Genomic DNA, 72,089 nt, shown 5'->3' with positions numbered 1-72,089 from the left:
TACAAGATTTACAGTCAATTTAAGCACTCAACATTGTGATTGTGGAGTTTGGAGGATTTCAGGAATCCCTTATAAGCATGCAGCAGCATGCATTCGAGAGCAGAGGAGAGAACCAGAAGATTTCTGTGACTTCTATTACAGTGTAGATAAACTCCAGCTTGCATACAGGGAGATAATTTTATCTATGCCAGATCTGAAACAGTTCACAGTTAATACATCTATGCTAAATGGTGTTCTCCAACCTCCTAAATTGAAGAGGCAGCCAGGTAGACCTCGAAGAAACAGGAGACGGGAACCGGGTGAGCCTGACCGTACAGAGTTTAGGAGAAAAAATCAGTCTGTTAGATGTGGTCATTGCAAATAAGTGGGTCATAATAGTAGGGGTTGCCAACAGGGACCAACAGCTAGTTAGGTAATCATTGATCAACAAATCCTAATTTTTTTGTAATTTTCATTCAAATAAATCTGGCTATGGATTTGATCACTTACTTGGTAAAACCTTTTTATAGATAACCTAAAGGAGTGCTACTGTGAATGTCTCTCAAAGAGTGACCAGATCTCAAGCCTCTGCTACAACTCCTATGACTAATCAAGCCAAGAAAAGAGCAAGAATGACAGCCAAAAATGAAAGGAAAAGGGCAGCTAGGAGAACAGGGGAAGGTTCAGCTGGTACTACATGATACAGCCCAAGGAGAAGACGAGATGAAATTTCTTTTTTATTTTTTTTTGTTAAACATGGTGGTTGCAAATAGGTTAAGAAGGAAAGGTTCAGATCTACACTTTATGTTAAACATGGTGGTTTCTTTTTGGTTTTTTTTTTTGTTAAACACCATGGTTTTTGCTTGTTAAACATGGTGATTGTTCATGCTTTTTTGGGACCCAACTTTTTTTGTGTTGATGGGAATAGGTTCAGATCTACACTTTTAGGGAAAGAAGTTAGTGATTGTAAATAGATTCAGTAGATGCAGACTCTTGCATTCAGCAAACAATGGGGTAGAACAATCTTGTTTGAACTGGTTTATTAGTAAACATCTTTTCCATCTTTTGTTGATTAATGTATAGTTTTACAAGAATTTTGCATGTGTGGTTGTATCACTATGATAATTGCAGGTTAGTGACAGTTGAAGATAATTAAAGAAGAGAAAAGGCAGATCAAGTTTCACCTGAACAGCAGAGTCATGGATAATATTCCTCACCCATGGAGCTGAGCCGAAAATGGTTTCTTCTTAAGGACATGTTTCTCCTTGTAGAAGTTCATGACAAGGCCTGGATCTTCATCATTCTATGCAATAGCAGGATTGAGAGATACAGCAGAGAAGGAGAACAGAGCAAAGAAGAAGGAAGTAGAGAAACTTAAAAGGAATAGTTGGGTTTAAATGGTTCTATGCATGTGATCTGAATCACATAGATAAGGTTATCCATATGATAGGCTTCCTATTTCAAGTTCCAAGGAGAACTTTAAAAAAGTAAAAGTGCTTCTTGGTCTGAGATTCCTTGCTGACACTTTTATTGATTTAAAGCTTATAAATAGGGATACCAAAACAGTGGGCCCATGAGATTCCTTTTTTAACTTTAACTTCACTTTCTCTTCTCTTTTTTTTATTACTCTGTCAGTCTTTCTTTCTATGATTTCATAGACCAGACAGTGAAAAGCGTGTGAGGATATTACTATTTATACCTCTTTAACTACTTTATTAGTCAAAATATCAGTTGCTGTATTTTGTATTTTTTTGTCATATCTCAATGGGAAACTCTGTTTTCTGCATTACTTGTCTGGAAACAATGTAGCTTCACAGTACTTGTGTGCCAAGCAAGCCTCTTTGCATTCTCTAAACTGACCAAGATTTTGGTACTACTCGAATGAAATGGCAACATGTTGGCCAAAAAGCTTTTCTAAAAAAAGAAGGAAAATGCTTTCTTTGGTCCATTCACAATTCCACATATCTTTCTTTCTGTTTCATTTCTCTAAAAGCATCTATGGTTTTGAATTTGTAGATTAGAGTAGGCCCATTGTAAATTGCTTTACCCTTCTTTACTATTACAAAGTGGTAGGTGGTAATTCTGTATCAGTTAATTAGCCATGCCATGGCCTCCAAGATATTATCTGAGGGGATATCCTTTTCTTACTTTTTGGCACACCGGCCCCATAGAGAGTGAGAGAGAGAGACCACATGGGATCCACGGGAAATAAAGAGTAAAGTAGCAGAGCCATATTGACTGACTAAGTTGAATTTATGTCTCAATTCCCAAATCCTTGTGTTTGATTTCTAATTAAATTCCTTCTGAGTAGTCCCATTCATTCTCTTGCAAGAGTTGAGCATCGAACCTTCCTTATTCCCCAACCAGAGAGAGAGAGAGAGAGAGAGATGGCTGAAGCAAAAAAAGTTGCAGGAATTGTGGTCAGTGGTGTGGGTGAGATCCTGAAGCAGGTGATCTCCATGGCAACCGAGGAGATTGGACTTGTGTGGAATGTCAAGGAAGAGCTGGAAAAGTTAATACTCACTGTGACTGCTATCCAATCATTACTAGTGGATGCTGAAAAACAAGAAGAAGAAAAGGAGACGGTGAGACCAAACCACAAGATTGAAGGTGACAAACAGCAAGGTGAGCAACTTCTTCTTGCACTCAATTTCAGTTCCTTTTAAGTCAAAGATGGCTAAAAGGATCAAGAATATAAAAAAGGAGTGCCATTGGCAAATTCTTCTTTTAAGTCAAAGATGGCCAAACACAAAACCTATTCTTCTGGCCTGGGTAACATAGGAGCAGCATTGGCAAATTCCATCTCGTATTGTCAGATCTAAAGCTAATCCATATTACATATAATCCATATTCTACCCAAAGGCAAACACAAAATCCATATCAATACATAAATGTGCACTGTTTGTCCCAAAAGAGTATCATTAAAACTTTGAAAATTATAATTACCGCTTCAAAAGCAATACACCTATCACAGCAACCAAGAATATTAGAATATTAACCCTACATAATAGTTTTTCTTCCAACTTCTCCATCTGCTTCAGTGCATTCTTTGTCTTGCGGATGTCTTCCTTGATACTTTGGAAGTCTGGAAATCTTTCAACTACATCTGTTTGTGGGTTATCACTAGGCACAGTCATTGCTCTTGGTTCTTGTATGGGTTCACACCAAGAGAAAAAATTACAGCCACCTCCTCCAGGATACTCTGTGCAGCATTGGTATAGCCTGCTCGGGTTCTCTAAAGACTGAGAAATTCTTACTGCTACTCTTCTTCTACAAAAACACCTCAAGTTCACATACATCAAGTAACTCTCATTGTTGTTATTCACACTTGTATTTAACGTTGTTTATCTGCAAAATAAATAAAATAAACATCAATAGAATTGGAAATATCAATACAAATGATATCAATTTATCTGAGTAATGGGGTCTTTAAAGTTGGACAGCAATAAAGTTGGACAGTAATAGTATTCTTTAAAGTTGGACAGCAATAAAGTTGGACAGTAATAGTATTCTTTAAAGTTGGACAACAATAAAGTTAGATAGTCATAAATTCATACTTGTGTGAACCTTTGAATAATTTATTTCACTACAAAAGAATAAGTGTGACCATAGTCATAGTAAGCTTTTTTCACTCTGTGGTTGAGGTTCTCCCGGTTCTCCTCTCATCTCACTTCACAAGTTTCTCATGACCTTCACCATGACTTAGAAGGATTCATCTTTACACTTTTTAGGTAAACAAAAATGATCCATCACTATACAAGAGCCAGCCAATAAATATTGATACTGTGAACTAAAATCCTACTACATCCAGATGAGGTGAACCAAGCCTTTAGCCACCAAAACTGCTGTCACGTACTTAATCCCCATCTCTTGCAATCTCCTCTTAACAAAGCCAATGTCGGTGCACTAATTAACCAGCTAGCAAGTAAAGATTAGTTCTTTTCATATTTAAAACAAGGTTAATTAGTTCATCAGATCTAACTAATTTCAGATGGAAATTGAAGAGATAAGCAGTGGTTCATCACTTCCCCTCCTTTCATTGAATCATATATCCCTATTGTGCAGATCTGTGTCAACTTCTGCTGCATTTTATGAAGAGGTCTTGGGTTTTGTTGTCATCAAACGACCCTCTTCTTTCAATTTTAATGGAGCCTGGTTAGTTTAACTTCAAAATTCTCTCTAATTCCAATCCAAATATATAGTAATCTTTTCTTGATTTTTATCTAAGGTTGTTCATTTATGGAGTTGGGATACACTTGCTTGAGAATAATTCTTCTAACGAGTATGATATACTGTTTCTCTCAAGACCCATTAATCCATAGGACACCCACATTTCATTCTAGGTAACGATTTAAACTCACTATTATCCCTCTGTTTTTGGTAGACCTTCGCCGCCTGTGACCCTTTTTATAAATCAAAATTTCCACCTACCCTCTGTTCTTGCCCTGTGATAAAAGGACGAAACTTGTGCTTACTTTTTAAGATGTTTGCTTAAATCTATTAACTTCTATCTATGAATGTCAAATTTTATCAATTAAAGGTCTGAAGTACTTGTCCTACTGACAGATTGCCATGGGACAAAAATCCAAGATTTGAGAAGCTTCCCTGATGTTTCCTTCTCCTTATAACACAACAAGATCAGATTTTGAAACTATGTCACATTTATCAAATATCATGAAAAGATGAAGTTCGTATGTGGAAACAATGATGGCAAAACATTAAATCTTGAAAAAGAGAATCAATATTTAACACTAAACATCAAAATGATTAGATTATTATGCAATACAAATGGACATACAACAGTCCAGAACACAAAAACCTTGATAGAACAGTTTAATGGAACCCTAGGTCAATAGTTCAATTACAATTTCTTGTTTTCCCTTTCTGCAGATGGATGATGATTAGTTGCTGCAAGTAATTGTCACCGGAGAAGAAATCGCAGGACTTTATTCTCGACAAAGCTGGAAGAAATCGCCAGAGAACAAAGCTGGACAAAGCTGTTCTTCACACTCCAACGGGAAGAATCTGGTCTTTCCCTAGTCATTTTTCCCTAAAAGTTACTAAGAGGGTAAAATCAATATTTTCTATTTTGGGTGATACTAAGAGGGTAAAATTGACATTTTCTACTTTGGGTGATACTAAGAGGGTAAAATTGACATTTTATCTTGGGGGGTCACCTTGCTTAACGCCAGGGGGAAGTTTGCTATTTTGACCAAGTATGGTAAGTTTCTGAGATATTGGATACTTTTAGGGGGTGTCCGTGAAAGTTATCCTAAAAAATAAAATTTTTAATTGCACCTCTAAATAATAGAACCTTAGACCTCTAACAAATTGAATTAAATGTCTAAGCACTAGGCTAGGTTACTAACTATGAATTATTTTCCAAATCAAATTATATATGTTATAAATAAAACCCTAATTCTACACTTAAGCAAGGAATAATTCAAATTAAGGGTGTTACACTAGGACACACTACTTACCATCATGTGTACACCCCAGCAAGTCCAAGATCCTACACTTCAACTTTTGCCAATCTTGTATTAGGTAAAAAGACCAAATTATCCCTAGTCTAAAATCAGGGTATTACAGCAATGGCTTCAGGGGAAGGCAACAGTAGTCATAGCAACAATAAGGTTCCACAGTTTGACGGGTCAAACTACTCTTTCTGGTGCATTAGGATGGAAACGTATCTGAAATCCCTTGGTTATAGAGTTTGGATGTCAGTGAAAATGGTTACATAATGCCCACAACAGATATCATAGATGCAACTGAACTGAAGAAGTATGACAATGATTCAAAGGCCAAAAATGCTCTACTAGGTGCGTTAATCAATATAAAGTTTGCTAGAGTTATGGGTTGTGAGACTACAAAGGAAGTTTGGGACAAGCTGCAAAGCATTCATGAAGGTGATGAGAAAATCAAATAAACCAATTTACAATACTTTAGGACATAGTTTGAAAGCTTGAAGGTGTCAGATGGAGAGTCAATTGATCATTACATGAGCAAGGTGAATGAGGTTATAAATGCAATCAGAGGACTTGGTGAAACTCTCAAAGATGCAGTGGTAGTTAAGAAGATCCTTCGATCCTTACCTGATATGTACAATCCAAAGGTGTTAGTCATAAAAGAGTCCAAGGACTTGAATGAGTTGAGTTTGGATGAGTTACACGGTTTTTTAACTGCTTATGAGATGAGAATGGTGAAAACCAAGCCCACAAAGAAAGAGGCCGCTTTTAAAGCTATAAAGAAACTCAAGATAAAGCAGGAAAGTGGTGATGAAAACTCTGAAGATGAATTAATTGCATACCTAGCAAGGAAGCTCAAGAATGAAAAAGGAAAATACAAAGGAAAACTTTCCCTGAAGTGCTTCAACTGTGGTGGCTTAGGGCACTTTGCCTCTAAGTGTCCAAAGAAGGGAAAAATTGATGAATCAGATGATGAAGACCCACAAGTAAAGAAATCAAGTTTCAAGAAAAAGAAGTCCTTTCCTAAGAAGAAAAACAACTACAAGGAGAAGAGTTTGATTACACACAAGGATAGCACTACCACATATGAGTCATCTGAGGATGAGGAGTCTGATAATGAAAACTATGAGACTTTGTTCATGGCTACCTCCACCAATGACATACATGAAGAAGGAGAAACATCAGATAAGGAAGAAGAGCAATCAGAAGATTAGTATGATCTTCAAGCAGAACTATACATCGCCTAGAAGAAACTCAAGGTAGAAAGAAAAAAGATAAAAACTCTTAAGACTCAACTTGCAGAAGAAAGTGAGAAAATTAGTCAGTTGTCACTTATCATAGAAGAAACCAAAAAGATCAATGAAGATATAAGCTTTAACTTATCCTCAAAGATTGACGAATGCATTCAACTTAAAGAAGAAAGTGTCACTTTGAGAGCTAAATGTGAATTGTTGAAAAAGACTGACTATGGGGTAGCTGTTACCTCAACTCCAACGGTTACAGTGTCAAGTTCAAAAGGCAAAGAAGTGAGTGTACAAACACCTGAGAAAGATCATTATGAAGTTCATGAGAGTACTATCTTGGACGAGATACTTTGTGTCCAAAGACCCAGTAATGACACATCTGGTCTTGGGTATCAGAAAGGAGGAGTTTCTAGTGGTATGAAAACCAAAGGACAAGGTACGACATAAAATCCAGTTCGATTTGTTGGGGAGAAAAGAAAGAAAAATGGCTCTAATTCTGAAAATTCAGATAGAAGGAAGGTTGATAAAGATGGATTCACTACAATCAATCATCATAGGTCAAATGGCTACAACAGGAACTCATGGCAGATTCAGAGGTTCAATGGGTATCACTATGGTTGCAACATGTTTGGGCACTGTGTGGCAGAGTGTAGAAGGTTAATGAAAAACCCACAAATTTTTTAAGCAAGAATAAATTTGCAGCTCTTGCAGATGATAGCATTGAGTGCTACAGGTGTAGAAAGATTGACCATCTAGCAAGGAACTGCAAGACCTTACTTCCATCTCAAAGACAAGCCATGAGAAGTCAAAAGCAAACCCTCCCAAATAGGCAACATAAGAAAAAGAAGATGGTTATTGAAGAGACGGCAAGAAAACCCATCATTGTTACTGAAAAAGCAGTTTGATTTGAGAAGAAAAAGAGAAAGGACAACATAGTTCATTGATCATTCAAACAGCTTTCAAGGTAAATAACAAACCATCTCCTTGGATTCTTGACAGTGGGTGTTCTACACATATGACATATGACTGGTGACTAGGGCAGATTCTCTAATCTTGACAAGATTGAAGGTGGCTCAGTTAGGTTTGGGAACAATGATGATGCCAAGATTGACGGCAAGGGAATAGTTAACTTGGACCAAGGAAAAATCAAATCTAACAATGTATTGTATGTGAGTGGGCTGAAACATAACCTTCTTAGTGTTAGCCAAATATGCGACCCGGGAAATGAGGTTGTATTTACGAAGGAAGGTTGTGTAATTAAGAAGACAAAAAATGGAAGAACTGTGGCTCATGGTTCCAGGACACCTGGAATTTGTATGTCCTCTCAGAGAGTGTGGAAGATAAATGCATGATTAGTCAGGAAGATGAAAATAATCTATGGCACAGAAGACTTGGACATATCAACTTCAAAAATTTAGCCAAATTAAGCAAGAATAGGGCAGTGAGAGATCTTCCAAGAATAAAGAATCTAACAAATCATGTTTGTGGACCATGTCAAAAGGGTAAGCAAACAAGAGCTATCTATAAGTCAAAGGAGTATCACTCAAGTAAGCCATTGGACTTAATTCATACTAATTTGTGTGGACTGATGAGGACTCAAGCAAGAGGAGGTGAGTGGTACTTTATACTTTTTGTGGATGAGTTCTCTAGGATTACATGGGTTTCATTTTTCAAGGACATAATTGAGGCCTTGGACTGTTTCAAGGTATTCAAGAAAAGGGTTGAGAATGAAATTGGCAGATCAATCAAGTGCATCAGGTCTGACCAAGGAAAGGAGTTCACATGGAGTGCTTTCTCAAGCTTTTATAATGATCATGGCATTAGGATTCAGCATTCAGCAGCAAGAACCCCACAACAAAATGGGGTAGTTAAGAGGAAAAACAAAACAATTCAAGAAATGGCTAGGGCCATGTTAATCGAAAATAATGTTCCAAAGCATTTTTGAGAGAAGCCATCTACACAGTTGTCTACACATGTAACAGATGCCTATTGAGACCAAAAGAATCCAAAACTTCATATGAATTATGGTTTAAGAAAAGAGCAACAGTGAAACACTGTAGAGTGTTTGGTAGCAAATGCTTCATCAAAAGAAAAGAAGATAACCTTGGGAAATTCGATAACACTGCAGATGAAGGGATCTCCCTAGGCTACTCTTCCGAAAGCAAAGCTTATCGATGCTATAACAAAAGGTCTGGTAAGATTGTGGAAAGTTTTGATGTTAAGATTGATGAACAGATAGGATCTTCCAAACAAGTACAGCCACATGGTACAGTATTTGAAGATGATGATTTTGATGATGATGCAGTTGATGTTGAGAAGCAGTCAGACAGTCATTCAGAAGTTCAGAGGCATGATGATTATGGCTCAGATGGTCCGGAAATTTACAGAGACTGAGAGAGATGATAGACCTAAGGACACCCAAATACAGAAGAACCATCCTCCTCAACAGATCATTGGGGACCCAAGTGCTGGAATTCAAACATGAAAAATAAAGAAGCCCAAGTAGATGTTTTCTTTGTTGTCACAGGTTGAGCCCAAAATAGTTGATGAGGAAAGCAAAGATGAAAATTGGGTAAAGGCAATGAATGAAGAGTTGGATCATATAGAGAAGAATAAAACATGGGAGTTAGTTCCCAGGCCTGTAAACAAAAATGTAATTGGCACTAAGTGGGTCTACAGGAACAAGTTGAATGAAGACGGTAAAGTTGTCAAAAACAAGGCCAGATTGGTTTGCAAAGGATATGCACAGGTTGAGGAATCGATTTTGAAGAGACTTTTGCACCAGTTGCAAGGCTTGAATCTATTCAGATGTTTTTGGCATTAGCAGTATACAAGGGGTTCAAGGTATATCAGATGAACGTGAAATCAGCATTTTTGAATGGTAATCTTGAAGAAGAGGTATACGTTGAACAACCTGATGGGTTTCAGCTTGGTGATGACCCCAATATAGTATGTAGACTAAAGAAAGCTTTATATGGCTTAAAGCAAGCACCACAGGCATGGTACTTAAGGTTAGATACATACTTACATCAGTTGGGGCTTCGCAAAGGTATGGTGGACAGCAACCTGTATGTTATGCCAAAAGATAGCAATAAACTAGTTGTTATTGTGTACGTTGATGATATCATCTTTGGAGGACATTGCAATGACCTATGCAAACAGTTTGCAGAGAAGATGAAATCTGAGTTTGAGATGTCAATGCATAGTGAACTCTCATACTTTCTTGGTTTACAAGTGAGTCAATGTCAGAAAGGTATTTTCATCTCTCAGATGAAATATACAAAAGAAATGTTAAAGAAGTTCTAGATGGAAGATAGTAAACCAATGGGTACACCCATGATAGTGGGATGCAAATTGAAAAATGATGATGAATCCCCCTCCATTGACCAGAGATGTTAAAGATCAATGATTGGTAGTCTGTTATACTTGACGACATCACGACCTGATATTCTACAAGCAGTATGTTTGGTGGCTAGATTTCAAGCAAGCCTGAAGGAAACACATCTTTTAGCAGTCAAATGAATTTTCAGATATCTTAGGGGTACAGTTGATTATAGATTATGGTACTCCAGAACTGATAAATTCACTCTCATAGTATTTTCATATGCGGATTGGGCAGGCAGCATTGATGATAGGAAAAGTACTAGTGGTGGTGCTTTCTATCTGGGGGAGAGTTTGGTGGTGTGGCACAGCAAGAAACAAGAGTCTATTTCATTATCGATAGCAGAGGCTGAATATATTGCAGCAGCAGCTTGTTGCACTCAGTTGATATGGATGAACAGGCAAATTGCAGACTATGGCATCATTAGTACTGAACCAATTCCTATTATGTGTGATAATATGAGGGCCATCAACATTTCCAAGAATCTGGTGCAATACTCAAGGACAAAGCATATCGACATTCGATATCACTTTTTGAAGGAGAAGGTGACAGATAATGAGGTGAGATTAGACTTTGTCCCTACATCAGAACAAGTGGTAGATATTTTCACAAAACCTCTTCCCAAGGAGAGTTTTGAGAAGCTTCAAGACAAACTAGGAATTGTGACTCCAATTGTACAATAGTTAGCACATGTTTAAGGGAGCTTCTGGATAGGGGGAGTTTCCATGTGTACTTGTTGTCAAAGGAGGAGAAGTTGGTGTGTGTGTAAAGAGTTGCCAACAGTTCCAAAGGGGGAGATTGTTGGTCAATTGAGTCAATTGAGGTTTACTGGAGTAGTGTTGTCATTTTTGGCAAGCTTATTATCCATATTGATGATACGACAGTGGTATTTGATGAGTTAGAAGAGTTGAAATGGTCAAACAGTCACCTACACAACTATAAGGGTATTTTGGTCATTTGGTAGGGTTACAAGGGTACCCACACTTGAAGAACACCATTTAACAGCATATTAAGTCCTTATATAGTGTTTGGCAAAAGGGCAAAGCAGCAAGTGTAGGTTTCATACTATTAAAGTTGTGATTTCACAGGTTCATGCAATGGCAGTGACTTTAAGGTCATTTTTGGAAGGTTTAATGATAAATCTGGGTGAAGTGGTCTACACGAGAAATAAATTTTTTTGAGTCACAGTTCCAACGCAACTAGTCTCGTATCATTTCAGTATTGGACGAGAAAGTTACAGATATTTTTGTGTCTCCGCCCGAAAATAGAGCAAATCTAGAATAGGAAAAAGCTTATATACTTAGCCAAAAATTTGGCTTACATTTTTAATGCAATTCTATAAATAGTGGATTACCATTGTTTTGTTAAAACTCCAGAATCTCCTTGAGCGTCGGATCGACATCTTGCATTAGATTTGGTTCATTAAAAGAAAAAAAAAAAGAAAAAAAAAAAGGAGAAAATAAAAGAAATAATTCATTTGTAGTGGAGTGTGATGTCGGCATGACATCACCCACATTTCTAACAAAGGCAGAGTGTGAAAATCTCTGACGCATTTTCCTTTTGTGCACGGTTTGTCACGAAGAATCTTTTTATTTATGATTTGCCACTGGTTACCAATTTTTCGAGCATTCAACTTTGGAAGGTCGTATCTTGGCTATCTGGAGCCCAAATTGGACGAATTTTTTTTTTGAAATTGGGTATTTTTCAAGACGAATCCATTGGAGCCACTTTCAAAGGCAGAAAATGCAAAGAAAAATTTTTTTATGCACGGAATACTTTAATGGATCGATTTGTGAAGCTACTATGAACATTCGGATGTGTGCATCGACTCTCGAAGGGGTACTGCAATAGATTGATCTCTGGAATACATAGGAAAGAGGTATTATTTTATTTTACAAGTCCTATTATTTTTTGGGTTTGCTTATATGTTGAAAACAACCCAAGTTTTGTTCATCTATTGGGGAGGGGCTTGTAATTGATTTTCAATTTAACATTGTAATACCAATCAAGTTGGGAATTGATTAGCTTTGGGGTTGTAGCCCTAAATTGTGTAGGTTCATAGTCAGAAGCAGGTGTTGTTGCACCTGGATCATTGTGGCAATCATAATTTGAGTAGTGTATTGAGGAAATACGAAATCCTTTACGGGTATTCCTCCGTGGGCATAGGCACTTTGGTCGAACCACGTATATCTGGTGTCGTTGCATTGCTTTTATTTTCCACATATACTTGAAGTAATTGTTGTGCAGAGTGGTGGGACACTATCTGGTAGACCCAACCACATTGTGGGGTGTGGTGGACGTGTGTGTGAGTGATTGGTAATTATGGGACCGCCCCGGCCAATCTTGAATTGCAATAGGTGAAGTGTTGCCAGTAAGTTGTTTGCTTGAGATTGGAAGAAAAATTATTGAGATCCACTGATTCACCCCGCTCTCAGTGGTAGCTAGGATTCACAAATTTGTTATAACAAATTTTATTAGTCAATCAAGAAACTAGCAGAGTAATCCAAGCTAACAATCAAAATGGAGTATTACCCGTCAAGGCAACTCTTTCAAAATGGATGGCGATTGACTCTACTTATGGTCGACGATCACACAATCCTTGAATTGGCCACTAATAGTAGGATCCTTACCAATTGTCATACTGTTCTTGCATTCATTACGGATGTTGTGGGGGACGTTGGGGGTAGATGCGATGCCACTACTGTCGGCAAAGAGCATGAGGGTGGTCCGGCAAGTGCGGCAAACATAGGCAATCCAAGAGTGGAGCAAAGCAAGGGTTAGAGGGTGGAAGGATGTTAGGTAAGGGAGGGCATGCTCCTGCCATGGCCAAGCCCTGGATTCGAGGGTAAGAGCAGTGATATTGTAGAATTTGGGGAGTTCAAGAAACGAAGTACCCCAAAGAGGGGGATCGTTTGATAAGGGTTGGGAGAAGTCCCAGGCGGGATGCACGAGCACTACGAAGTGATCATGGCCAAAGTAACGATACCAAATTTGTGGGTTATCCTGTTGGAGGAAGCAGTAGTGGGAGAGGCCATGGTCGGCGTTGGAATTGACTTCGGGGCCATAGAGGCAGCGGAGAGAGTCAATGGCGCCATAGTAAGGGAGGAAAATTGCGTGGGCAAGGGAGGGGTCAGGGGTGAGGCACGGGTACTCGAGGATGCGGCGGTGGAAGAGGAGTTCAAGCATAAAGGGGTCAATGCAATACCAGCTGTGGGAGCGATTGTGGGTCTTGTGGCCAAGGCCATGGTTGGCCAAGTAAGGGCAGAAATCGTCGTAGATTGGATAGGCAAAATAGTTGGTGAGGAGATCAAGGTTAAATCGGGATGGGAGCTTCTTGATATGGATCCATCTCCCTTCGTAATCTGAATTACTATCCTCCGATTCTGATTCAAGATGGGCAGCCCCTAAAGCAGCAGCGGTGGCAAATTGATTGAGAAGAAAAGGAAAAGGAAGAGAATAAGAGTGGTGATGGTTATGGATTGGCAAAGAGGCATGGTGAGTTAGAGAGAGATGGTAGAGTGAAGAAGAAGAAAGAAAAAGGGTAAATATGTCATTTCAATTTTTAGTTAGATTTTAGTTAACACCGTTACTGTAGAGGGGGACAGATGAGTATTTTCAAAAACCAGGGGGTGATTTGAGTTTCGTTTGAAAATCAGGGGTGACATGTAATTTACCCTATTTATATATACATAGACTAAGATAAACACAGTGTATATAGGGTCGGATCGGGCCGGGCCAGGCCAAGCTTAGCCCAACACCGCAGCCCAAGCCCGACCTTGGGCTTCAAAATCCTAGCCCAAGACCGCCTTGTAGGTTTAACAGTTCAGCCCAAGCTCTATCCAGCCTCAGGCCAGGCTCGGGTTGGACGGGCTTTCTTGACACCCCTACCTTGCATAGGGACAACGCAACCAAGCAGTGTTCTCTCTCTCCCATTTTTTTATGAGCAAGTATATCTCTTTTACATTTTGTTCTCATAAAAAAACGAACAAATTGAATGCCTTATTTGAAAAAGTGAACCATGATTTTCCTTTTTGTAATAAAATCAGAGAATAGTTAATCAGACCAGAGATTAGAAGAAGAAGAAAGAAGAAAATAGAAAGAGGAGTTCACACAAACCCCAATGAAGGAAGGGACCTACGGTAGAACAGAATGTTCTATCACAGGTCAACCAATATATTAATAACCAAATAAGAAAAACACCGTAAGGATAGAACTGCCCCTACATAAATCGATACAATGAAAGGCTAAAATAAATAAAGGAAAGATATATTTGCCCCTATAAATGCGAATTTCAACGCTCCCCCTCAAGCTGGAGCATATATTTCACCCATGCTCAGCTTGTTACAACAAGAACAAAAACCAGGAGCAAATAAGGACTTGGTGAACACATCAGCAATCTGATCAGATTAAGTGATGAATAGTGTCTCAACCAATTTCTTCAAAACGGCGTTGCAAACAAAGTGACAATCCACCTCTATATGCTTGGTCCTCTCATGAAAGACTGGATTACTAGCAATATAGATGGTTGCCTGGTTGTCGCAAAACATCTTCATAGGGGTTGGAACTAGAAACCCCAACTCAAGAAGGAGAGATCTAATCCACATCAACTCCATAGTGGTATGGGCCATAGCTCTATACTCTGCTTCAGCACTGGATCTGACAACAGTGGTCTATTTCTTCCTTCGCCATGTAACCAGATTTCCTCCGATAAATGTACAATAACCTATAGTAGATCGATGGTCACTGGTCGAACCTGCCCAATCTGCATCTGAGTAGGCAACAATCTCTATATGTTTATTTGGGTGATAAATCAGCCCCTTCCTGGGGGCTCCCTTCAAGTATCGAAGAACCCGAATGGCTGCATCCCGATGAGACTTTTAAGGGGATTGCATGAACTAGCTGAGAACCCCAACAGCATAAGAAATGTCTGGTCTAGTGATAGTCAAATATAATAGCATTCCAACTAAGCTTCTGTAGGAGTGAACGTTCTTAAGACCCTCACCATTATCAGAACCAAACTTGTGATTAGGATCCATAGGAATATCAACTAGTTTTGCAACAAGCGTACTAGTTTCAATCAAGAGATCTAACACATACTTTTACTTTTGATAACCTCAATCCCAAGGAAGTAGTACAGCTGGCCCAAATCTTTAGTCTAAAAATGTTGCTGCAAATAATTCTTCATCTCTTTGATCCCACTCTCATCATTTTCTGACACAAAGATGTCATCAACATAAACAACAAGAACAACCAATTTCTCTCCTTGGTGGCAAACAAATACAAAATGGTTTGAGAGGCACTGAGAAAAACCAAAACCAGTAACAATGGAACTAAACTTCTCGAACTATGCTCGGGGAGACTGTTTCAACCAATAAATGGCCTTGTGCAGTCTACACACATGTTCACTATTCTCTCCCTGAGCAACATACCCAGGAGGTTGCACCATATAGACCTCTTCGACTAAGTCACCATAAAGAAAAGCATTTTTAATGTCCACTGGTACAAAGGCCAATCAAAATTTACAGCCAAATAAATGATGAGCCGAACAGAATTCAACCTAGCCACAAGTGAGAAAGTCTCAAAATAATCAACACCATAGTTTTAGGTGTATCCCTTAGCAATAAGGCAGGCTTTTAGCCACTCAATAAACCCATCAGAATGATACTTAATAATGTACACCCACCGACACTTTACCAAGTTTTTACTAGGAGGTAAATCCACCAACTCCCACGTATGGCGAGTCAATAAGGCATCCATTTCCACATCCATGGCTTACTTCAAAGTAGGGATAGCAAGAGCCACATTGTGGGTGCGAGGAAGGGTATAAGTAGACAAAGAAGTAGCAAGACTAAGATGGCAGGATGGAAGATGAGATACAGAAATAAAATGCTCAATGGGATAGGCAACTAAAGATTTCTAAGTACATCAGCGTTTACCTTTCCGAGTGGCAATAGGTAAGTCATCAGGATCCAGATCAGCTGGTAAGTCAGGAAGAGCCAATAAGCTGGGATCTCCACCAAAGGTTGAGGACGGTACAGGAAGTGCTATAGAGGGACCGGTATTATCAGTATGGACCTACCCAATGCGCCTCTTGCGCCGATACACCTGTAGTGGAGAAGTGGATATGGGGACAACAATAGGAATGGGAGGAGGGTCAAACACCGCTAATGGATCTAGGCACGGGAGGTTGATTAGAAAAATAAAATGTATGTTCAAAGAAGGTTGCATTCGCACTAACAAATTGCCTTCGAGTCAGAGGGTCATAACACCTATACCCCTTTTGAGTTCGAGAATAACCCAAAAATATGCACTTGGTTGACCAAGGGTCCAATTTATCACCAGGAAGATAAAGATTATGAACAAAGCAGACACACTCAAAAACTCGAGGAGGCAAGCTAAAAATCAAAACACCAGGGAATAAAATAGAAAAAGGAGATTTATAGGCAAGAATAGACGAAGGCATATGGTTAATCAAAAAACAAGCAGTAAGAACTTCATCTGGCCAAAAATGTTTGGGCACTTGCATATGCAACATGAGTGCCCGGACAACCTCAAGTAAATGCCTATTTTTCCATTCCGCTACTCCATTTTGTTGAGTATAGGAACAACTAGTTTGATGAATCATTCCATTAGCAACACAAAAAGAAGATATCTCAGTTTGTACAAATTCCAACGCATTATAAGACTAAAAAATCTCAATAGAAGTATTAAACTGGGTCTTTATTTCATTGCAAAAACTTTGAAATACATGTAAAAATTCAGACCGATCCTCCAAAAGATACAACCATGTAGTTCGGGAATGGTCATCAACAAAAGTGACAAAATAATGAAAACCAAGTCTATTACTTGCACGAAAAAGGACCCCGCACATCGCTATGTACCAATGAAAATAAGGACGGACTACGGGGCATAGAACGAGATGGATAAGTAGCACGGTGATTCTTACCCAACTCGCAGTAGTTGAAGCAGACGGAGCAGCACCATTCAGATAATATAGTCCATCTTTCTCACACCCTCCACCAATCGTCTTCCTCGTCTAAAGATCCTGAAAATTATAGTAAGAAGGGAAGAAAGTTACAAAGCAATTCAAGTTTTTAGTAAGTTGACTAACGGAAAGAAGACTTAATGGAAATTGAGGAACATGTAACACAAAGGAAAGGGAGAGGTTAGATTTAAGACAAACAGTGTCATGCCCAGTAACAAGGGTGGAGGAACCATTGGCCACAATAACGGGAGGAGTGTGAGAGTTAGATGAAACAGAACTAAAAATGGAAGACTTACCAGTCATGTGAACGGAAGCCCCCGAATCTATAATCCAGGGTGTGGAGGTAGTGGAAAGGAAGGCAGCAGGCGTACCTGCATAGGCCAATGTGGCAACGGAGGTGGATGAACCAGAAGTGGAAGTGGATGTCTCAAGACTCTTGATACGGCGCATTAGCTACTGCACCTCATCACGAAGGTTAGTGGATGAATCTCCCACGGCTGAACCAAATTTAGGGTCGTTAGGTGTAACAAAATCAAAACCATCTTCAGGAGTTGCACGATTGGCCAAGTTTTGAGTCCATTCAAGCTTTCCATGGTTGGACCAACAGGTATCAACAGTATGATTAGTCTTCCCACAATAAGTACATAGTCGGGCAGCCTTGTTAATATGTTGTCTACCAGAACCATGGCCACCAAATCTTCGTCCTCCCCCTGAACCACGGCCTCTAGTAGTAATAAAAGCAAAAATTTTCTTAGGATTGGTGTCAGGTTTGGAACTAGGGGAAACAAGGCGCTGCAACCTAGAATAGTTGTCATTCAAAGTAGGGACAAATTCACCAGCAAGTAGATGCCCTTTGATATTCTTCAAACTCGGATTCAAACCAGCCAAGAACTTGGATACCAAAAACTCATTCCTTTGGGTCTTTAACTTCTCAATATCAGTAGTAAGCAGCTGAAACTTATTTAGTTCTTCCATCATGCCCTTAAAAGTACTATAATATTCTTGAAGAGATTTGTCGAATTGCTAAAATTGGAATAATTTCTTGTAAAGGTCAAAGATATAGGTCATACTCTTCTCTTGAGAGTACGTCTCCTTTAGGTCATCCCAAACTCCCTTGGCAGTGGTATGGAACATGACATTGACAGCGTTATCTGGCTCCATGTTGTTCCATAACCAAATCAAGAAAATAGCATTCTCCTTCATCCATGTACTGTAATCCTTAGAATCTATTGGAGGAGGATCAGAAGTGATGTAGCTAATTTGTCCTCAGCTATAATGTAGACACGAGCACAAGGCAAATAGTTGAAATTTCCCTTCAATTTAATGGAGTTTATCTGAACATTGACATTATCCATGGTTGTCTCTGTGTCAGCCATAATGAGTGAAAGAAAGGTCTTCAAAAAACAAAAAAACATAGTAAGAGCAATAGCACTAATTCAAGAAATTCTTCAAACACTTGGTGCCTAGCAGCAATTGGTTCTGGAAGAAACAACGGAGCAGAAATTCTTTGAAGAAATAATGAGTAGCTAACTTAGCTAACTCTGGTAGGTAGAGGGGCAGAATACACCAATAATAGGGTGCAACAGTATGTAAAACAGCAACAGGTCCAGAACCCAAAGCCGAGAAAACCAACCAACCAGAAGATCGACGTCAGGATGTTGGGAAAGAGACCACAAACTCAATTATGCAGTAGAAATAGTACACTGCAGTAGCAATCGACCACCATAAATAGTTCACAAAACACAGAGCGATAACAACCAGCCTCCCATATGAGATCAATAGGTGTCAGGGTTTTCTCTGGAGATCGATTCTTGCAATATTTGTTGTGGTTGATGTAGACATCCATTCAACAACTAGTAGCAGGTAGATATTAACGATATGGAATTAAACCATAGTAGAAGTAGCTATGGGTTGTTGCACACCACAAGGGGAAATCTAGAAGAAGACATCAATAGAAAATCGAAGGGAAACTCCAATCTGATTAAGAGTTCTCTGATACCATGTTATAAATTAGAGAATAGTTAATCAGACCAGAGATTAAAGTAGAAGAAGAGGAGTCGTCCACGCAAACACCAATGGAGGAAGGGACCTGCGGTAGAACAGAATGTTCTATCGCAGGTCAGCCAAGGATATATTAATAACCAAATATGAAAAACACTGTAAGGGCAGAACTGCCCCTACATAAACCGATACAATGAAAGACTCAAATAAATAAAGGAAAAGACATATCTGCCCCTATAAACATGAATCTCAACACTTCTTCTTTTTTTTGGGGGGGGGGAGGGGGGGGATGTATATCTCATGTATTTTCTACTGATGTATTTATGAGGCTAATAATAGTATTAATGTTGAACAGGAAGGTAAGGCTGCTGTTAGGAAACACTGATTTTTTTCTTCCCACCTTTTATATAAAACGGAATTCTACAAAACAGGACAGCAAAACAAATGCAGGGGCTGCCCTTTCCCATCCCCAAAAAATAAAGGGAAAAGAAGAAGATTGGCCTCTCAAATTTCCTTTATAAGGATATACCACCGCTCCAACCCCCAACCCCACAAAAAAAAAAAAAAAAAAAAAAACACCAAACCCTTTTGTTTCTTTATCTTTTGGACAAATTAGGACATCTATAGTACACCAGTCCTCCCAAGGATGGCACTGGAATACAGAGGATAAATCAAAGAATCACCTCAGCAGGGCCGAAGATTGATCAATATTCTACTCCAACTAGCATATTGGAATGATATGGTTAGCGGTGGTTGAAGTGGGCGACTCTGACAGGTGACCATCAATACCGTCATGCAAGTGATAAACCAACAGATTGCACCTTGTCCCCGCAACCACCCTCTCCCCAAGGAAAGCTCCTATAAGATCTGCTGGTACTCCTTTCTCTTCAGCAGCTAGTTGTTGAGCTTCTCCTTGTTTCAATACAGTTCTTGGAGTAGCTCATGTGATCAGCCTCATGTATGTGATCGGCATTGTTTCTCTCAAGGCTGTATGTCCCAAAAGTCTGTCATTATGTGCAAATTCATCATCCTGTACTCCCTGCAACCTCTGCTGCTCGTTGTCTCATCATCTCCATCACTGCAGCCCTCCGCCGAGAATCAGACTGTTGCTGCAGCCTCCTTAAATGTTCTTTCAAGTCCCTGGGCAATTCCATGTATATAGAACACTTAAATATGTTTTATATACAACAAATGGAGATGGACAAATTTTCAAGATGGGAGATATTGCTATACGCACTTGCATCGTGGTACATGGCATTCAGATTCTTTGCAAGCTCGAGCATGAAGTTGAAGAAGATACCACATTTTCTTACAGAGAAGACAACCTCCAGAAGCACGAGTTTTGCATTGAATGCCGTGGCGGAAAAGCCCCTTAACTTTGCGGCAATTCGGGTACTGGCACTGTGGAGAGCGGCACTGAGAAGCATGCACCAGAAGGTCAAGCATTTTCCTAAGCTGCAACAGCATATCATCACACATTAGACCTTGTAGTGAAATCTAATATTTCCATTAACAGATAATACAATTTTTTAACTACAAGAAAATGACTAACATCCCCATAATGCAAACATAGAGTAATAAATATTAGAATAAGAGGTCTGCTCCAAGATGAGAAGAGAGCAATCAGCTAGTCACATCTTAGAGACTGGAACAATCCAATCATCCATGGAAGCCCACCTCTCAGGTTAGCCAATTGTCAAGTTTCTGGTCCCATTTCCACTGCATGGCCACGATATTAGGACTTTTACTTTATGTTTCAACTGTAAACAGTTGACAACCAACTTTTGATACTTCACATCTCCACATGCCAAAATGTGATTGGAATGAAACTTGGCGGACAGATAGATGATCTGGCCAACACATCTACAAAATTTAGCCCCAACAGAGATTGCCATGTGTAAGATTTAAGATGGTGAAAGGACTTTCCTTTGAAAGTATAGAAATTTTATTGATGTCAAATCAAAGAGAATAATAAAATACTAATATACAACACCAGCACAGATGGAAAAGGGTGGACACCTTCAAAAAGGACTACTCAATTCTACCAACCCCTGTGACAATTCATCAGCTAAAGAATTGGGTGATAACATCCTAAAAAAGAGCATACCTAGTGCATGAGGCTCCCCCCACTGCGGGATCTGGGAAGGGTCATAATGTACATAATCTTACCCCTACTTTACAGAGAGGCTGTTTCCCGACACGAACCACAATACTAAGCCAACCCCCCCCCCCCCAACAAAAAAAAAAAAAAAATCCAAGGAACTCCAACCATTGCTTGAAGCCAACCTCCAGCAACTTGGAATTCCTTTTCTATTACATGCATCCAACCATGCTGAAGAGCAATCTCAATGCCTTGGATAGATGCTTTCAGTTTTGCTGCAACTGAACCAGAATCAATCAGACCACAAAATACATCCCTATTCCCCAGGGTGCCTAATGAGCATCAATGTTAAGCTTAACCACACTAGTGGATGGGCAAGTCCACATATGCTGGACAATGGAATAGGGGCTGTACAGGATGCTCCTACATCCCAAAAGATCCTATTATTCTCAATAGATACACTCCAGATTGATCCACCTTTAACCATTAGGATTAGGTAGGGCCTAGGGAATCTACTACACAAAGGGATTTTCCCCATCCCAAATCTTAAGCCTTATGCAAGCACCAGTGCCCACCTCATATATAATGGATGGAACAAATAATGACTGGAGTTCCCATATAGTCTACCAAGGGCATGCAAGTGTGTCCTATTAGTCACCTGAGTACCAACCAGTATCATCCCTCCAATCGTTGGATTTAGTCATAGAATGCCAAAGACTATCGTCCTCCCCTAGGAAATCTGGATAAATTAGCTGACAAACTGGAAGAAAAAATTCCCCGTCAACCATAAAGAATTAGGACACTAGGCAAAACCCAAAATAAGAAGAAAATGAAGGGAAGGGGCAGTATCAGATGTCTTTGTTGTGCACCAGCACCCAAGTTACGCCATGTGGCACATTGCGCAAGGCTGGAATTTTGTTGTGGCTAATGCATAATATTACCAAGATATCCATGTGGTTGAAATTGTTACATCACCTTCAGACTAGCAAAAATTTGGGTGCTGTAGAGAAACTCTTCACTCTACATTTATATATAGAATCAAAAGGAAGGGGGAAAAAGGAAAAGGCTAGAAATGTTAATAAACACCAACACATTTCAGTGAGCCCCTCTGGGGCTCCTAAAAGGTTCTCAACTCAAAAGGCAGGAGGCAAAGGCAGAACAACCTGCAGAGGGATCTATAGATGCTAATGGAACATAAAGTGAAAAGTTCATTGCCAGCATAAGCACAACAGGCAGTTAAAGCACAAACATGCACAAGTGCATGTAACCAGTCAGCATACCCAAAACCAACTAATGTGAGTACAAGGAAACACACCTGTATAACTCGTTTTTGTCGAGCTTCTGTGTTCTGTGCATCACGCTCAGCTATAGAGGGATGATTTGTCAACTTATGAGGATGGTCAACCCCACAATCCTTTTGATAACATGCATTGCATACATCATAATCAGGGCAGATTTCACAACGCCATCCCTGACCAGCTTCAATGTCATGATGGCAAATATTGCATGTTGTCACAAAGGCAGGTGCAGTTGGATTATGAAGATGATACAGGACCATCATTGACGAATGCTTAGCCCGTCGTAGAGTATCATATTGATAATGGTTTCCTTGACAAAGACTCAGAAACGCCTGCCTAGTGTCAAAGAATTCACTTTCAAGAATCTCATCTTTATCCTTTGTTTCTGAAGGTACATCAGTCACTTCCACCTGCATGAATATCATAATTAGAGATCATCATGTCAACAGAAACTCCACAAAGTATTAGAAAAAGAAAATCTGATGTGATTACAATATGCTGTCAATTGGATCAATTTTCATCTCCATTGACCCAATATCAGGAAAGTATATAGATCACACACTTCCACATGGATAGTTTCCATAGTAGTAGAGGTCTTAGTTTCCAAAATTAGATATCTCATATGCATGCAAAATTTCAAATGATCTTCATTATTCAACTTACATGATTTTAACTAAGGTTCCGTCTTGTTATGTACAATGCAGTGAAGGATAGAACAAAACTAAAATGTAACAGGAATTTTAACACTCCTCAAATAGATCTATTCTATAACTTTGAGCTATTCATACGATTAAATTTTACAATGACTTTAAAATTTTTTATCTTGTATTGTTTTTAAATTCAGATTCTTCCAAGACATTTTACATCGAACCAGATGGTGCCAAGTAGTTACAGAGCAAAGTAAATATGCAGGTGAAGTGAAGGCCTAGAAAATAACTTTATGATAAGAAAAATATAAGATCAGGAGACTCACGGGGAAGAGTGCATGCTTCTCCCGACTGTTGATTGGATGTCTGTCCTTCTCTTCAATTCTCTGTTCAGTTTCATAACACCTATCATTTAAAAGGAAAAAAAAAAGGTATCAGCTGCCACAATTCTCATGGCTTAACACCCCATGCCACTCCCCCCCCCCCCCTTTTTCCCCAAAAAAGAAAGTGAAAAAATGAAGAACATATACTGTTGAGGAAATCCTACTGTTGCATGAAATCAATAGAAGTGAGTGTGACAAGAAGATAAAATTTAGTTGTAATAATATCAGAGATTAAGAAACCAGCAATAGGGAGAAGAAGATGATGAGGTGAAGAGAGAAGAAATCAAGAGAGGGAGAAAGGCCAGAAATGATAGATAGAATTATTCTATCATGGACTGGCTATATGCTCTATATAAACTATCAACTGACTCTTAGTAGACATCCTACTAAGAGACAAAGACCAAATACAGTGACCAACTATAATCAAAGTAAATAACTATCTAAATCTAATCACAATAGGAAACACCTAAAGACATAACTAACTACAACTCACACATGATCCCACGGTACACAGCTACATGGATCCATGGTTCAAGAACTCACGAGATCTTGGCAAGATCTCGGTTTTTTGAGAAATCGAGTCGAGTTACCATATGATTTTAAAAATTACACTATCTCAGTTGAGTTCTTGGGTAACTTGAGATCTCGGGTTGACCCAAAACTCGACCCATCTACCTCTTTAAAACTTACCTAACTCGACAGAACTCGACATATCTCGGTCGAGTTCTGTCCAAAGGCCATTTTCTTCCCCATTTGAAACTCCTTCATTTTACCTGTGGATTTCAAGTTCTGACCTTCGGGAGAGTTGAATCAACTACACATTTGAAGGATTCAGCTACACATCTTCAAGTGGCATACTATGAGCAAAACTACAGCAACAGTATGACATGGGAATTCTATGTGGATCGTGTTGGGACTGAATACATTAATATATCACATTTTATGTAAAATTTGTTTAAAGATTGATGTATTGTACACTTTAACATTTCCAATGCTTATTTAAGTTATTTTAAGAACATTAATTGAATGTTTTGATTGCTTTCTATTACTAAATTATGTGTAGAGTAGGTTATTTTGGTACGTCGTCGCCTGCCAACCTATGGTCCAAAGTGAAACTCATATTTGGACTTTGTTTTTGCAAAATCTGATAGTGCCATTGGGTTTAAATGGCAAAATAGGCTGAATACCAAGTTTCAAACCCAAACTAGGTCTAAAACCCACAGAGTTGAGGCTCCGAGTCAAAAAAAAAATTAAAAAAAAATGCACCAACTCGGCGAGATCCCGACTCGACTTAGTTTTTCCAAGGGCCGAGTTGGTACTGAGTTCCGAGTTTTAGTACCTTGCATGGAACATCCATGGAACACAACCCCACGATACACTTTAACACTCCCCCTCTAGCTGAAATATATATCTCCCATACCCAACTTGGAACAACCAGCTTTCAAGGCGTCCAAGGCGCCCGGACGCCTAGGCAATGCCTTGACAATTATAGTACTGATGGCATCTATAAAACTCTTGTCCTCATGCACCCCAAGCATCAAATTAGGATCCACTAGGTTATCAATAAGTTTACATCCCAATATCCAACATGCCAGTCTCAGACAGAAAATCAAGCACATACTTCCTTTGAGACAAACTACACCCTTCTTACAACGAAAAACTCCAATTCCTAAGAAATATTTAAGCATCCCTAAGTCTTTTACCTGAAAATGCCGATGTAAATATGCCTTAACACTTTTGATACCATAGGAGCCATTACCAGATATAATATCATCTACGTACACAACAAGGACAACCTTAGCCTCATGACGACGAACAAATACAGAATGATCAGATAAGCAATGAGTGAATCCATAACAACCAATAACTCACTGAACTTATCAAACCATGCACGAGTAGACTGTTTCAACCCATAAATTGCCTTGTGAAGACAACATACTTTAGACACAATTTTCTTCATGAGCATCATACCCAGGAGTTTGCTCCTTATACAACTTCTCCTCAAGATCACCATAAAGATACCTTACAAGCTCCATTCTCGACATCCATAGCATTTTTCCAACCAAGATGCGACAAAGCTTCTTGGCACTTAGTAGGCATGACATAGTAGATAGAGACAAAGCAAAGTTGTGAAGTAAAGGTGGAAGATGAGACACAATAACAAATTGAGAAACAAGATAAACAATATGAGATTGTTGAGTACAAGTGTGAGTAGCTTTACAGAGAAAAATGGGCAAGTCAAGAGAGAAAGGATCCGTAGGCAAAGGGTCTGATGAAGTAGAGGGGTGGTAGCAAAGGATTAACTGGGGCGTGGAGGTCCACTTGGGACAGCGTTTTTAAACCTGCAATTGCTTAGGTGGAGAAATAGTAGTGGAAGAGTCAGTAAGGGGAATAAGTACGTAAATCGGTGGAGAGACAAGAAAATTAGCATCCATATGACGACTCTCCATAGAGAAGTATGGTTCAGTTTCAAAAAAATGTAACATAGCCCAAAAAAGTGTTGATCCGTAATAGATCACAACACTTATAACCTTTCTCAATGCGAGCATATCCAAGAAACACACACGTGGTAGAACATGGGGATGATTTAGGACAAAGGTTGTGAATAAAACATATACCACCAAACACACCCATGGGGGTAAACCAAACAGAGAAGTTTCTAGAAAAACTTTAATTGACATACCAAACCGAGTCTTTCTTTAAAATAAAACTATTTAAAGGTAGATAAAAATTCAGAAAGATCCTTTAATAGATATAACCAAGTCATCTGAGAATGATTGTCAAAACCCTAACTGACTCTTGACACGATAGGGTCCCCACACATCAGAGTAATCTAAACAAAACAAAAAGACTACAAGGAGCATCACAAGACAGGAATAATGAACGGTGATGGTTTCTGTTAATTAATGGAAGGAAAAGAAGAAGAGAAATTGAGAAATTGAGAGAGAAAGGGAGAGAGATGAGGTGCAAAATTAGGAGTCACAGAAAATCGTGATCTCCCTCTTTCCTTCACTAAATAATATTCATAAGAGTAAAACAGGTAAACAACTTAAAACCAAAACAAGGGAAGCTTCCTAAACTACCCTCCTCACTACTCTCCTCTTGGTATTAGCGTTAGACACTAATACCGAGAGTTATAAAGCTCTCTTGTTAATACTCCCCCTCAAGCTAGAGCATAAATGTTGATCATGCCCAGCTTGTTACAAATATAATCCACTCTTGCACTCCCTAAAGACTTTGTGAACACATCTGCAAGTTGTTCTTCTATACGGACGTGACCAGGAGAAATAAATCTTATTGTAGCCTCTCTCGAACAAAATGACAGTCAACTTTAGTGTGTTATATTCTTTCATGAAACACCAGATTTTAAGCAATGTGGACAGCTGCTTGGTTTTCACACCACAGTTTCATTAGAGAATCAACAACAAAACCAAGTTCCGCCAACAATTGTCTTATACACATCAATTCAGAGGTAGCATGTGCCATAGCCCTGTACTTTGACTCTGCACTGGAACGAGCAACTACTATCTATTGCTTGCTCTTCCTGGACACCAAATTACCTCCAACAAACATACAATAGCCTGTAGTAGGTCTCCTGTCAACTGGAGACCCAGTCCAATCAGCATCTGAAAAACCCTCTATCCGCGTATGTCCATGATCACTGTATAGAAGACCACGTCCAGGAGCCTTTTTAAGATAGCATACGTGATGCAGGACAATTTCGATGGATCGACCCGAACCCGTTTGTGAACCCAGGCCAAGATGAACCGAATCCAGATTTAGATCAATAGCTTACTTTAGTAGCATTGTTTTTGTTTCCAGTTTATTCTTAGGCTACTTCCTATTTTAGTTGCTTATTTTTAGAAAGTTGATTTTATTTTATCTCTTTCCTATGTAATAGTTTCCTGATAGGACTCTTTATTTCAGCTATATATCATCATGTAAGGCTTTGGCCAAAATAAAAGGGAGATGAATGAATGAATTGAGAGTTTCAAGCCTACATGGCAGGTTTCTTCTCCCCCCTTCTTGAACGCTCCCTTCTTCTACTGCATCTCCTTCTTCCCCTTTCTTCTCTGTGATTTCTCCCCTTGCCCTCTGGTTTCTTCTTCTACCTCCTTCAAGCCTCTTCTCGATTTCTGCCCCCCATTAGTAAGATATGCACAACTGTCTCCCAATGAGATGTCCATGGGGCAGATAAAAACAGACTCACCACACTAACAGGAGAGGCTACATCCGGCCTAGTTACTGTTAGGTAATTTAACTTCCCAACTAGCCTCCGATACTTCTCAGGATCAGGCAAAATATCACCATCATCAACAGTAAATATCTAGAGGTTTAGCACCCAACATTCCTGTCTCTGAAAGAAGATTAAGTACATATTTTCGTTGTGGGAGTGAAATTCCTTTCTTTGACTGAGCAACTTCCACACCCAAAAAATACTTCAATTTACCCAGATCCTTGGTCTGAAATTTTTTCTATAAGTGTACCTTCAAATCTTCAATACCAAAAACATCATCTCCTGTAATGACTATATCATCTACATAAACCACAAGAAATATTTTCCTTGCACCAGAGTGACGGAAGAACACAGAATAATCACTACCACAGCGTGTCAGCCCAAACTCTAACACAATCTCAGTAAACCTGCCAAACCAGGCCCTAGGAAACTGTTTCACCCATACAGAGACTTCTTCAACTTACACACCAAGTCAAACTCCCCCTGATCAACAAACCCAGGAGGTTGCTCCATATAAACCTCCTCAGTCAAATCCCCGTGTAAAAAAAACATTCTTGACATCTAGCTGATACAAAGACCAATGGTAAGTAGCAGCAAGAGAAATCAAAATGCGAAACGAAGTAAGCTTCACTACGGAAGAAAAAGTATCCAAGTAATCAACCCCATATACTTGGGCATAGCCCTTCGCAACAAGACAGACCTTCAAACGAGCCAAGGATCCATCAAGATTCACCTTCACCACATACACCCACCAACAACCAATAGCAAATTTACCTAAGGGTAAGGGCACAAGATCCTAAGTCTAATCCTCTTCCAATGCCAACAATTCCTCATTCATAGCAGCCTTCCAACCAGGACTGAACAATGCTTCTGCAACAGACTTAGGAACAAGATGATTTTCAAAAGTTTGTAAACAAGAATGAAAGGTGGAAGACAAACCAGCATAGGAAACAAAGTAAGAAATGGGGTGTTGAGTACAAGCTCGAACACCCTTACGATGAGCAATAGGAATATCAAGATCAAAAGGAGGTTCCAAAGGAGGAGGAGTAGTACCTGTCTCAGGATCTGCCGGAGAAGAAGTAGATGTGGCAGAACTCGCAGGAGCGGGGGTCCAAGTACATACTTTCCATTGGTGACGTTTAAACACAATAGGTGGAGGTGTCGGTGATGAGGCAGGCTGTGGAACAGAGTGAACAATAGACTAAACAATGGAAACGGGAAGATTCCCAAGTCAAACACAGTAAAAAAGGAACTATCATAGGGAGTAGACTCAAAGAAAGAAACATCAGCATTAACAAAATATTTCCGCAACTCAAAAGAATAACAACGATAACCCTTTTGAGTGCGAGAATACCCAACAAACATACACTTGAGAGATTTAGGATCCAACTTGGAGACACTTGGACGATGATCACAAATAAAACAAACACTTCCATATACTTGTGGGGGTAAAACAAATAATGGCATAGAAGGAAACAACAAAGAAAAGGGAATACCACCACGTAAAACAGAAGAAGGCATGCGATTAATGAGATAACAAGAAGCCAAAACAGCATCTGCCCAAAAAGATTTAGGTACTTTCATCTCAAATAATAGAGAACGAGCAACTTCCATTAAATGTCTATTCTTCCTCTCAGCCACACCATTTTGTTGTGGGGTGTAAGCACAAGAGGACTGATGAATAATGTCACGTTGAACTATAAATTCAGAAAAGGGGGTAGAAAAATATTCCTTACCGTTATCACTACGAAGAATACGCAAAGGAGTTTGAAATTGATTATTGACTTCATTCACAAAAGCACAAAAAATTGAAAATAATTCAGAATGAGACTTCATTAAATAAAGCCAGGTAACCCTGGAATAGTCATCAACAAAGGTAAAATTGTAACGATAACCCAAAGTAGACACGACAGGACATGGACCCCATACATCTGAATGAACTAAGGAAAAAGGTTGGTCAGACCGTTTATTGACTCTAGGAGGGTAACTCACATGATGAAGTTTCCCAAACTGACAGGACTCACAATTCAAACTAGAAAGAGACCGGAACCGACTATCCAAAAGCTTTAAACTCTCCAATGAAGGATGACCCAAATGACAATGAATCTAGTGGGGTGACGCCACATCGGTACACGGCCATAGATGAAGTGTCCTCAAATATGTAAAGTCCCTCCGAGTCACGACCTCTACCAATCATCTTCTTTGTCGTAAGATCCTGAAATACACAAGAATCCGGATAAAAGGTTATAGAACAGTTATGAGATTTAGTAAAACAATTAACAGAGAAAAGGTTGAATGGGAAATCAGGCAAGTAGAGAACAGAAGATAAAGACAAAGCAGTAGCATTACCTGTCTGAACAAAGGTGGCGGTTGGAGGCTGGGCTGATTGAGAAATTTGAAATTGTGTCAAACGGGCATATTCTTCATCAGACATCTTCACGGTCTTACCCTCAAGCTGTGGAGATGCAGAAACTGTAGACTCAGGAGTGGCAGCTGAATTGGTAAACTGTTGCTGAGGTGGTTTGCCATGAAGTTTCCAACAAAAGCATTGGATATGTCCAGGACGACCACAGTAATGAAAAGTCCTCACTTCCCCGAACCATCTGGAACACTCTGAGTACCCAAGATAGGTGGTTTACTAGAACCAGCCTAATGTAGTCCTAGGTAGGAGTAATCCCACTAGGAACCAGGGTAATAGGATCTCTTAACAAGGCTGGCCGATTAGGACAGCTTAGGCTAATTAGGGCAGAATTAGGGTTATGGTTAGGGTTTCGACTTAGGGTTTTATTTGGTAATGATGTGCAGAATTTTATGAGTCTAATGGTATAAGTTGGATCAAATTTGGTTGAGGTTGGAATTCTAGGGTTTTGGGTAGGATGCCTTATGAAAATGGACTGTTTGTAAGATCTAGGGTTTAGGGGCAGATTTTAGGAAAGAGGTTTATAGGGTATTAATGGGCAGGTCTAGGGGGTTATTTTGGTATAAAGAAGTTAGGGTTTGGATGAGTTACAAAATTCTGCAATTTAGGGCAGAATTGGATTTAGGGTTTTAGGGTTCTAATGGATCTATGGATTAATGGAAGGGGTGATAATAGGAGTAGATGGAGCTTAGGTTAGAGGATTAGAAGAAGAAGGTTAAATGCTGAATTAATAAACTACTTACTTGAAAGATTAAATCTTCAATGGTAGCAGCTTTGAAGAACTAGAAGAACGACCTCCCGATCTACAAGATGCAAGGAATCGATCGGAGTCCACCAATTCCTTCACCTTGATATTACCCACAAGGTAGCCTTGATATTACTCACAAGGTTCACTCAACAGAGCAGAGCAGCAGCTATGGCAGCAAACAAAAGCTGAGTTTTTATTAATCAAATTCGTGTTCAATATATGGCCCCCTTAGAACCTTATATAAAAGACTCAAAATTAGACTTAGACACTAAAAAGGAATGGCCTAACCCAATCCTTAACCTATTAGCTAACTTAAACTGACTAGGAAACTGAAATAGACTCAAAATAGAGTCCTAATGACTTAAAAACAACTTAGACTACTTAAAATAAAGAAGATTCCCTAGTAGCCAATAGGATATAAGAACCTCTTAGCCAATAGGATCACTTCACTTAAATTAGACCAATTGAACCAATTGGATGCAACCAATTTAAACCGGTTCAATTAAAACACAAAATAAAAACCAAGTATTGGGCTAATCCCGTATGCAACCTATATACCCCTATTTCAGGCCCCTAAAGTGGCCTAATACATAGAAAAGCCTTGGGAACAAAGGCCCAACATATATATATCCCAACCCTACACTTATTCCCATTGAAACAAGCCTTATTTGATGATGAATCTGCATCACAGCCCCACCGCCACAACCACGACCAGCACCACTATTACCGTTACCACCAATACCAGCCCTACCATTGGGCCCACAGTTTTGGGAAAAGAAGCCAAGGCCGAATTATCAACAGTAGTAGTAGTCTCACAGGAGACACGTAGAACCCTGGAAAAAGTCTCAGACAATGTGGCTACCTTGTCACCACCAAGAATTTGGGAACAGACTGGATCGAACTCCTTCCCAAGTCCCACCAAAAATCCCATAACAGCAAGTTGCTCTCACTGACTTTGCATTACTTCCACTTTAGAAGTAATGGGAAGAAAGAAATTAAGCTCCTCATACATCCTTTTAAAATCAGCAAAGTATTCGGTCAAAGGATGACCCTTTCGATCAACTCCATAAAACTCCTACGGCAATTCATAAATGCGAGAAAGGTTGTTTTGTCCAGAGTACAAAACATTGAGATACTCCTAAAGCTCCTAAACAGTATCAATATGTGTTACCAAATCAACAATTTGGTGCTCCATAGAATTCAGCATTTGTCCCAAAATTCGAGCATCAACTGTATCCCACAATTGGTCATCATCAGGCTTGAACATAAATAGGTGATCCTGCTGATCACGTCCCGTCAATACCAACTTAACAAGTTTCTTCCATTGTTGAAAGTTGGTGATTCCCTCCAATTTCTTTTCAGTGACACGATTGGAGGAAGAAGAAAAAACTTTAGTCATAACAGCCTTGGAACCATCAACATAATGCTCTATTGAGTGAATGCAGTGAAGAAAGAATAATAAAATTCTGAACAATCGAACCTCCAATAAAACCTGTAAAAATCGGCTGCAATAGGAGACAATCCACCACCAAAAATTGCTGATAAATATCCTTCGAAAAGGGGCAGCACACTCCTAAAAATTCCAGCCAAGTCAACAAACAGACCAAAAATCGATCTCAAAAGCCTGTGGAAAAATTCGATTTTTCTCCCTTAAAAATCGATCTCAAAACCCTGATAATTGCTGCCGATTCTCTGCCTCAGCCTTCAATGCAGCCCTCACTCCATCCAACACACTCAAACACTTCCACAAAAACAAAAAGAGACCTAGTTCTTAATTTATAACATGAACTAGTCTCTAAAACCCCCAAAATACAGCATAGGGTGCTGCACTCCCTCTTCAAACAGAAAAAAAGAAAAAAGAAAACCGCAAGTCTTCAAGCTTCAACACCCACTCCAATCTTCAATCGTGGACTGTAGTAAGTTGAAGAAGGATCCCACGAAAGCTGTAACAGTGCCTTATTGCTCTGATACCATGTTAATTAATGGAAGGAAAAGAAGAATAGAAACAAAGAAATCGAGAGAGAAAGGAAGAGAGACGCTGTGCAGAATTAGGGGTCACAGAAAATCGTGATCTCCCTCTTTCCTTCACTAAATAATATTCATAAGGGTAAAACAGGCAAACAACTTAAAACCAAAACAAGGAAAGCTTCCTAAACTACCCTCCTCACTACTCTCCTCTCAGTATTAGTGCTAGACACTAATACCGAGAGTTATACAGCTCTCTTGCTAACACTTTCCAAGCTCACATGCTTCACACTCGAGACGAGAGATACTCTTGCAACTGAGAACCATTTGTTGAAGCTTGGAAAGGGAAAGATGTCCCAACCAGTAATGTCACTGAAGAGAAGAGGACACACTAGAGGAAACAGAAGTAACTATATGTTGAAACCGCTTCCTCTAAAAGGCCAACCTTGTAGGAAAGGGAGGAAACAATATGTATATCATACAGGAGCTCTAACACGGCGGACTATCCAAAGGGGGACACGGGTGGATAAATAATTTTTTAACACCTGCCCGCTCCCAAGGGGACTCGATATCGTGACCCCTGCTTGCTCTGATACCATGTTAACAAAACACAATTGGACTGAATGGCTTGAATGATCCATGAGATCAGTCAACCTCTCTATTTATAATAATAATGAAAGAGATTACAAAGAGAAACACTATTCACGACACTGTTCACGTGAATAATGTCACAACCCTAATTACAATTCTACCCTTGTTCAAAAATACATAAATAAAGCATAAATAAAATACCAAAAAGACCAGAATACCCCCATGGTATTCTGGTATACATTATTCAACACTATAGGAGTGGACTGATGAAAATAATAGAGATCATTCCCATGCCCTCTACCAATTGTCTTCCTTGTCTAGAGGGAATTTTTATCCTCTGCTGTTCGCTACCTGAACAACACAGTGCTGTCCCCTCACATGGGGCGTGAAATGACAACTTAACCTCCCTCGGGCAGTGTGTTCTGGCAAGGAGGTTAAGTCGTCATTTCGCCCCCATGTGAGGGGACAGCAAGTGTTGTTCGGGCAGCAGACAGCAAAGGATAACGATCCGTCTAGAGGTCCTGAAAAACACAAGTAGGCAAAAAATGTAATTGAGCAATTCAATGATTTTGTCAGCTGACTAACCGAAAGGAGGTTTAAAGGTAACTTAGGAACATAGAGAACAAAATTTCATATAGGAAAAGAAGGTAAGGATACACACCCAAAGGTGAACACCCGAGTAAAGGAACCATCAGCTAGTGTGACTCTAGAAGGATGTTCAATTTGCTAAAGAGAAGAGAGGACATGGAACTTGCTAATTATATGAGAAGTGGCATTAGAGTCAATAACCCATGGGGTGGAGGAAGAGGAGGCAACAAATGCGTGAGTACTTGAGTGAGTAATAGTCGCAGTAGATGTAGATGTAGATGCAGATGTCTCAAATTCCTGAATCCGTCCTCATAATTGATTTAACTCATCTCTTAAGGGAGAAACATGTTGACTACCTCTAGATATAATAGCAAGATTGGCATCAAAAGGGGATGCCACTCTAGAAGTTTGATCAGAAGTGACAGTGTTAGCAAATAGTTGTTGAATACATTCTGACCTACCATTCTTTACCCAACATGTATCGACAATATGATTCTACTTGCCACCATGTATAACTAATGCATATTTATCACCAAACTGCGCCTCTTTGCTTACAAATAAGTCTAGGATTGGGTTATATACATGTTGGACCTTTGATCCCACGGGTTTTCAATGTAATAGTTCACTTTTATGAACATAAAGTATGGGTAATTAGGTTGCATACGGTTTTAGTTTCTTTTAGTGTTTTAAATTGAACTGGTCCAAAACTGGTTTAAACCAGTGGTTCAATTTAAATGATTTTAGTAGTTTTCTTTTAAGTGTTTAGTGGGGTTAGATTAGGACTCTGTTTTGAGTCTATTTCAGTTTCCTAGTCATTTTAGGTTACCTAATAGGTTAAGGATTGGATTAGGCCTTTACTTTTTAGTGTAGGAGTCTATTTTTGAGTCTTTTATATAAGGTTGTAAGGGGAGCAAGTATTGAACACGAATTTTGATTAATAAAAAACTTTTTGCTGCTCTTCTTCTCCATTGAAGATTTTTGTCTTGTGGTTGATCAAGGCTGGTGGGACTTGGAACTGGTGTTTGATCCAATCGACACCTTACGGTGTGAAGCCTGGGTGGTTCTTTTGAAGTTCTCTTTCAAGTCCTTTGAAAATCTCCTTCCAATTCTAGTTTATTGATTTTTTATTAAGTTTTTCAATCAAACAAGCTGCTGCTGCCAAGGAATTTCTGCAACAGTGCGTTTGAATCATCCACATCCCCGACAATTCTTCTTCTAATCTTCTCACAGCCCAAAACCTAAGAATTCCCCTTTAATTTTCAATTTTCCTAATACCTAAATTCTGCCCAGACCAAACCAGCCAGCCAAATCACACCAAACTTTGATCAAATTCTCCTCTCATACTAGGGAAAACTCGATCCAAGTTGCTCCCTCATCTGACCGCCATAAACCCTAAAAATCCATCTTTTCCTCTTTTCAAAAACCCGAAACCCTAACCCTAACCCTAACCTTGCTGCCAATTCTAATTAAAAGGCCTAGACTTGTTAATACTGGACAAGACCTTCATTGGAAGACTCCCCTACATCAACTTAGCATAACCCTACCATCAAACCCAAGGTCCCTAACCCTAATTTCACATTTTTCACCTATTTTGACCTAGCCGAATTTAAGGGTGTCAAAACCAAACCGAAACCATTTACCGAAACCAAACCAAACCGTTTAAACTGAAATCAGCAAACCGTTTAGTTAAATGGTCTGGTTATGGTTTTAGAAATGACATCATTTATTTAATCGGTTCGGTTTGGTTTAGACTGATTAATCCAACGGTTTCAAACCGTGTAATCCAATTATAACCAAACCGTCTAACCATTTTAAAACCTCAATTTCTGGGGAGCTATTGATTCGTACTGTTATGTACTTCTAGGTCTTTGTATTTTGAAGCTCTAACCATGGCTTCCATTGTTCCTATTTCATTCTTAATTTTTATATGCGTCTTCCTTGATGTGTAAATATTATAGGTTCTAGGAAAGTTGTGGATTCTAAAGAAGCTATCAAGAAATAGGGGGATAAAAGAGATGCACTAGGTTTCTACCAAACAAAAAAAAAAAAACAAAAAAGATGCACTAGGTGGAATATCTTATTGAAAAGATTAATAGAAAGTCCATTTTCTATTAAAAAATGCAGTAGCTAACCAGTGTAAATTAGATTTAGTAAATGGTTTATGAAACCATTTATTAACCATCTAACTGAAACCCTGTAAAACCGTTTAAAACCATTTAACCGAAACCGTTTAAAAACCGTTTAACCGAAACCGTTTACCAAACTGTCCAGGTTTTGATTATGAGACCGTTTAGTTAAATGGTCTGGTTACGGTTTCTACTCTCAAGCAGCCAAAACCGAATTGAACCAAACCGTTTAACCGAAACCGAACAGTTTAACACCCTTCGCCGAATTACCTAGTTCATAGCAGATCTTGGTTATTGGCTTCTAATTGGTCTCCTACCAATCTAGAACTTTATTAAGAGCATGGATGAATAGGGTAAACTAGTGCTGCCAGCAACACCCGGTCCTATAGCTACCGTGATTGAGATGTTTCAAAAGTTCTCTGATGAACAGAGGGCTATATCTGAAGAAATAAGAGTTGAACAGAAAGCTATTTCTGCTGAACAGAGAGCTTTGTATGAAAGGTTGCAACTAATTGAGCAACTACAGGTTACTCCAGTAAGGACAAATATCAAGTACAGTCTCAAGTTCATCACACCAACCATAGGCACAGAGAAGGAAGAGAACAGTCTAGACCTACAGAAGCATTCGGGTTGCAAGAATACGATGGCAGACATGATCGACAGGTATTTTATAATTAGTTAGCTGCTTTGGATGATTATTTTGATTGGTATGATTTACTTGAGTCTAGGAAGATGAGATTAGCTCGTACTAATCTATGGGGCCAGCCTGTGAGTAGTGGAGAACTATTGAGAGAGATCTTCAATATGAAGGCAAAACACCTATTAATTGGGCAAGGATGAAGGAAGGCCTGAGTAAGAAATATTTACCATGGGCATTCAAAGCTCGACCGCAAGGTCAAATAAATTCCCTTCGACAACATCACCACCAAAAGGTCTTCAAACCTGAAGACAACTTGAAGCCTCCATTAAAGAGATTCAGTTTGCAAGTTGAAGATTGTTGGAAATCTAACATCAACAATGTTAAATCAAAGACTGAATGCAAATTTACATTACCAAAGGAAATTGAGAGAGCACCAGTTGAAAATAAAGCTGAAATGGCCACAGTGAATTGTGATGAAAAAGAAGAGAGTGTTTGAAGCTTCAAAGACGTAAGTTCCACATGTAGAAGATTCTACTGAAGAGGTCTACATTGAAGAGATCAAAGTAGACAAAGCTGAAATCATGCAAGATGAAGTGATGGTCGATAACACTCCACAAGAACTCATCAACATTCAAGATGTTTTTCTTGAAGATGTGGAGCTTGTGCCTCAAGTCTAGGATGAGAAGGTTACCAACATTGAGGAGACAATGAATATGACATTCACAGTTGATATTGACTCAGAGGTCGAGCACATAGAGTCTGTTATGCCACCATGGTTCTCTGAAGAGAAAGCTCCATGCCTTGAAGACTTTATTTCTAATGTAGTGCATCACCTCAATAGGACCTAAACTCGATGGAAGTTTGAGGCCCATCAACTGGTTACCTGTTGGTATTCTGTTATGTACAAATTTCAGGGTTTTAACCCCAGTTAATGCCCTCCCTGTCCCTGAAATAGGCCTTGTTAGGCGGCTGTTCAGTTCCTTCTGTGGCTGTGGTTTTCTTAAACCTTTGTTAAGTATTGTTAGGTGTGGCTACCCTATTGTTAACTTACTGATGGTAGCTGTTACATATACTGTTGCTGAGAGTGTTATTTGCGACTGAACTGGTTGTCTCTAAGATCCTATTCTGGGGTTGAGTCACTTGTGACTTAGCCATACATTAGAAGACCAAAAAGTTACTTGGGTTGATGCAGATTTATCACCAAACTGGGCTTCTTTGCTTAGGAATAAGTCTAGGGTTGGCTTATATACATGTTAGGCATTTGATCTCATGGATTTTCTATGTAATAGGGCACTTTTATGGGCCTAAAATATGGGTAACTAGGTTGCATACGGGATTAGCTGTTTTAGTTCCATACTTAGTTTTATTTTGATGTTTTTGTTCATATATTGAACCAGTTCAACCAATGGTTCAATTTAAGTGCTTTTAGCAGTTTTCTTTTAAATGTTTAGTGGGGCTGGATTAGGACTGTTTTGAGTCTATTTCAGTTTCCTAGTCAATTTAAGTTACCTAGTAGGTTAAGGATTGGGTTAGGCCTTTCTTTTTTAGTGTAGGAGTTTATTTTTGAGTCTTTTATATAAGATTGTAAGGGGGCAAGTATTGAACACGAATTTTGATTAATAAAAAGCTTTTTGAGATCTAACAAAAGATGACAGAGGCACCAGTTCTACACCTACCTAACTTTGATATCATATTTGAGGTGGCTACGGATGCATCCCATGTTGGGATTGGAGGAGTTCTTATGCAATCAAGTCATCCGATTGCTTTCTACAGTTAGAAGCTTAATGATGCCAAACGTCGATATTCTACCTATGACTTGGAACTATACGTAGTTATCCAGATTCTAAAGCATTGGAGACACTAACTTATAGGAAAGGAATTTATTCTATATTCAGATCATGAAGCTCTCAAGTATCTCCATTCTAAACGATCCATAAGCAATCGGCATGCTAAATCGATTGTCTATTTCCAAGAGTTCCATTTTCCTTTGAAATACAAAGTAGGCAAAGAGAATCAGGTAGCTGATATGTTAAGTCGTAAAGTACTCACCATGTCCATATCCACTACTCACAGTGCAGGCATTGAGCATATTCGAGACGAGTACACATCCAATTCTTATTTTTTGACTATTTATACTACATCAAAGCAAGGTGGAACTGATGCAAAATACTCTTTACATGATGAATACACTCTTCCTAGGGACACACCTATGTATTCCTAACTTCCCTATGGCAGCATCTTATTAGGGAATTACATGGTGGCAGTATGGGAGGATATTTTGGGGTCAGCAAGACGTATGCTGCAGTTGCTGACTTATACTTTTGGCCACATTTGGAGCATGACGTACAACAGGTAATACAACTCTGTCATGCTTGTCAACTTGCTAAGGGAGGAGATAAGCATAACACAAGCCTATATACACCTCTACCAGCGCCACACCCACCCTGGCTGCATATCAGTATGGACTTTGTCCTTGGATTACCATCTACGCAGGTGCGACATGATTCTATATTTGTAGTGGTGGACAGATTGTCAAAAATGGCTCACTTTATTCCATGTCGGAAGACATTTGATGTTAGTCACATAGCCAAGCTCTTCTTCAAAGCGGTGGTACATATACATGGCTTGCCAAAGTCTATTGTTTCTGATAGAGATGTGAAATTCACCAGTTATTTCTGAAAACTTTATGGATGAAGATGAAATACAAAGCTGAAGTTCTCCACAGCCTTTCACCCTCAGACCGATAGTCAGACTAAGGTGGTTCACCGCAGCCTAGGCAACCTACTCAAATGCCTTGTCTGTGATCAATGAGAAGAACCAGCCTTCTATCCTTGATGTTGCCGAGTTTGCAAATAACAGCTTTGTCAATCGTACCATCGGCTGTACTCCTTTTGAGATTGTTTTAGGGGTCTTCAACCTAAACGACAAGTGGACTTGATTCCCTTACCTCCTCATGTCCGGGTTAGTGTGGACACTGATGAGTTTCTGAGGCGCATGACGTAAGTACATGTATGTTCGACGATGCATTGCCATTAGCAATGATAGGTACAAGGCAACAGCTAATCATTGTCGATACGTGGAATTCCAGCCAGGTGATCTAGTAATGGTTCGAATTTCTCCTAAGTGACTTCCTTCTAGAGCCAATCACAAGCTTCATCCTCACAAAATGGGTCCTTTCAAAGTGCTGCAATACATCGGAACCAATGCCTACATGCTATAGCTTCCTCCATCCATGAAGATTAGTAACATGTTCAACGTGGCTGATCTTACACTCTATGTAACCCACCATTCTGACGAGGGTGACACTGAACATGCTTTGCGTCTTCCACAGTTTATCACTCCTATGAACGACATTATTGAGAACGTGCTAGACAACAATTTTACTACTATGCGGGGTAGTAGTGGAAGAATCGACTCGACAATGATAGTACCTAGATTCATGCTGACGGCTTCAAGCTCCTTGATCCAGACCTCTACGAGCACTACATGTCCTTTATCCATTCGTCAAAGACGAATGATTTTAAGAGGGGGAGTTGATGTATCTCGGCTGTCAAACAAGGAATACAGCCGCAGGTGTAGGGATTCCCCTACACCAGCAGCACTGTAGGTGTATGGTAAGTGTAAAGATCCCCCCTACACCAGCATAAATCGTGGGTTGTTGAATAGGTTTTTATTAGACTTCTATTCAGTCTTCTATTTAGTTTTATTTAGTCCTATTTGAGTTGTAATTTCTAATTAGGAATCCTAGTTAGAGTCCTAGTCTGAGTCTACTTTCGATTTCTATTTCTGTTCAGCCATTAAGGCTATTTTTACTTTTAATTGCTCAGAAGAGCCCCACGATTTGAAGAAATAAAGTTTATTGCTTTTGCAACCAGATTGTCCTGAGGGAGGCTGTGTGGGTGAGATGCCCAGGCTGAGATAGCCAACCTTATCCCCCATCTTCTTCCCTTCTCGATCTCCCTTCTTCTTATTTTCTATTTTGATTTAAACCCTGCAACATTCCGATTGGTGTTTCTGGAGTTTGATTCAAGCTTTTGAGATCTAAGAGTCCCACAACAACCCTGAATTGATTGCTGGACTGAACGGAACAAACCAGAGCTTGCGGCAGCTTCAATTTCTATTTTTCTGTTGGTGATTCGAAGACGCTGATCTCAGCATACCTGCAACCAAAAGAGGTGAGATTTTGGGGTTTGATTCTGCTCTATACAAGCTAAACTCGATCAGCTTTTGGAGGTCTTCCGGAGACAGTTTTAGAAGAACAGAATACTCTCCTGGAACTGATATCAGCAGACTGGTTTAGGTCATTCTCTGCTGCATCTTCGAACAACTATATCTCTGCAAGTATTCCTCTGATCAGACCCATATTGAAAGGGTTATTTCCTCCCCAGGAGAGCTCCACTCGATCCAGGTTTGAGGCATATCTACTGGGTGGTTTGAGCCCTGATCTTTAACCTTCTAATTCTTGTTTTGTTTCGAATTTAGTGATCAGTTTACCAAGATCTCTATTGCTGGGACTATTTGGATCTTTTATTGTGGGTAATCTTTGAGGTTAGGGTTACTTGTAACCTAGCCTTACATAACTGCTTCATCACAAATAAGAATGCAACTAAATATGGAAAATTTGTAATATCAATCTATGGAATGTGTTGCTTTTCCATTTTTTGTCGCAATGTAGCATTACAGTACTTTCTCATATACTAACCTAAAATCAGATAAACATGTTTATATGATAAAAATTGTAGTACATTATCATGCCATAGTGTTGCATTCCTCTAATTCTCCATACTGATCAGGACCTACAAGGCAGACCTATTACTTAGGTTTGGAAACCATAAATCACTTTGGATGGTTTTATTTCGTAACTAATCAACTCTTACATGTGTATATGCGTTTAAATGAGTATCCCCATTAGAAAATATATAAAGTACTTTGATTAGTACTCTAAGGCATTCCACTCCCTCTAAAGAAACTTAATGTAGCTCTAGATAGGTAAAGAACCTATACTAGAGGTCAGTCATCTAAAATCTAAAGACAAAGGAACCAAGGGGCTACTGATTATGTAGTTCAATAGGGCAGAATTAAAGTTTTGGTCAATTTCTAGGGTTAGGGTTAGGGGAATGTGATGTTGTGATAGATGGTAAGGCTAGGCAGGTGTTAAGGAGTGTAATGATGTAGGTTTGATTAGGCTTAGATACAATTTGAATTTCCAGAAAAAAATTAGGGTTCAGGTTTCGGGTTTTGGGGAAGATGAAAGTGATGGGAATTAGGGTTTAGACTAGGAATTAAGGCAAGGGGCTAAAGTCGAATTCTATACTGGTGGGGAACACCACTCGGCCAGGGTATGAAGTCCAGGTGATGGCTGAAGTGTTAGTTCTGAAAATTCTAGGGTTTTGGGTTTAATGAAGTTGGGGGGGATTTTAGGGTTTGAGAGATGAATGGGGGCAGAGCTTCAAGTCGAGTGGAGGGGATGCAATGGGGGAACTGTGGTCCAAATATGGGGGGATTCTGATGAAGGATTGATGCTGGAGTGCTGGACAGAGTTAAGAGTGTTTGGGGTTTATGGAACTCAAATAAAAATAAAGGGGAATTGATTGGGGAAGGGATTAGAGGATTAGAAACAGAAGTTGGATGTCAATCTGCAGCAGACTCCTCTGGCAGCAAGCTTGAGAAATGGAGAAGGATAGAACCACCTTCAATGGATATCCTCCCGGCCGTCTCGGCGCAAGGAGTCGTAGGAGATCCACCTACCCTTTCCACCTTGATAGAACCACAAGGATGCAACACTCTCTAAGGAGCAAAACAGCAGCAACAATGGCAGCAATATTCAATCACAATTTTGGGAGGCTAATCCTCTTATGATTTTTTATTAATATATATAATAGGGCCAAAAGGCCAAGTACGATTCAGCCCTGGAATAGGATTCCTTGGCTGAATACAATTACAACTTAATTCCCTTCTAAAATCGTGGAAGGGGAGAATTCTAACTTAAAACATTAACTTAAGAAAGATTCCTACGTAGCCAATAGGATTTAAGACCCTATCAGCCAATATGATCATTTCGTTTAAATTGAACCAATTGGATACAACCAATTTGAACTGTTTCAATTAAAAACATAAAAATAAAACCAAGCATAGAAAATTTACAAACTACTAAGTAAACTAAGGATGGGGCCAAGGGCCAACCCTAATTAACTACTCAATGGGCCCCACATGGGAGTGGGGCTGGTTCTTCTTCTTCCTACGGATGTGGCTCTTTGATGCTGCATCAAAAGGTAAATATTTTCCACAGACTGTGCACTGGGAATCTAGGAGAAGGCCTTCCTCCCAGAAAAACTGGCTAATTCTTTTTGTATAGTTGTGGCTTTGTTGCCCTTGTAATGTACAGAAAACCCTTTATTTTTCTTTTGTGAGGGATATCCTCTGTCCCTCCCTCCCCTTGGTAGAATTATTATTTAGCAAAAAAACAAAATACAGATGTCCACCTAGTAAGGATAAATTAGCTATCTCCATCTGCCTAGCAGAGATCTTATAAGCAGAGTGCTAATCTACATACATATATAGGGCGGATCTTGTTGTCACCAAGGTGGAGAAGTTAGAAGTTGTAACCTTCTTTTGATTGCCCCGTGTCTTAATCCCAAAAGTTATTGAAGTCAAGGGTAAAGATATTTTCAAAATAAGTTGAGAGTGACTTATCATTATGTCATTTTCAATAGGTTTCATTGTCTATGTGAAATAACATGTTTTATCCTCATAGAAAAAAGAATTGTGTAATACTAAAAAGGCAAAACAGTAAGGTCACAATCTTGTTGTAACCAACCTTGGTGACAACAAGATTTTTCCACATATATAAAATCTGCGATAAAAATTGTAAAAGCTGCAAAGGAATGCTGGAAGACAAATAGATAGGGGAGAGTAGAGGATGCTTACTTATCACAAAGCTGAAAATGTTTGCATTGATTACAAACCCAACGATTTCCAGACACCATAAGAATACAACAGTGAGTGCAGGCATGCTGCAAGTGAACCATGATAAAATCTTCCTTCATTGGACAGATAGTTTCACCAAGCTGCAGATGCAAATCATTAAACAATCATAAAATAATAGGAGAGTTATACTTGGAAAACAAAAATGGCATTTGAAAATGTCAAAACTAACAATGACCAGCTAGCAAAGCTAAATTTATATTACCCCTACTAAGTCTAAAGTAGAACTCTTAACAACACAGCACAACTAGGTATTTTTGACTTTCTAAATAAGTCGTACGACAAACTCAAATGCAAATAAGAAAACATGAAGATGACATCAGAAAATGACAAATTTAAGAGAACATGGGAGACAAAAGTTTACTTTCTGCATTAGTAAAACATCTTTTGAGGCATTGCCAGAAAGATCAGCGTGCCCAGCAGCTTTCAAGGCCCTTTTTGTTATAGTCTTTTTGGTTTTTCCTTTCTTTTGTTGCTTTCTTCCATCTTCTTCCTGACGCAGCTGGTTAATAATATCCTCCGCAGCACCAGGCCAGTAATCACCATCAAAATATGGCAGTCTAGCTGCAGTTACCTTAGCTTTACATTCACCAGTAGATACAAAAAAATGATCATATAAATTAGTCAGCTCGGCCACTATATTTTCCTTCGCTGCTTTTCTTAACATTGATAAATACCTGAGGAAAGATTATTGGGCATCAGTAGAAGAAAAAAATATCAGCAAACAACAACTCAGCCTTGTCCCAAGTTTTTTTGACAAAAAAAAGTTCAGCAAAACCAATAAGAATAAAAATGATTTGTAATATACAAGGCTCACCATTCCCTGAGTTTATCGGATTTTGGTGTCTTCTGAATTTCAGGATGACAGTATAAAATATAATCTTCACCCTTCAATGGTGGGCAAGCCCATATATAGCAACTGGTGAAACCCCGTTTCTTGCAATATTCAAGGTATCCTATCTGAAATGGAGGAACAACAAAGTCTTCATCGGAACTTAAAAGGGATAACTATCAAAGAAACCCAAACAGATCAATATTTTGCAAGATTTTTCAGTAGAAAGGGAATTAGGAATACAAAACATACAAGAATTTCGTGGTAAACAAATGTACGAAGAGCCTCTCCTGTAACTGTTTTAACTTCAGGTCTGAAGTATTTGACAGAATCCAGATACGACAAATACACTCGCCGCTGATTTGGGAACTGGCATTCTGCACCAAATTCTTGAACATACATGCCAAAGAGGCAAACTTCTACACCTTCAATCTTCTGAAATAACAGAACTACCTGGAAGAAGCATTTGTGAGCTATATATTTGAGTATTCAGAAGGTGGAAAAGGTAATTGGAACTAACAAAATAAGATACAGAGGGATTATGGAAGAAAAAATAAATGGCCATTACTTTCAGCCGGCATAAAATGTCATTGGTAATATAAGAAAACAAAATACATTCCAATATAAAATATTTCAACTGCAGGTCATGCACACCTTTGATTTATATGGAAATTCCAATGGGTAATTCTCTTCTTGAAAAATCTCCAAAAACCGTTGCTTTACTTCCAACTTTTTGTCCACAGATGATACCACTCTAATTACAAGTGCTTCTGCCCCAGGAACCTGGTAATGTCAACTAATAATTAGATTAGATGCACTGACAAAAAAGGTAACTTTGGAATTCATTATCTGCAAGCAAATATAAAGGAACCCTTAAAATTAAGAGTGCATATCTATGTCATACAAACATTTCTTAAAGAATATAAATGAACAAGAAACAAAAGTTGAAAATAAGAACGAACAAGCAACAAAAGTGCAATCTAATATAAAGTAGGTAAAAAATAGAAAATAAAGTAGTACCAAACGAGCACATAATTTTCAAGGCGGCTAGGCGACGACTCAAGGTGTTGGAGGGGCACATAGGCAACTAGGTATGAAATATATTTAATATGGCAATGACAATTTTATATAGCTTATTATATGTAACAGAATCCACATCAATGCAATATGATATAATTGTGCTAGTAATTAACCTAATGTGAGAAGACCAACATATAATAAACAAAGCATAGGACATAATATAAGTGTAATAAATATAAATCAATGTAAACTCGCTTGCATCAAACAGGCATGTTGTCACCTTGGACCCAATGAAGAGCTTGGATGCATAGCGGCGCCTAGGCTACGCCTTGACAACTTTCAATGAGAATATCATAAATGTAAAGGACAAGAAATTACTTGGTTTAGCAACAGCATGCAAAACCCAGAAAATCCGAACTTAACTACGAGATAAATACACAATAATATGAAGAGGAAGGGAGGGAGGGAGCTAATATCTAAAATAACATCTTAGCATAATACTGCAGCCTGCCATGCATACAAGAAGAATCTGTTGAAGAGGCCCATTCTACATAAATAGGCCGCTTCTAAAACTACAAGTCTTAGAAACACATACACTATGGATAAATATTTTGGAAAGTCATCAATCTGATCATATTTGAGCAGATAAAAGTATTTAAAGAGACTTAAATTTTACATACCGAAAATGGATAGATGGCTTATTTTAGATCCAACAAAAAAAGACAAATTATGTAATTGCCAGTTTCCAAATCAGATAAAGATCACCTCATCGTAACTCTTCCCCAGAAGCCTTGCCCTCTCTTGTCTCTCCTGCTTCAGTCGCCTAAAAAGTCGCTGCTCTATTTGGTCACTGAGGATTGTTCTGGGTAAATCCTTTGCACCAAGAACAGCACTCTGTGGTAAGGGCTTACGCTCTCCCCTTTCAATCTCTTTTATGTAGCAATTAGGACAAGTGTATTCAGCTTGCCCCCCATCATTTCTTCGACCATTGAAAAGAGCACATATTTGATGTTGCCAAGCCTCACACTTATCACATTGAACCCACTACAAGAAAACACCCGAGGAACACGTCAGAGCATTTCTTTGCACCATCAGTCCATCACAGTGCAAGTAAATACCAACCCCCAACCCCCACTCCAAATAGAAGGAAAAGAAAAAGAAAAACAAAGTAAAGAGAAGAAACAAAGAACAAGGGTGTGGAACTCACCCACTCTTCAGTTTCTTCATCATTTCTTTTCTTCTCCAGCCTTGCCTTTGGAATAGTAGTCCCATCAACCTCAATGATGTCTCCACGAGGTTCATTGTAGCAAGGAATACAAAAGTAATGTCGTGTGTCACCAGTTCCCATGGTATAATACATGGCATTCCGCTTGATGCGTGCACCACATGGTGTGCAATATATAGGAGGAGGTTCAAACGTAAGTTTCTCCACTGCACACAGCTGACAAGAATTGTCACTCATTGAACGCTCCATTGCCTGGTTTTTTTCAGCCTTTGCTTTACTCTGTAAAAGCAGATAAAAATAAGATCATCCAAGCGGGTGAATACAACAGGAGAAAAAATTAACCAGCAATTTCCACAAGAAGGTAACATCAACATGCTGTCAACATTTTAATGTGAATCTTAAATATTGGTCTTGTAATATATTATGGAGTGAAATAACTGAGGCAGTAAAAAATAATATTCTCATTGCCCTTGTATTTTCGAAAAATAATGGATATCAATGTTTATCAAGGTGATAACAGCATTAAGACAATCTTCAATATTGGCCTGTACTTTTCTTGACATGAGTAATGTTTCTTGCACCTAACGAGGTGTGATAGTTGTCACGGCTTCTAGGCGATCATTGGAGGAGGGAAAATAGCAAGGCAACACCAACAAGGCACACCTAGGCGACAAAGAAGCCCTTCCAGCAACGGGCGTCTGGATGTCTAGGCAACGCCATGACAACTATGGACCATAGTACAAAAACTCATTTCGTCTCAGTCGAGATTTCGAGAATTTCGAGTATCTCTGTCGAGTCGAAACGAAATGCAACATTGAATGGAAAAAATACAATATTTCGAAATTTCTGGATTTCGGTGAAATTTTGGCCATCTTGTTTCAGAAATTTCGGAAATCTCGGTCATTTTGGCATTTTACACCCACTGAAAAAATACCATATTTCGCCGAAATTTCGACTTGGTATCTTTGAAATTTCGGTCAGACTGAAACACCATTTCGAACCTTGCTATGGATGAGTCAGTATGCTGTAATAGGCCAGGTGGGGGGAGAGGTACCAAAAGCATCTCATAAACATCCACATTTTTCTCTGCAAATGTAAGTGTTGGAGAAGGGAGCAACAAGAAAGGAGCATAGTTTCAGACCTCAGTTTTGAGCTAGGCAGTGACCTGGTTTGGAACTCAAATGCTTTCCATATTTCCATTGAAAGTGCTTGTCTCTGAAAAAAAAAATCTTGAGGCATTTTGGGTGGGCAAACCAGTGGGTGGAAGCTTAAACTAAAACTATGTAATATCGTCTTTCTCCTTTCCTATTTCATGACTACTACTCCTCTACCCTTCAGTTTTTTCCTTCATTTCCTATTTCCCCTGTTCTCCCTTCTTCAAATTTCGATTAATTTGAAATTTTTAATTCCACTGAGGTTCTGTTCAAGTTACATCAAAGCCAAACAAAACCTTAAATTTCTGAAAATTTTGCGAGAATTTAAAACCTTGGGGAAGTTCACTGGTGGGGGACGTTGCAGCACAAGTCTCTTGGATAAAGAATAAAACTGATGCAAGGACTATTTTGGATTAAACAAGAGATTATGGTAAGGATAGGTCACCAGTAGCATTAGACACGCGTGATCAATAAAATACAGAAGCTGATGGTGCAGCAAATAACTCAAGGTCAATCTGTTGATACCATCAACTAACAGACATCTTACCCATAACAAATTGCAGTTCCTCATTAAATTCAACATGCTAAAAGATATCATGACATCAAACTATGAGTTTGAATAAAGTGTTTCAAGGTTTGCATGGGCAATCAAATCCACTAGCAAGATCAGATTCTCGCACAGTGGATCAGCTGTTCGAACCTGGATCAGATTGAATCCCTTGATCCTCAGATTGAACTAATAGTTGTGCATTTCCAAAAAAAAAAACAAAAAAACCTTCGAAGGCATCTTTGGAAAATATGGCTCAGCAATAGAGAAAAAGTGAGGGTGAAATAAACTTCAACTCCGAGTAACAAAGGGAAACCGCTGGGAAGATTACACATCAAAATAGTGGTCCAGCCTCCCATTTAATTCCAATTTGGAACACTTCTTCACAGAAACTCAAAATGTAGAACAAAGATGTCCATGAAGACGATCATTAAATGGTTGACAATACACCTGCTAAAATGAGAACAATTGGACACGGGGAAAGGAACACATTGTGTGAGGTTTCAAATGCTAACCTGGCCAACCCATTGCCTGAGACCAATAATATGCTCCCGAATTTGCTCCGGAGTGAAAAGTTCAGTCAATGATACACCCTTTATTTTTGGCTTTCCTGATTTGGTTCCAGCAGCTTGTTCGGAAGGTAACGTCTCCTGCTTTCTTTCCTGCTTAGCCTGCTCAATCTCTTTCTCAACTTCCATGCTTTCTTGATTAGCAAGGTCAGCAAACTCATCAGGTCTCTCATTGTAGCTGTCATCTAAACCATCCTTCTTAATTTCACTGAAATTAGGACTTCTTTGACCAGAATTTACAAATGGTTCCGTCTTCACTTCTGTAACCTCAGATTTAACAGGCATAGACATGTCAACCTGTTGGCATACTTGGGTCAGAGCATTTTGGGGCGCAAGAGGTAGACTCATCGCAGACACCAAAAATAGTGAACTTTCACCCTTGGGCATAAGAATCGGCGAGTGATGCTCCAACTTTATGCGTTTCACTGAGGATTGTAGGTCTTCTGAAGTTTCAGCAGTTGAAAGAATAGTTTTTGAAGCCAGTTTAGCAGTGTCTCCAGTATCAAAGGATTTCCAAGACCCATTGATCTGATTAGGTAAACCACTGACAGATGAGAGACGAGTGTGAGCCTGACGATTCAATCGTAAAATATTCTTCACAGGAACACAAACAGGACACTCTGGCCCACGGCAACTTCTGAAATGTAGAAGCAATGCCTTGGAGGGTTGGCAGCGAGGATATGAACAATTATCAACATTGCAACTCACTATATGCCTGCACAACTTTTGTACAGTTACACAATTAACTTCTGGGCACTTTCCTTCTGGAGCTGAACATGCACGGGCATGATCCAAGAACAGCAACCATCTCTGCTGATTCCTCCATCGCCGTTCTGTTGCATTTCCAGGCCTACAGGATGCATCACTTAAAGTAGGGCGCACCATAGTATTTTTTGAAGCAGAGATTTGACCAGTGATAGATCCTTCTGAGGATAGATGAGGTCGTTGAGCTTCATCTTGTCCTCTTATTCGTTGATGGAATTCCTCCTGGACATTCTGGTCATGTGAAGAAAAATCTTTTACACGAGACTTTCCCTGTGATTGAGGATGCCACTGGCCCTGAAGTAAAGCTTCTGTTTGTGCTCCAGAAGGGATGCAACTAAAATGGTTTTGGGACTCCACCACCTGCTGATTTGGATGTAATAATTGTTGCATTTGAGGAGAATCCTGAGAAATTGATGAGCAGAAATCCTGTTGGCTAGATGGATGAGAAAGCAACTGAGCACATGTTATACGGTCATCAGTAGCATTATTCTGCTGAAATTGATTCCGTAACTCAGAAAGCTGGAATTGTTCATGAACCTGCGCATGCAGGATTTCATTATGGGATTCTGTTCCATGCTCCGAGGATACTTGACCACGTATATTTGATGCCAACTGAGACTGTCTGATACCATCATTTCTCATCGAAAGTTGCTGCTGTTGATGCTGCTGCTGCTGCTGCTGAAATTGTTGCTTTTGTCGATGTTGAAAAAATGGTTGTTGTTGAAGCTGATGAGGCTGTTGCTGAAACTTCTGCATCTGTTGATGGGACCGTAAAAAATTCTCTATACCTGATTGGTGAGATTGGAAATTCATCTTTGATGATTGATCAACATCTAGGGGTTTTTCATGTGAAGTCTGTTGTAATGCCTCCAAATTAACTTGAGAGGCATTTAAAGAACTGGGTTTTGATTGAGCCTGCAAGCTCGCTGGGTTTGGACTCTGGTTATTAATAGTAGGTCCAACAGACGTTCCAGGGCCATATAAGTTTCCTGACCCAGATAGATCAGCAGCATTCATGGTATAGACATCACCTCCAGATTGAATCATTTGATGGGACAAAGCTGTTGAACAGAAAGAAAAACATCCTATCAGGTTCTTGAGTAAATAGAAGTCCTAACACACACACACACACACACACACAGAGAAAGATACTATGCATCAATTGTTGCTGACGTTGTGGATCGAAGTGCTGATTTAAAGGCTTCGGTGAACTACCATATGGAGAGGCAACAGGAAAACCCTCAGATGCTGCAGGCCCATTCAGCAGTTGCATATTGTTACCCATCAAACCTAACCCGCCATTTGGAGCTCCATTTGAAAACCCATAGGACGAAGGTTTCTGCGGCAAGCCAGACCTCATATTAATGCCTATTTGTGATCCAAGGCTGTGCAATATACGGCTGTTTTGACCACCAATGTATTGCTTCTGCTGCAGGGGCTGTGACATCATTGTTGATTCAATACTGGAAAACCCAATACCATTATTAGAGGATTCAGAATTCATGGAGGACTGGGTATTAATCAATCCAGGTGTAGGAATCATTTGGCTTGCAATTCTTTGCACACCCATTGATGACATCATATTATTTCCACCAGAGCAAATTGAAATATTGGCAGGTGATTGCTGATATCCATTAGATAGGGATCCTGCAGTAGCAATTTCTGTTACTTGACCCAAAAAAACAAATTTAATGGTACTAGCTAATGAAACCAGAGATAAAATTACCATCAGATGGAATAAAGCTACCGCCATGAATGCCACCAACAGACCCATTGGCAGTGGTCAACAAGCTTCCTGTGTTTACAGTGTTTGGTGCTACTGAATTACAAGCATTGGGAGCAATTATGGAATTCTCCATCGAATTAACAGTTGCATTTGAGCTTCCACTACTTGGCATGCCAGGGGTTGGTATCATTGTACCAATGGATGAGGAAGATGAAATAAGATAGTGGTTGTGGCTACCGGCAGATGAGCGTCTGAGCAAAGCTTGTAAGCGATGCTCTAATGTATCCATGTTCATATATTCCTCCTAGTGATACAAAGAAGCATATAAATCAAGAAACTTAGCATAGAAAAACAGATATATGTAAATTCAAAATCAATGGTCACAATGACCAATAAGAAAGTGAAGACAATAAACCACGAATTCAAACAGTCTGCATACATCAGTAAACTTGTGTATGCAACTAAAAATAAGGGAAAGAAATATCCTAGCTATAACTCTACTCCCCCATCACCACCAACACCCCCCCCCCTCTCTCCCCAAAAAAAAAAGATAGGACCATAAATGAATGCATTCAAGGAACTAGGACTAGAAACAAGAAGGGAGGGAAGGCACCTAAGATTATCTAGCCATGTGCAGCAAAGACCAACAAATATATAGGTTTAAAGGATAAAAATAGTAAAAACTGGATGTGTTAAAAGCCACAAGGGAAGGTGATGTAGATCAAAGCATGAAGAGGGAAAGGACAAAGAATTGAACTGTGTTAAAAATACAAGCCACAAGGGAAGGTGATGTAGATCGAAGCGCGAAGAGGGAAAAGACACAATTGAATTCAGGAAAATTTACTGTTCATGAGTTACTCTTCACGTGAACAATACACAAATTACAGTTCACGAGAACAGGGGTGTGGGCCCCATATGAACAGCTGGTGAGAAGATTAGCTACTGGATGTTGGTGGAATATTCTATTAGAAACTGCTATTTAGTTTCTTAGTTATTAAGTCTATAGCTACAAGTAGATTCTATTTTTCTTTCTTTCTATGTTAGTATCCATATTTGTTTAGAAGGCTGGATTCTATAAAGCCTTACTAGTTTTTATTTTCAGTTTTTAGAAGGTAGACTTTCCGTTTTATGTAATTGCTTGGGGAACAAGCTACTAGTTTCTTCCTTTGCTGTAATTTTTTATTTTTAGAAAGTTTCAACAAAATAATGTGATGGACCTACTTGCCCTCTGACACGATTTAATGAATTAAAGAAATTTTGCTTTGTGCAAGAGAAACCTATGAGATGCGGTGAGATGAGAGGCCTATGAGATGCCCTAGTATGAGAGAGATTATCTATCTTCTTCTTCCCCTTCTTATTCCAACCGATACACTCTCTGGTTTACATGTTCTGAATCTGTTATCTGCACATCTGAGACAAACCGAGATCTACAAGCTGCTACAGAGATTCCATCGATTCAACTGAAGAGTGTCTGTTGTACTTAGGGATGTAAACGGATATTCGAAAATCAGTATTCGATCCGCGTTCGTATCCGTTTAGGAGAATCCGAATCCGTCCGAATCTAATCGGATACGAATATGATTATCCCCCTATCCGACCGATTATTATCCGATTCGTTTAGCAATCCGACGGTAATAAAATATCTAAAATATATCTTTGTGTTCGTCTATCCTTTTAAGTTACCTTATTGGATTTTGTTATCTTATTTTTATAAATTTATAAGTTAAGATAATGTGATTCTTTTTCTAGATTTGCTATTGGTTTATATATATTATTTTATGCAATGTGATACATGGAATCACATATCTATTAAAATAAATACAAGATAAAACCAAAAGTAAAAAACATAAGAAAATCAAAGACTAAGAAGAGTTGAAGAAACAGTAGTTGCTGAACTCTCAAGTCTCAACCCTAACCCTCATCATAAAAACGGTAAAGATGTCAACTGATAGTCGAAAATTCGTATTCGATCCGTGTCATATCCTTTTAGGAGAATCTGTATTAAAAAAATCACAATCCAGAAATTATCCGAATCTGTCCGAAAACCAATAGGATATTATCCAAATGTGTCCGAATATGATCGGATATGAATATGATAATGCCACTATCCGATCAAATTCGATCCATTTACATCCCTAGTTGTACTGCTGCAATGCTGACTGAAGAGAACAATATTCCTCCTAGTGATTCTGGTTTCTGAAGGTTTTCTGCTGAAACATTAAAAGACCATCGATCTCCCTGTTTAGCCATCAGTTGCTGCCCATGTTTTGAAGGACCAAGCAACATCTCAGACCTTCCCTTTGCTGGAGATTTCAAGGTGTTAACAAAACAGAAATATATGAATGGCTTGAATGATCAATGTGATCTCCAAGCATCTTTATTTATAATCTTTCAAAGAGGGGCAGAATTACAAGAACACCCCCACATAGCAGACTATACTACCTATGGGGAAAAAGACATAAAAATACCCTTATTAGGTTACATAACTCAACACTCCCCCTCAAGTTGGTGCATAGATATTGTACATGCCCAACTTGACTAAACTAGGATGAACATCTTGATGCAGAGAAGTCACATAATGGGCTTATTTTATTGGAAACGAGTCTTTGGTGGGGTTATGCATACATTGGGCCTTTGATTCCATGTGTTTTCTTTGTAATGTGCCAATTTAATGGGCCTCAAATGTGGGTACAAGGAAGGCATACGGGCTTAGTCTTAGTAGTAGCTTATTTTCATCTTTCTTAGGCATATTTACAAGTCTTTTCCTATTCCTAGGCTGTTAGTTAAGTCTTTTAATTTTTCTAAGTATTAGTCTAGAGTAGTCTAGTGTTAATCTTTTCATATTCCTAGATTCATGAATTATGTCTTTAATGTTTTATTGGTTTTAATTTCTAGGTCTTGGGGGTAGTTTTCCATGTCTAGAATTTGGTATCTATGTATGGGGAATTCCAAAGGGGCTTTGGAATTCTAAGGCTACGTTTGGTAAATGTTTGAACGGCATTCAGAACAGTTTTTCCGTTCTTTGAGAACAAAAAAACATGAATTTACATTTGGCTTGACGGTTCGTTTTTCTGGTCTTTTAGAACGGACCAGAGGGAATCATCACTCAAAGAACGTTCTTTACAGACCGTCTCAGAGACGGTCTGTAAAGAACGAAAACGACTTGAAGGTGAAAAATCAAGGAGAACCCGTGATTTTTCGAGGAGAGCCCGTGAGAAGACTGGTTGTTCGAGATTGGGTTTCAGGTAGGAACCTCATATTCTATTTTCTTCTTCGTCATCCCACATCGTCGTCTTCTTCTTCTTCAGACCTGCGAATCAAGGTTTATCGTTATTGTCTTCTATCTTCTTCTTAGGGTTCATCTTCTTCCGACTACCTTCTTCATCTTCTATCTTCTCTCTTGATATCGTCAGCCATCTACAATTATTTTCCGTTAGAGAATCTATTGAAGCCCTAGAATTATTAATCCCCTTTTCTAACATTTTGTTTGATTGCAGGTTCTTTTCATCGTCTCGTTGCATACGAAATAGTCGAATAGGGCTGATTTGCATGTAAGAGATTAAAAAAAATCTGACGCAGAATTTGAGGGAGGTGAAGTGTCTATACGTTCGGATTTTATTTCTTGAATTTTTGTTTCCTTCATGTTTTCATCTGAATTTCTTAGGTTTTATTTCGATTTTACTCTAATAAGCTCTGATCGTCTTTGTCTATGTTCAGAGTTCAGATATTTGGGTGATTACGGGTTGAATTCGAAGCTATTGAATCTAGTTCAGGTGTGCTTGTGTTTTAGCTTATTTATTTCTTCTTGCTTTTGCCACAGGCAATGTTTTGATTTAGGAGAGATAGGAGAAGGATTTGTCTATGTTCAGAGTTCAGATATTTGGGTGATTACGGGTTGAATTCGAAGCTATCGAATCTAGTTCAGGTGTGCTTGTGTTTTAGCTTATTTATTTCTTCTTGCTTTTTCCACCAACAATGTTTTGATTTAGGAGAGATAGGAGAAGGATTTGGAAGAAATCTAAGTTAGTAGATCAAAGGGGTGAACTTTTCGGTATGGAAAGTGAGGGTTGCTTTGAATTTTTTAATGCATCTGTAGTGTTTAATTCATTGTTAAATAGCACTGATGGCCGATGGGTATAGAAAATTAATGTGGCATTATATGGATTAATGTGGGTTTGTGACCACCCTATTCTCGTGATCTGCTATTCTCTTGGACACTGAAATAGAGATTCATATGAAAGGGAAAACCAGTAGATAGATCGGAGATGATTATGTTTTTCATGTCTCCCCAAATAATCATATGTGAGATAATGTTGAAATTCTCCTTTCCAATGGTAGGAAATTGCATAGTACTAAAACTCGCGAAATTTCGGTCGAGATATCGAATATTTCAAGTATCTCGACCTGTCCGAAATGAAACGCAAGTCCGATATGAAAAAATGCAATATTTCGGAAATTTCGGTGAAATTTCGAAAATCTCGGTAATTTCGGTCATCTCGTTTCGAAAATTTCAGAAATCTCGGACATTTTTGGCATTTTACACCCACAGAAAAATACCATATTTCGACTGAGATTTCGACGAAATTTCGGTATCTCGGAAATTTCGGTCAAGCCGAAACACCGAAACGAAACGAGATTTAGTACCATGGGAAATTGCAGTACTGGAACTGATACTTTGATGCAATATGGAGTGCATGAACAGGATCCAACTGTTAGGATAATTAAGTCTTCTGGGTTTTGACATTTAAGTTAGAGATACATTGAGCTACAGAGCATTGCTAGTATGGTAGGAAATTGCACAGAGGAACTGATTCTTTTGAAGCCCTAGTGAGAAATTTTCGATGTGGAACCAACCCATTGAGAACTGCTTTGTAATGGTTAACATGTTACATTGTAGGTACTTTTTTTTTTTTTGGTAAGACCATTGTAGGTAATTAGTATGTCTTGATTGGGTGGAAAAAGAATCCTCTCTGTTTGTGGTTATTTGTTTTCTACTAAATCTTGTTAGAATGACACCTTTGGCATTTTGGGGTTTAATATTTGTGTGTTAGGATTTCAATCTAGTCAATCATGTATTATTTTTTTTATTATCTTTGTGTCGTTAAATTGTAATTATTGTCCTAGTTTGGGTCATATATAAGGTTACGTGAGCACAATCATGGATAGCCACCTCAAACATGAGGGACCTCTTTGCTGATTTATTTTCCCCCCCAACCCCCTGAATAGAAGGTGCTAATCCCAATCCCTTCTTTTCACCCTTACCTTTCAACTGTTTTACCTTATCAATATCGCCTTAATTACCCATTAACCTTTTAGTTTCAAAGGTCTGAGACCTGAGGCGTGCAGTTGGCAAGTGGTGGAGATCTCTAGCATCAAAGCATGGAATCTGGCTTTGGGTTTGGGATAGAGTAGCCAATTGCACCCCACTCTTATTGGTTTTTCAGCATACTTTGGGGTTTAGTCTGTTGGACCAAAAGGGCAACGACTTGAGTTTCAGCCCATTATAACCACTAGTTTGTGAGCTACAGAAAATTTCCTATTAGTCTTAGATTTGCCAATTTGATTTACTCCCTCAGGAATTTAGCCATAAATCCATTCACATTTAAGGGTGAATCATATACAAGCTCTTTCTGCTTTCTTCTTAAGCTCAGTAAATTGATGCACTACAGACAAATAACTCATGATATGAAGTATAGAGGATAAAGTACAGTTTCAGAAAATTAATAGATTGAGCTACAGAGTACACTATTAGAGAGTCACAGACCAAGCTAGCAACCATTACATCTTCAGTTCAGTCTGAGTATGATCAGTACTTTTTCCATGATTAGATTCCAATACAGTGCTACTGTTGCGAATGGGCGTATGCAAGGGTTCATGTTTGATTTGGTTAAGTCCCAGTTCAGATCGACTACTGTTGTATGCTTCTTTGATCTGTTGTGTGCTTAGAACCTACTTTTTCCATTATTAGATTCCAATACAGTGCTACTGTTGCAAATGGGCGTATGCAAGGGTTAATGTTTGATTTGGTTAAGTCCCAGTTAAGATCGACTACTGTTGTGTGCTTCTTTGATCTGTTGTGTGCTTAGAACCTAAAGCCAAATTCATCTGTTGAGTGCTTCTTTCCCTGGATCATCTTAGCAGCTGAAATACCCTTTTGTCTCTACTGATTGAATACTACTTGATGGGTCTTTAGCTCAAATTGGTAGAGCACTTGGAACATGAGCAATGCTCATGTTCCAAGGGGATGGTGTTTCGAATCCACCAAGGCCCTTTTTTATTCAAATGTTCATAGCATAGTCAGTTATGGCACTAATCCACACAAGAACCCAATTTTTAATGGCATCTTTGAAGTTTTAACATATTTCTATAATTATTTTGTTGGTGTTAATGAGATATTTTAATTTTATGCTAAGGTTGGTAACAGAGAAAATGATTTTACAAGTATTTTTTGGTATAATTTAGAAGGAAATGGCATTATTGTAATTAAAGTCAAATTTGGAAGAACAGGTTTTACAAACACCATTTTTGTTCTGAACATGTTCTTAAGACCGTTACCAAACGGTCATTTTTTATCACAGAACGCCGTTCCAGACCAAAAATGCTAAAGAACATTTCTAGTCAAGAATGGGTGTTCTTTGTTCAGACATTTACCAAACATAGCCTAAGAGTCTACTTTAATGCTAATTGATGAACTCAAGGCTTTTAAAGCCTCCCCCACTCCTATATAATGCAAACCATGGGCTGGCACCCAATGAATTTTTACAGCAAACAATCTGAATATTTTCTTGTGTGACTCAAGTGGGCTTAGGTGAGATTCCTACAACGGGTCTAGGTGGGACTCCTATGGCTGGGCAACTAGTGGGACTCTAGCTTGCCAAAGTTATCCTACTATCTTCAACATTCATCATTCATCATCCATCACCATTTGCACCACTACCACCTTCATCATTCAAACACCAACACAACAGGATCAGAACTAAACCAAATCTGACCCAAGCTGTCCAACACCTACCCCTATTCTGTTCTAGATTCGATCTTGGCTTGCTTACCCTCCTGGGCTTGCATCACATCTTTCCACTTAGCCCTTTGGTGAAGACATCAGCAAGTTGATCACCAGACTTCACAAAAGGTATACAAATCTGCCCACTCTCTAACTTCTCCTTAATGAAGTTTCTGTCAATCTCCACATGCTTGGTACGGTCATGCTGCATTGGATTGTGAACAATGCTGATTGCTGCTTTGTTGTCACAATACAACATTATTGGAAGATGAACAGAACCAGTAATATCTTGGAGTAAACTCTGAAGCCACAATAGCTCACATATGTCCTGGGACATAGCATGGAACTCAGCTTAGCACTGGATCTTGCCACCACATTTTGCTTTTTACTATACCACGTGACAAGATTACCTCCTACAAATGTACAATAACCTGAAGTGGATTTCCTGTCAGGATCACCACCCCAGTCAGCATCGGTGTAAGCCTCAATACGAAGATGATCATGCGGAGACAGGATCATGCGGAGACAGGAGAATCCCTTTTCCTGGAGTTGACTTCAAGTGAGGTATAATACGAAGGACAACAACCATATGAGTGGAGTAGAGATCATACATGAACAGATTGACCAAGCTTACTGCAAATGTAATATCCGGTCTAGTATGGGAGAGATAAATCAATTTTTCCACTAATCGCTGATATCGACCCTTATCAACTGGATCACCATCCTTCTCTTGTAGACGAGTAGTAGCCTCCAAAGGAGTGTCACAAGGGTGACAATCTAACAAACCAGTCTCTGAGAGTAGGTCTAGAACATACTTCCTTTGGCAAAGAAAAATGCCTTTGGGAGAACGGGCAACTTCAATCCCAAGGAAATACCTGAGTTGTCCTAGATCTTTTATTTCAAATTCTCGTCCCAAGAAAGTCTTCAGGTGAGAAACTCCATCTACATCATTACCAGTCACAACTATGTCATCGACATATACTATAAGAAGAGTGACCTTATCTCCATTTCGCTTAATGAACAAGGTGTGATCAGCATTGCTCTGTTTGTATCCTACAGAGATCATTGTTTTATGGAACCTGCCAAACCAAGCCCAAGGATATTGTTTCAGCCCATATAATGCCTGCTTCAGCCTGCAAACCTTCCCATGAGTCTTGTCACAAGAAAAACCTCATCTTCCAGCTTTTCATGAAGGAATGCATTTTTTACATCCAATTGCTGCAAATCTCAACCTAGATTGACAGCATATGATAGCAAAACCCGAACAATATTCAACTTTGCAGCTGGGGCAAACGTCTCCTGATAGCATAGTACTAATCTCATTTCGTTTTGGTGTTTCGGTCTGACCGAAATTTTCCGAGATACCGAAATTTCGTCGAAATATGGTATTTTTTCTGTGGGTGTAAAATGCCAAAATGACCGAGATTTCCGAAACGAGATGACCGAAATTTCCGAAATATTCGAAATATTGCATTTTTCAATTCGATGTTGCATTTCGTTTCGACTCAACCGAGATACTCGAAATCTCGACCGAGACGAAACGAGTTTTAGTACTATGCCTGATAGTTGATCCCATAGGTCTGAGTAAACCCCTTGGCCACAAGTCTAGCCTTATATCTGTCCACTATTCCATCCGGCTTTTGCTTGACAACAAACACCCATTTACAACCGACTGGTTTCTTGCTCGGAGGAAGAACCACTAGCTCCCACGCTTCATTTTTGGATAAGGCCGTCATCTCTTCCATCATGGATGCTTTCCACTTTGGATCTGCAATCGCCTCATGCCATTTCTGAGGAATAGAAACAAAGGAAAGAGAGGATACAAATGCACGATAGGAAGGACACAAAGCATCATAGGAAACAACATTGGAGATGGGATGTTGGGTACAATACCTAATGCCTTTACGAACAGCAATAGGTAAATCAATAGAAGGATCCTTACCAAATGATGTAGCAAGGTTTAGATCTAGATCAAGTTCTGACAATTGGAGAAGTGGTATGGTGGTGGTGGTCTTAACTTGCTCTTTGTGCTTCCGGATATAGCTTTATCAATAGGAATCTGACTCACATGTCTACGCTCCCCCTGAATAGGAATCACGGTAGGAACTGAAGTTGAAGGCTTTAAAGAAGGCTCCCCTTGAATAGGAGTCAGAAGGATAGTAGACACCTCTTTAAAACCTGGATCATGCTCCCCCTGAAGAGGTGGTTGAGAATAATATGCTAAGGATTCATCGAAGATAATATCCATAGTTACCAGAGTACGCCGAGTGGGCAGGTGATAGCACTTGAACCTTTCTGAGTGGCAGAGTACCCCAAACAAATACACCGGATGCTTCGAGGATCGAGCTTGCCATAAGGATGATGGTTGCGAGCATAACAAACAGAACCAAAAATTTTTGGGGGAACCACAAAAGAAGAGGAACCCTGGAGAATGTCAATAGGGGCACGGCCATTAAGCACACGGGTAGGCATTCGGTTCATCAGGTAGGCAGCAGTAAGTATAGAATTACTCCAATATTGAGAAGGGAACCTGCCGTGCAAACATAATGGCCCAAGCCATTTCCAGGAGATGTCGATTTTTCCTTTTAGCCACTCCATTCTAGGCCGGAATATCGACACAGCTGGTCTGATGAAGAATGCCATTTTCAGCTAAAATAATGTTGGAACTGACCCTCCATGTATTCCCTGCCATTATAACTCCGCAGAATTTTTAAGGTGGCATTGAATTGGGTCTAAACCATACGATGAAATAGCCAAAAACTGTGAAAAAATTCACTCATGTGTTGCATCATGTACACCCAGGTAGTACGAGTATAACAATCTATAAATGAGACAAACCATCTATAACCAAAAATAGAAGCATGACGGGCAGGGCCCCAAACATCAAAATGAACTAAAGCAAAGGGAGAAACACTTCTTTGATTTAATGGAGAATAACTGGAATGAGTCTATTTAACCAAAACACAGGCCTCACATAAAACCTCATCCGTTGCACAATCTTTAACCAATTGGAGAAATAAAAAAGCTAAAGTTCTAAGTGGAGGGTGACCAAGCCGGCAATGCCATAGATGGAGATCGGGAGAAGTGGCTGAATGTAACTGATGAGCTGAAGAAGCTGATGGAAGAGGAGGCTGACCCATGTCGAGTAAGTAGAGACCACCATGTTCTTTACCACCCCCAATTGTGTACCCTGGCACCAGATCCTATATGACACAATGAGAGGGAAAGAAAGTTATTTTGCAGTTCAAACCTTTGGTCAGACCACTAATTGAAAGAAGATTAGTAGAAAAGGAGGGAACATGCAAAACAAAATTTAAGGGTAGGAGAGCAGCGAATGGACCCCTTTCCAGTGATAGGAGAAAGGAAGCCATTAGCTACCCAAACACTATCTTTTCTAGAAGACAGAGAATATTGGTGAAACACATTGGGGGAACCAATCATGTGGTCAGTAGTACCGGAATCCATAATCGAAGGATTGGAGACAGCCGATGCACAATGACTACCGACTGGAATACCTGAAGTAAAGTGAAAACCAAAAGAGGCAAAAGGTACAGATGCCGTAGTAGGTGTAGTGGAAGAGGACTGTAGCATGCGATGGAAAGCCAGGAGTTCATCCTAAGTAAGCCCAATGTCGGTAGAAGGGACAGCAGCAATAACAGCAGGAGATTCAGTAAGATGGGCCTTGAGTTTGGACTTCACATGGCCCCGTTTTGCCTCAAAATCAGGAGGCTTCCCATGTAACATCCAGCATTGAGCCTTAGTGTGATAGGGTTTGTTGCAGTGTTCACAGTTGACAGGCTCTTTGGAGGCAGCAGTACCACCATCAATAATGGTAATAGAAGTAGGGCTGGAAGTAGCTTGTAAGGCAGAGCAATCAACAGTAGAGGAATGCAACATAGCAGCCCGATGAGTCTCCTCAGTATGAACCAAAGCAAAGGACTGCTCTAGTATAGGAAAGGGAGACCGGCTAAGAACCTGTACTTGAATAGGGTCATACTCCACATTCAGACCTGCCAAAAAGTCATAGACATGGATTTTGTGGACGTGTTTGCGATAGGCAGCAGTATTAGTAGAGGGCTGATAATCGGAGTAATTGTCCAACTGTTGCCATAAGTTTTTGAGGGCAGCATAGTAGGTGGAGACGGACAGCTCCTTCTGAGTAGTGTCATGAACCTTCTTGCGAATCTCATACACTTGAGCATCATTCCTGACCCGCCCATAAGTCTCTTTGGCAGCACTCCAGATTTGATGGGCTGTTTCCAGTAGCAAACAGCTGCCGGATATGTCTGGTTGCATAGAGTGGATCAAATAGGACATCACTATAGCATCATGAGACATCCACCTATCTTGTAGAGAACATAGTTGTCACGGTGTCATGGCGATCCAAGTCGGTGGAGGGGTGTCTGATCAATATATCGACACGTCACCCGCCATGGCAATCATGTCGACCATGTTTTATTTTTTATTTTCTCTATTTTTAATGTTTTAATAGATGTATACTCAAGCCATGTTTTATTTTTTCTCTATTGTTTCTCAAGTTTTAAGGATGGCAATCTTGTAATTAAGCAGAATCTAAGAAAGGGCATAAAAGGGTTTTGATTTAATGACTAAGGGTACACTTGGGGGGATGTGTAAAGTACGGACAAAGGGAAATAAAAAAAGAGAAGAGTACTTTAGGAAAAAGATAAAAATAAGGGTTTGTAATAACCCACAATCAGATTATGGTTGTCTTCAACCTTATGACTTCAGCCTGGGACGGAAAACAGCGCAGTACGAAGGAGACAACTCCTTCAACTCTTCTCGGTCCAGTCTAAATCTTCAAGCGAAGCATCGCCACATCATGTTCTATCAATTCCAGCAAGAACTCATCACAGAAATCAACTAAACAAGGAGTATTTAATCCCTGGAATCAGATCGGGCGACTTCTTAGTTGCAAGAAATCTTCAAAGGTTTGAATCTCAGGGCAAGGAAAGCTTTTGGGTGCGAACCTCTCAGGTAAGGATCGCCCTAGGGTGGTGATTCAATGCACCAAAACTCAAGCCCAATCGACTCTCTCTCAAAGGGTTCAAAACAATTCTATTGAGGGTTGCAGTCCCCGCCCAACAGAGAGAACATCAATGGCAAAAGAAAATGAAATCGAAGAGGGAAAGAGAGACAAGACGTCATGGCGTAGGTCGATATGCATGCTTCCCCAACGCCAGGACGCCATGACAACTATGATAGAGAACCAGGTTCAGCCAGCATGGGGTTAGTCCCAAGAATATGGCCAGTAAACCCACGACCAGCAATGGTCAAATATGTAGACTCAGACCAAATGAGATAATTAGCGCCATCGAGCTTAATAGGAGCAGCAAGGGGAAGAAAATCTGTCCGGGTCTGTCCATAAATCCCAGAAGTAGCAGACGAAGAATCGGAGCCTCATGCTTGCAGCCAACTAAACACTCTAAGTAGTAATGAAAGATGCAGGCAGCCAAGAAGAAAAAAATGGAATCGATAGTACTCCTGAGGCTGAAATCTAGGTCGAGTGGCCTCCTTGATGGTAGTAAACTCCTCTGAAAAAAAGAGCAACAGCAAGCAGCCCTAACCCAAAAATCGAAGTATGTCAGGGTTTTGAAAAACCCTGAAAGTGGAGATCGATTGGGGTTAGGGGTCTTCAAAAACTGGAGAGGTGGATAGGTGCTGGTTATGGTTGCAAATGAAGCTCCAACAAGGGAAGATCAACCGAAAAAAGTAGTAGAGGTTTGATCTGCAAAAAAAATTGAGAACTCCAAGATCACATGGAAGGGGGCAGCACCTATCGAGTAGAAGCATGGATTAGGTCATGGAAAAAAAAGAGGTAGGTGTGAGGGCAGCAACTAGATCATATGATCACCTCATTAGTGCTGCCCTAAGGGGAAGGATGAGAACCAAGAAGAAAAGGAGAGAAGAGATCGAGGGAAAGAAAGAGAAGGGAAAAAACGATGGGAGGGTAGTGGGTTTTGAAAACTTAGATCAGAGTAAAATTTGGCTCTGATGCCATGTTAACAAAACAGAAATTTATGAATGGCTTGAATGATCAATGTGATCTCCAAGCATCTTTATTTATAATCTTTCAAAGAGAGGCAGAATTACAAGAACACCCCCACATAGCCGACTATACTAGCTATGGGGAAAAAGCCCAAAAAATAAATAAATAAATAAAATACCCAAAATACCCTTATCGGGTTACATAATTCAACACAAGGACATCAAATGGTCTGACGCATAATACTTTTTTTTTTTTTTGGGACAGAGACGCATAATACTTGATTTTGTTACTAATTCTGTCCTCTTGTTTCTACTTTGGTTTTATGTTGATAATACCACATCAGGCCAGCAGTTGAACCTGAGATTTGGTGGACTTGATCACCTCAATAGGACCTAAACTCAATGGGAGTTTGAGGCCCATCAACTGGTTAATTGTTGGTATTCTGTTTATGTTCAAATTTCAGGGTTTTAACCCCAGTTAATGCCCTCCATGCAATAGGCCTTGTTAGGCTGCTGTTTAGTTCCTTCTGTGGCTGTGGTTTTTTTAAACCTTTGCTAAGTATTGTTAAGGGTTGTTAGGTGTGGCTACCCTATTGTTTACTTACTGATGGCAGCTGTTACATATACTGTTGCTGAGAGTGATATTTGTGACTGAACTGGTTGTATCTAAGATCCTATTCTGGGGTCAAGTCACTTGTGACTTAGCTCTACATTAGAAGGCCAAAAAGTTACTTCGGTTGATGCAGATTTATCACCAAATTGGGCTTCTTTGCTTAGGAATAAGTCTAGGATTGGATTATATACATGTTGGGCCTTTGATCCCGTGGATTTTCGATGTAATAGGGCACTTTTATGGGCCTAAAATATGGGTAATTAGGTTGCATACGGGATTAGCTATTTTAGTTCCATACTTAGGTTTATTTTGAAGTTTTTGTTCATAAATTGAACCAGTTCAACCAATGGTTCAATTTAAGTGCTTTTAGTAGTTTTCTTGTAAGTGTTTAGTGGGGCTGGGTCAAGGCTTTGTTTTTTAGTCTATTTCAGTTTCCTAGTAAGTTTAAGTTACCTAATAGGTTAAGGATTGGGTTAGGCCTTTCCTTTTTAAAGTAGGAGTCTATTTTTTAGTCTTTTATATAAGGTTGTAAGGGGGACAAGTATTGAACACAAATTTTGATATTAATGAAAAGCTTTTTGCTGCTCTTCTTCACCATTGAAGATTTTTGTCTTGTGTTTGATCAAGGCTGGTGGGATTAGTGTTTGATTCAATCGACACCTTGCAGTGTGAAGCCCGGGTGGTTCGTTCAAGCTCCCTTTGTTCTTTTGAAGCCTTACTTTCAAGTTCAATTCAAGTTTTGATTTTATTCAAGGTCTACAATGAAACAAGCAGCTGCCAAGGATTTCTGCAACAACAATGAGTTTGAATCATCCCATCCCCTAGAATTCTTCTTCCAATCCTCCCTTTGTTCTTTTGAAGCCCTACTTTCAAGTTCAATTCAAGTTTTGATTTTATTCAAGGTCTACAATGAAACAAGCAGCTGCCAAGGATTTCTGCAACAACAATGAGTTTGAATCATCCCATCCCCTACAATTCTTCTTCTAATCCTCTCACAGCCCAAACCCTAAGATTCCCCCTTTTATTTTCAATTTTCTCAATACCTAAATTCGGCCCAGACCAACCCAGCCAGCCAAATCACACCAAACTTTGATTGAATTCTCCTCTCATACTAGGTAAAACTCGATTCAAGTTGCTCCCTCATCTGACCATCATAAACCCTAAAAATCCATCTTTTCCTCTTTTACAAAACCCGAAACCCTAACCTTGCTGCTGATTCTAATTAGGCCTAGACCTGTTAAAACTTAACAAGACCTTCACTGAAAGACTCCCTTACATCAACTTAGCATAACCCTACCATCAAACCCTAGGTCTCATTAAACCCTAACCCTAATTTAACCAAAAACACCTATTTTGACCTATTCGAACTACCCTGTTCATGGCAGATCCTGGTTATTGGCTTCTAGTTGGTTTCCTACCAATCTAGAACTACATTAGTTGAGTACTGGGAAAGATCTAGTTGTCAATAATTTAATAGCATATATGGCTTCCAAATCAATGGAGTGTGTTGACAGAATAGGATTCATGCAGGTTGCAGCATTACTTACCGAGTAGTGAGAATAGAAAAGCAACTAAAGAACCAAGAAAAGTAAAATAAAATAAGCTAAAGCAGTAGGCCACACAGCTTAGATCAGCCTAAACCAATGATTCAAATCAAACCTTTGAGGTGGCAGTCTTAAACAGACATTCTTCCAAGCGTTTTACAATATCCGGTATCCTTGACTGCATTTCATGAGATGTCGGTTGTCGCTGCTGGAAAAGATGATAGCTGCATGAGGGAGGAATGGAAGAAATGAAAAAGGGTGATTAGTAAAGCATACAAACAAAAGTTACTAGGGAAACAAAAATGCTTATAGTAGTAAAAGCTCAGATAAATAAAAAGTATTAAATAAGATTATATATCACGATAAATTCATAATAGAGGTCTTACAGGATAAAACAAAATTAGAGGACAAGAAGTAATAGGAATAGGGTTGAGGAGCTAGACATGGAACTGCCAAATTTTCAGAAAAAACACAGAATTCAGCAATGTAAAATAGTCAAACAAATTTTGACACCCGCATTCTGTGTCCACTCTCATTTTTTTAATGCATTGTACCAATATCAATAAATTCGCAGTCACATAGGAAATATTTAAATGCAATAACAAGACTCATGTGACAAAATAAGATCCTCATCTCCAACTGATTTGGACACCACAGGGGAATGAAAAAGAATTTAAAACTTACATTCTCTCCCGCATATATTTGCGCACCATGGCAAACTCAGGATCCATATTGCATGTACTACGAAAACTACCTAAGCTTTGTGTCTGTGAAGGTAGAGAATTTCCATTTGGCTGAGGTAGACCAGACATCTGGGAACCAGCTTGATTTGGTACCTGCCCTGAAATCTGTCCCGACATATGTGCCTGCACATGCATCTTTTCTGCGCACGCTTTAAATACCAAGTACTCCCAACACTTAGAATTTCACAATTCGACCACTTGGAACTCGAACACCAACCAAGACTTGTAAAGCCACCAAAATGGAGATAAAACAAAAGGGCTGAAACCAAATCAATGAAGCTAAAGGCCTCATTTTAGATCACCGACAGCCCTTCAATGATGTCCGCATTAACTGATGAATCTGGGGTGCCTCCAACTCAAAGAATTTGTAACTAATCAGGAGTCGAACTGTGCTGGAAGCATACAGAAAATTGAAGTCAATATTTTAGCCTTTTTACCAGAAAAGGTCAATGCATTATCAAACCATTAGAAGCATACAATTTCATGGAGACTCATCTACCCAGAAAAAAAGTCATGGACAGCACAGTCACAGTCATAACCAACATGAGAGAAGGAGAGAGAGAGTTACAAAAACTCAGAATACGAGACAGAGCCGTTAAATTTGGGTCAAGCAACTGAGGAACTTAATCCTATAAAGCTGAAACAAAATAGGACTCTAAGCTTCCAATCAGTTGGCTGAACAGACAGGGTTCTAACTGAATAAAATAATAAGAAAAAATAGTTAACTGAAAAGGAAATCCCCCCCCCAACGTACGCAGGTGCTTTGGAGGAGTCCCAACTTACTCAAAAAACTGAACATCTACCCCTTCCGACATCTGCTTTAAAGACTTCATAATGCTATTACAAATTTACAACTCAATAAAGCCTAACCCAACAATATTAAAAATAAAGGAAACATTATCCTAAGATTAACCCACACTTTGGAGAAGACAAGATTCCCCAAAAAAAAATATCTGAAATTCTTGGAACCACAAGCAGTGTAGAGATTTCCAAACTAGGCCGCACGAATTGGATGTCTTATCTGGCTCATAAAACAATATCCGAACCAAAACTCCATGGGCTCAGTTTTGAACCAGAAAATTGACCCAAAACCAGAACCGCGATCATGCTCCTGTATTAAGGAGACTTTAGTTTTCAGAATTTGCTGTGGTTTATAATTTATCAATGATAAGCACATGTTTTGTAAAGAGAGGAGAATGTTTAATGACACTTCAAAAGTGGGAAAATAGTAGCCGATTGATTTCTTTCAAACTAGGACCGATAGTTTTTGAAGACATTTACAGATAAATTAGTAAAACAGAAAAGGTTGGAGTCGTGGGACTCCTATGGAGACACTTATATGTGGAATGATATGTCTACTCATATTAAGAATGTAGCTAAAGAAATTCTAGGCAAATCCAAAGGAAAACGACTTTCGTCTAAGGGAACTTGATGGTGGGATGATGAAATTCAAGCAGCTAATAAGGCTAATTGATCTAGTTTTAAAACTTGGCAAAGGACTAGTAATGAGGATTTAAAATTTATAATTGCTAGAAATGAAGCTAAGAAAATAGCAAAGAAAGCAAGGGCAAAGAAAAATGAGGATCTCTATAATAATTAGAGCACAAAGGAAAGGGAAAAAAATATCTATAAACTAGATAAAATAAGGGAAATGAAGAGTAGAGATTTCAAGTTTCAACCATAATAGATGCATTAAAAGTGAAGATGATAAAGTATTAATAAGTGCTGAGGATATTAAAGAAGGTGGAAAACTATTTCTACAACTTAAATATATAAAAAAAAATACAAGTAATAGTGTTTTAAAAGGTTGCAATAACTACCAAGAAACCACAAGTCTTAGATAGATATGAAACATTACGGTGTCTACAGTATAGGAAGTTTTAAAGAAGAAGAAATTAAGTAGAACAATAGATCTAGATGATATTCCAGTAGAGTTGTTGAAGAGCTTAGGAATTGGTCAAATAACTTGGCTAACTAAGTTGTTTAATAATTTAAGAGCACAAGAAAACTGCCAAAACCATGAACAAGCGCACGTAAAAAAGCTAGTCCAAAACCATAGGATTAGAGAAGCATCTTGGAATATAGAAACTTTGGGAAAAAGATCTCTACTTGGTGGGGTTTCCTACATCGTCTCACAGGGGACCGTGAGATGACGCCTCTGCCCCCTGGGTAGAATACCCAGGCGTGCTGATGTAGAATCTGGCCAGAGAAGGAAACACAAGAAGGCCCATTGGACCAGGTCCCTTTATGGGCCAGAGATGGACCAGACCAGGCCCCTTCCTGGGCCAGAACTGGAGCAACTCGAGCCAGCCCAGCAGGACTTCTAGAACCTGCCCAAAGATGCCCACGATTTTGACAGATTCTCCCTTTGACCAGTCAACTAGGATTGGTGCAATTAAGTAGTTTCTATAATTATTAGTTTCTTATTTATTTGCATGTGGCTGAATTACAAAGCCAAGTAGTTTAAGTTTGGTTACTTTCTATTTTAGATTAGATTTAGTAGTTTCTAATTTCCTGAGTTTCTATTTTGTTAGATTCCTACTTAGACTAGTTTTTTTATTTTAGAAAGTTTCTATTTCATTGTAAGCTTGCCTAAGCTATTAATAGGCATCATATCTTAATGGAAAAAGGAAAGTTTTAGAAAAAAAGAATCTTAGGCCATATTAGCCATCGGTTATGGGAGTTTCCTCTTATGTTCAACAGCTGAGATAGCTGTGGGTGAGAGACCCAGGCTGAGATAACCATTCCCCTAACCCCCCCCCCTTTTTCTCTTCTATCTTCTCTTCTTTGTCTTCTTCTCCTTTTCCTGTTCGATATACGCTGTTGTGCCTTATTCCTGGGTTATTTGGGACTAATTCTAACCTGAATTGGTTCTACATTACGTGCGCACCCATTGGCCCAAACGCTTGTGTAGAGACCATGCAACCAAGTAGAAATCTCTTGCTCAGAAACTTTAATAGGAAATACTTTAGAATTGATAGGTGCAATGAGGAGAAGAACTAACATAGCTTCTATAAATAGACTAGATGGAAGGGTTAAAAAGCTACAGAATTAGATGATGAATTGATAACTATAAACTCTGGTATACTGAGAACGAAATAATAAAAGTGAGGTGGGAATCAGATACAGAGTTCAAAAATGATGCTATAGATTTTAAAAGAATTGATGATAGGATAATATCCATTAAACTTTGTTGAGGTTTAGGGGTATTTCTGTCTTTCTTTATTATTCTGCAGTTTAAACATTTTCATAGGTGTTGACATAGGAAAACCGTGTCTTTCATGAGAGGACCAAGCATATTGAAGTAGACTGTCACTTTGTTCGAGATGCTGTCTTGAAGAAGCTGATTGAGACTCCGTTTGCTCCATCGTCGGGTGAGCTTGCTGATGTGTTTACAAAGTCTTTATTTGCTCCTAATGTTTGCTCTTGTTGTAACAAGCTGAGCATGGGTGATATATATGCTCCAGCTTGAGGGGCAGTGTTGAGGTTTAGGGGTATTTCTATCTTTCTTTATTATTCTGCAGTTTATTTGTTCTGGTTTAGTGTATGTCGTGGGTACAAGGGTAGTTTGGTACTTGTACTCATTATTTTAAGTCATTGAATATTATAAATATTAGGGAGAGAATCTGTGGCTAATTATTCCAAACTAGCCGCAGGTCTTCCCTCTTCTCGGGAAACTTGTTTTCTCCTTTCTCTTCTCTTCTCTTCTCCTTTCTCTCTTCCTCCTCCTTCCTCTCTTACCTGATTGGAGACTTGTGATAATGTAACAAAATGTAGTTCAGGAAAAGAGGTAATCAATATAATTAGTGCTTATGCACCAAGATTGGATGAAAATACTAAGAAACAATTTTGAGAACACATGGATAGATTAGTTCAAAGAATTAGTCAAGCAGAAAAGATTATTATAGGGCGAGATCTAAATGGATATGTTGGAAGAGATAGTTGAGGTTATGAAAGAATTCATTGAGGACATGGTTTTGGAGATAGGAGTGAGGAGGGGAGTTTAGTTTCAGAATTTTTTGTGGTTTATAATTTATCAATAATAACCAGATGCTTTGAAAAGAGAGGAGAACATTTAATAACTTCAAATGTGGGCAAAATAATAGCCAAATTGATTTCTTTCTAATTAGGACTGTTAGGTTGTTATGCAAAGCTTGTAAGGTTATTATACAAGGGGAGAACTTAACCATGCAACACAGGTTAATGGTAATAGATATGCGTTTTAAAACGCCAAATCACAGGAAATGTGAGCCTATTTGCCCTAGAATAAGATGGTGGAACTTAAAAGGAGAAAACTTGAAGACATTTAGTAATAAATTAGCAAAACAGGAAAGGCGGGACTAGGTGGGACTCCTATGGAAACACTAATTTGTTATGGAAAGAGATGGCTACTTATATTAAGAATATAGCAAAATAAATACTAGGCAAATCTAGATGAAAATGACATTCATCTAGGGACACTTGATGGTGGGATGATGAAGTTCAAGCAGCCATTAAGGTTAAGAAATCTAATTTTAAACTTTGGCAAAGGACTAAGAATGAGGAGGATTTAAAAATGTATA

General features: G+C 39.1%; 3 protein-coding genes and 1 long non-coding RNA gene across 7 annotated transcripts in view; 1 reads left to right on the top strand and 3 right to left on the bottom strand.

The window, feature by feature from the left end:
* Positions 1 to 364, top strand: part of LOC122659342 — a 1,161-nt gene extending 797 nt beyond the window's left edge. Inside the window, exon 3 of the mRNA XM_043854464.1 lies at positions 1 to 364. This exon is cut by the window's left edge and continues 394 nt beyond it. Coding sequence (XP_043710399.1) covers positions 1 to 364 — 364 coding nt within the window.
* A 12,277-nt stretch (positions 365 to 12,641) lies between these two features.
* On the bottom strand, positions 12,642 to 17,505 carry LOC122659341 (probable xyloglucan galactosyltransferase GT19). The gene is made up of 2 exons (XM_043854463.1): positions 17,427 to 17,505; positions 12,642 to 13,474 (listed from the first exon to the last, which is right to left on the bottom strand). Exons 1-2 carry the CDS (start codon positions 17,503 to 17,505, stop codon positions 12,642 to 12,644), a joined length of 912 nt encoding a protein of 303 aa, XP_043710398.1.
* A 1,917-nt stretch (positions 17,506 to 19,422) lies between these two features.
* On the bottom strand, positions 19,423 to 19,837 carry LOC122657998. The gene is made up of 2 exons (XR_006332399.1): positions 19,634 to 19,837; positions 19,423 to 19,590 (listed from the first exon to the last, which is right to left on the bottom strand). It is a non-coding gene; the product is annotated as an uncharacterized LOC122657998 (long non-coding RNA).
* Positions 19,838 to 20,048: 211 nt separating this feature from the next.
* Positions 20,049 to 67,921, bottom strand: LOC122657996 (histone acetyltransferase HAC1-like). Of its 4 annotated transcripts, XM_043852832.1 has the most exons (17): positions 67,469 to 67,921; positions 66,900 to 67,008; positions 51,622 to 51,925; positions 51,048 to 51,542; positions 50,433 to 50,956; positions 49,077 to 50,321; positions 46,843 to 47,139; positions 46,401 to 46,679; positions 45,270 to 45,398; positions 44,868 to 45,068; positions 44,601 to 44,743; positions 44,148 to 44,460; positions 43,727 to 43,866; positions 23,429 to 23,507; positions 22,473 to 22,865; positions 20,294 to 20,511; positions 20,049 to 20,196 (listed from the first exon to the last, which is right to left on the bottom strand). In XM_043852832.1, exons 1-17 carry the CDS (start codon positions 67,660 to 67,662, stop codon positions 20,082 to 20,084), a joined length of 5,178 nt encoding a protein of 1,725 aa, XP_043708767.1. In that variant the 5' UTR covers positions 67,663 to 67,921; the 3' UTR covers positions 20,049 to 20,081. The 4 variants fall into 4 exon arrangements, with proteins under 4 accessions (XP_043708767.1, XP_043708764.1, XP_043708765.1 ...); XM_043852829.1 differs by having other exon boundaries at positions 49,077 to 50,956; XM_043852830.1 differs by having other exon boundaries at positions 49,077 to 50,956; positions 51,643 to 51,925.
* Between the last annotated feature and the right edge of the window lie 4,168 nt (positions 67,922 to 72,089).

The sequence above is a fragment of the Telopea speciosissima genome, chromosome 4 (assembly GCF_018873765.1).
Source record: "Telopea speciosissima isolate NSW1024214 ecotype Mountain lineage chromosome 4, Tspe_v1, whole genome shotgun sequence".
NCBI classification, from domain to species: Eukaryota; Viridiplantae; Streptophyta; class Magnoliopsida; order Proteales; family Proteaceae; genus Telopea; species Telopea speciosissima.
Note: the sequence above shows the minus strand (reverse complement) of the source record. Positions and strands in the feature narration are given on the sequence as shown.

Excerpts from the sequence above, each read along its gene's own strand:
- LOC122659341 (XM_043854463.1), bottom strand. The coding sequence starts at position 17,505 with ATGCGCCGTATCAAGAGTCTTGAGACATCCACTTCCACTTCTGGTTCA. Across the intron at positions 13,475-17,426 it reads TGCCACATTGGCCTATGCAG|GGGCTGCCCATCTTGAATCA; the intron begins GTACGCCTGCTG and ends CTGCTGCTTTAG.
- LOC122657996 (XM_043852829.1), bottom strand. The coding sequence starts at position 67,662 with ATGCATGTGCAGGCACATATGTCGGGACAGATTTCAGGGCAGGTACCA. Across the intron at positions 50,957-51,047 it reads TCAGCAACAATTGATGCATA|CTTTGTCCCATCAAATGATT; the intron begins GTATCTTTCTCT and ends TCTGTTCAACAG. Across the intron at positions 44,461-44,600 it reads TCCGATAAACTCAGGGAATG|GTATTTATCAATGTTAAGAA; the intron begins GTGAGCCTTGTA and ends ATCTTTCCTCAG.